Genomic DNA, 72,089 nt, shown 5'->3' with positions numbered 1-72,089 from the left:
ATCAAAAAGGCCTAGCTACCTACGCACACGTAAAATGCGAAGTCTAAATGTCATGTTTTCCTACCATCAATATATTTATATTATACCCAATTCTTGAAAACAAATAGTCATAAATAAACCAAGTAGGGATTGAAATTGCGAATAGAATATTTCCAAGTAGTTTTTACATATCAAAATTCTCCTACATACCATCTTAATCTTTAGGTTTTCAATAAAAAAGTAATTAACTCATTGATTGATTGATTGATTATCCATGAGTTGTTGTCACTCATGTAACGCCTTCATCAAATATAATCTGCTGAAACTCTGTCCTGCAACACTGCATAGTGCATAAAAATAATATGAAATTTTAAAACTTATTACATTCAAATCAAATAATATAAAAAAAAAAAAAATTACTAAATACCTGTTGATTTGATTGCAGTAATTGGAAACTTGATTTGTTATCAAAAAGCTATCCAATCTTGATGGCTCCGGAAGCGGTTTAAAAATAGGGTTTGACGGGTCCTCCTCTGGCAACGCCTCCTCTCCCGCAGCTTTTCGTGCCATATTTTCAGACCTTCAAAAATAACATTTACATTTTTCAAAATATTCCAAAAATAAAAAATATATACCTTAATAAGGAAAATAAATAAAAAAAAATTACCTTCTCTTTTGAAGCCATGTTTGCTGTTGGGCTTGCTGACGTGACAAATTACGGTAGTAAAATTGGAACTGAGAAGTAAAAATACAAATTTTCCACGTGTCACTTTGCTATTATTATTACATAAACAAAGAAATGAAAAAAGAAAAAGAAAAAGAAAAAGAAAGACAACCTTTTGTTGTTCCATTGAAAGATCATCCATGCATTCAATCAAAAACTCCATGTTCCTTTCCATAAATGGATTTGTCGACAATTGTAGTCTATCATAATCACACTACCATATAAATATAAAGGTTAAATTAATTAGTCTTTCTTTATATTATAACTATATTAAAAATATTAATATAAAATACCTGAGTAACAGGTGAATCCGGTTCCAGTTCAGTCATGAATGCACTCACAAGGGCTGAATTTGAAACCTTGATCTGTTTACATATTATAAAAAACAACATTTAATTTAATATTAAAGTAAAGTAGATAATAAATGGTTTGTAAAATGAACATACGGGTATCTCCTCAAAGATATCCACCCATGTGAGATTCTTCTCGCGCAACCTAAAAAAAAAAAAAAAAAAAAACAGTGAGTCTAAATTTACAACATAGGAATAATAAAAAGATAATGGAATGGACTTACTTTTCTCCATTGAAATCATTGTTGCGATAAAGCTCCATGAAAGAATCAGAAAGCTTCAAGGCCTTCAAAGCCAGGACACCTTGGTTGGATTTAGAAGGATCATAAATAATGCACACACATCGTCTGATATTCTCCTAAAATTATAAAATACCTGTGTTTGAATATTTGAATTTTTTATGCAACCAAATAAAAATAACAAAGTGTAACTGTGTGTGTACCTGATAATTCATGAAGGTCTCAATCAGTTCCACAGTCTGGAAAGAGCCTAATAAAGTTGATTGGTACCTACATTAAAGATACATCTTACATTTTTAGCAGGTTTAATGAAGAAAGAAAGAAAGAATTCAAATGTGTTAAAGAAAACAGAAGTTACCAGCCTACAGTGTTATTGTCAACATTGACTTCCCTCAGGCATCTCATCATCTCAAGTTGGTAGTTAGCACCTTCTGCTTCAATCTCCTCATCCTCCTCCCTCATCTATTAATATAATTCTAATATGTGTTAGTTAAATAATGGTATTATGGAAGAATTTCAGTAAAGAAATTAGCAACTGTTTCATGTTACATACCGGAAAGGGGAAGCAGTTGGTTACTTCAAGAACACTGCCAACATCCAAGCCAAGAAGTTGACCAGTCACAAGAGAAGGTGAAAACTCTGTACAGTGTTTGATAATCTTCAATACAACCTGTTTGTTCACAATAATATCATCGTCTGATTTACAATTATACTCCCAGAAACAAGTTGTAATGCAATTAAAGGTATAGAAAGTGAGTACCAGTCCTTCGATCTGGACAACTCGTAGAGGCGGAGCAACTGCCTCCTCGGTGGCTGCCACTTGCAAGAAGGAACGAGATGGAGCTGCTGCTGTAAACAATTGCAAACAAGATTCACACAATTCCAAAATACAACAAATCAAGATCATTATGTAAGTTAATTTATGAAAAATCGCAAAAGCGCTACTTTTCTATTGAATTTGTCCGAAATAAAAATCATAAAAACACAAAGAGCAATATACGAACCTGTTGCCATTGATACGATGTTGTATCAGAAGAAGAATAACCACGACACAGTGTAAAGCCCTCTTTCGTAGTGAGAACCCTCGCTCCTTTGGATTCAGAAAAAAAAAACCCTAATCGAAAACTCGCTCCCTTTATATTCATTCAATAGGCAGACATCATTTTCCTATTCGTCAAAGGAAAGCAAAATAGATAATGAACAAAAAAGGCCCCTGCACTTAGATCAGTTCTCGGTTGAACCCCTTCTATTTATGTAGTGACCAAGGACAAATACCAACGATTTTGTACATACTCCCGTTTTAATGTTTAGAGAAATTAAATGTGTATATAGTTTTGGGAAAATGAGTTGGAAGGTAATTAACTTTTCAGTAAGTTCACATCTGAGTAACTATCTTTTTTTTGTACACATCTAGGTAACAAACTTGTTGGAAGTGTTCACATATGACCGGCTATAGCAGGTTACATCCTAGATGTGAACACTTTCAACAAATTCGTTACCTAGATGTGTACAAAAGAAATAGTTACCCAACAAAACAAAAAATAAGAGTAAATTACACGAATTGTCCCTATGGTTTGGGGGATTTTATGTTTTTGGTTCCTAACTTATTTTTTTAACTTGAATGGTCACTGTGGTTTGCGCGGTTGGTCCCTGTCTTACCTAAAAAGACTATTGTGCCCTTATTAATTTATTTTTTAATTAATTTTCTTATTTATGTATTTATTTTTTATATATTTAAAAAATTAATAGACCTCATATATTTGTATCTCCTCACCCACTAAAGATGAAGAGACAATGTATATTATAGGGATGATCTCATCCGCAAGGACCATGATTGAGAATTATTTGATCGTCTTTCTCTGAGGAAGAGGCAAAATAAAATCAACTTGAATTCGGGACCACTATTCGAAATCTTAGTGAAATACTAGATTTGTTATCTCATGTCTGCTTTTCGTGAAAAAATACCAATTGAAGTGGAGGGTTTTTTCAAACAACAAGGGGTTGGGTCAACTATTAAATCAAATGATATTGAGCACTAAAGATGAGGAGATACAAATATGTGAGGTCTATTAATTTTTTTAAATATATAAAAAATAAATATATAAATAAGAAAATTAATTAAAAAAAAATTAATAAGGGCATAATAGTCTTTTTAGGTAAGACAATGACCAAACGCGCAACAAAAATAAATACTAGGGACCATCCAAGTTAAAAAAAATAAGTTATGGACCAAAAAAACAAATTCCCCCAAACCACAGGGACCATTCGTGTAATTATTATTTTTTTTGTACACATAATGAAACCTAGATGTGTTGAAAGTGTTTATATTTGGGTAATTATTTTTTTTGTACACATCTAGGTAATAAACTTGTTGAAAGTGTTCACATCTAGGATCTAACCTGCTACAACCAGTCATATATGAACACTTCCAACATGTTTGTTACCTAGATGTGTAAAAAAAAAATAGTTCCCAGATGTGAACTTACTAAAAAGTTAATTACCTTCCCAAATCATTTACCCATATAGTTTTTATCATTATTGTATGAATTTTATCATTTGTTTCCTTGAGTTTTTTTTAAATTATGCTAGCTAGGTTTTTGTTCTGGATGCTTTAGGCTTGGTAGCTTAAAGTAGAAACTTTTCGAGGTTTTAACATAAGAAAATAACTGATAACATATTGCTAAGTGTTGCATTTAGGTGTATATTTTTGTGGGTTATTTCAAATGTATGAAATATCAACCAAACAAATGTTCTTTATTATTCTAAAATTGCTTGATGTCCTCATGTTTTTTTTTATAGTTGATCATTATAATATGACATAATTTTTGTTGCATACTGTTAACCTTATTATATATAGTTTTTATCAAACAAAATAGTTATTTATTACTGATAAATGTTATCAACGAATAAGAAAAAAGAAATTCACCAACTTTGATAGAAAGGAAGTCAACAGATGTCTAGAAGATAATGTTGTAATAGATAGGACAATGAACGATCATCGTGGTCTATTTTATACATCATGCGTACTTTTCATATAAAAAAATCTATTCATTGCAATGAGAACATGACATGATTTTTAGCATTTTGAAAACTTTTTAATTCAATTATAAACCAACTCGTGTTGAGTGAGACAACTAATTGTTGGATTAGTGTCTAAGTCCATAACTATTTTGGTATGTACTTGACCCGATGGTGCATGGTCCTTTTGGGTTGCCTTCACCAAAGCAACTTGATAGGATGAATTATGGAGAGAAAGGATTAAATATGATTTATTAATATATTATGAGAATAATATATTAAAGGAGAAATCATATTGTTTAATTAATATTAGTCAAGAATTAATTAGTAATTAGTTTTGTAACTAAAAGAGATTAATTAAACTTAAGGGACTGGAATTGTAATTATAAGATAATTGCAATTTGGGCTATGGATTGCCTTATATTAAGGAGTGGACGAATTCTATGGGGAAACCCATTAGAAATCGTCCAAGGCCCTTAAGGAAAGGAGTTCATGGGTTGCTTAGGGCTTAAGCATCCAAATTAGGGTTTCCTTGTTAGATAACCCTAATAGCCTCACTATATATAGAGCCCTTATGCCTCAAAAACGTGGACAAGCTTCCTTCTAGGGTTTCCATACGTTTTTGAGAGCCTCCTTCTCTTCTCCTCTTCATCCTCTTGCTCTTGGTGTTTGTGAACCATTAGAGGAGTGACATTTGTGACTCTAAGCTTTCTAAAGTCAATACAAGAAGGATTTGAGATTGTTATTGCTACATAACAATTAAGGTATGATCTAAACCCTAATTTATATGTTATATTGATTATCATATACTAGATCTAGGGTTTATAGTCTTGGATGACTTGCATGTACAATAGAGAAACCTAGATCCAAGCATTAGGGTTTGTATGAGCACATAGGATGTTCTTATGATCAAAACCCATCAGTGGTATCAGAGCCTAGATTGGTTTCTATTGTATTGATGCCTTGTTAATTTGTTCATGCTTGAAAAAATCGTTTTTTTGCCTCCTGCCTGATGTACTCGGCGAGTCCCATTGTGGACTCGGCGAGTAGGCCCCTACTCGGCGAGTTTAGCTGTCAGACAGGCGGATTTTCGGGATTTTTTACCTATTTTGACTTAGGATAATTGCCATAATTGTTTAAACTTAATAAAATTCGAATTTTGTTAATCCCTTATGATTATCCTTGTCAAAATAAAAGATTTTGGTCATCTAATTAGATAATTGTTACCTTATTTGATATATGTTAAGTTATGGAAATTATTTGATCATTATCTTGCAAGAATTTGAACTAGATCTAATTAGATAACCACCAATTATAGTTAATTGCCTTATTTGAATTATGTGATCTAGAATATTCTTGACAAAGTTTGGAATAGTTTCAAATTAATCCCTTTAGGTTTTATAGTTTTAAATTTAAACTCAAAAGTTTAGTTTTGAAATTTAAATAGTTGAAACCCTAATGTTTTGAAAAGGTTTCAAAACTTGTCCTCAAGTTTTGGAATTTAAATTTTGATTAAAAGTTTAATTTTGATGTATATTTAAATTCTAAACCCTAAGTTTTTGAAATGTTTCAAAACTTGCCTTCAAGTTTTGGAATTTAAAAGTTGATTAAAAGTTTAATTTAGGAATGTTAAATTCTAAAACCCTAGCATTGTTTTTGAAAAGTTCAAATCACACCCTTATGGTTTTATTAATTAATTAAGGTGTATAATTAAAAGAGGTTTAATAAATCCATAAAAGTTTTGGTTTACAATTTAATTGAATTAAAAGTATAATCGTTAAATTTGACCACCTAGTATTTTAAAAGTGTAAAATACACCCTATACTATATATAACATTAAAAGTCTAACATTATATATATGTATGAGTAAAAGTCAGTCTTACCGTTAGTAGGCCTCATTCACAAAGCTGGTCTATAAGGAGTGTTTAAGGAAATTGCCTATAAAATGGCGATTGAATGGGTATCCACTCTTACCCACCGCACTCTTGACTAGTGGAGGGTCGTTAGCCGAACAGGTAGGATAGGACAAAACCTTCCATTATAAGTATAATGAAGTACAAAAGTAACTAAATGTTTTACAAATTCCCAATCTTAGTTACTTAGGCAAAAGTGAATTGATGCAATTCCATGAAATTACACTTTGTGCCCTTGCGAAGACGTTAGTGGAGCGTGTGTGGTTTACCGGCACACTAAATGGTTCTAAGCAAAGGTAGCAAAGGGTGACTCAATGTTTGTCATAGTTCGGTGGAGCGTGTGTGGTTTACCGGCACATCGAATAGGTGACTGTAACATGTGAGGGCACCATGTAAGTTTGCATGGTTATTCACACCCGCTTTGTGATCCTCGGCATCCCAGTCACAAACTAGAGGGGCATATCGAGATTTAAACATGCCATTGAAATGTTCAATGAATCTCAAAGGATCTAGGAGTTTTCATAGATTTAAAAACTTAAATTTTTTTTTTCTTTCGTTTTTCGTGGTGGAAATTAGTGAATCGTCATTCACTTACCTTCAAATATTCTGCAACTAGATTACGGCATCCCTTTTCTAGGTTGTAGCGTATTGTGTTGGGTCCTAGCCTTAGTATCTCATTTGGGTGATTTACTAAGGACTCAATCAATCAACTAACTTGAATTTGTTTTCTCCCGTTTTGTAGATGTCAAAGTTCGACAACTATGGTCTTCCCAAATCCCGTGGAACAAGCTTTCCACATGAAGATGATATTCCACGATTCGATCGAGGAACAAGAAATCATGCTTCACTTCCTCCACCTCCTCCAATTATTCTCCCTAACCCACAAGTTCGAAGGCTTGAAAAGTTCAAGCTCACTCAAGCCCTTTTGGCAAGCAAACATATAGAAGGAAAGTCAGTGTGTGCACACGTCCTAGGGATGAAGTCACACATTGATAGGTTAAGAATGTTGGGATCCGTTGTTTGTGAAGAGATGGTTGTTGATTGGGTTCTTCAGTCACTTCCTAACTCATATAGTGAGTTCGTAAGAGAGTACTATATGATGAAACGTGACCATTATAGATCTCACCTATATGCTTATTGCTGCTGAATCAGCAATGGTTTGGCGCAATGGAAAAGCAAAGTTGATTGGTGAATCTGCCTTCAAGACCTCTATGGATATAGACAATGGCAACGAAAGACATGCTATGATCGAAAAGTTTGATCATAAGAGAAAGGCAATGTCTGAAGTAGTTCCATGTCCTGTTCCGAAAGAGTCGATTTGCTTTTATTGCCAAGAGAAGGGGCATTGGAGACGAAGTTGCCCTATTTACCTAAGAGATCTAAGAGATGGGAGAGTCAAAACGTATGGCTCTGCTTTAGGTAAAATCCATTAACTAACTTTTTTAAACTCCTATTCTAGATTCTTAATACATAATGTGATAAGATTACAATTGATGTTTTGTAGGATCGAAGAAAAGAGAGGAAGCTTAAGGGAAGAAGTAAGCAGAATCTAACCGTGAAGAAATGGATTTTGATCGCATTACTTGAAGATTAGATTCTTGAGCTACTACTTAGAGTTAGAATTAGATTGCTAAGAAATATGTATTAGCATAGTTTTTCAATGAATTGCATTGTAAGGACAAAATTTTTCCGCAATAAAATAAATTTTGACTTTATATTATTTATTTATCCTTGCAATGGCGTGTATGAAAAATTGATTAGCAATAATGGATTTGATTCTTAATTATGGAAATGTCAAAAATTTACCAAAAAAAGGAGAGTTTCTCATCGCCCAAGTTTTAGTTGGACAGAAATTTGGAATCACGCAACTTGGTTGCATGATGAATGAGAAATTTCATATTTCGAAATTAGACTAATTCATTGACAAAGTGTCAAGTGAAGGACTAGGAGAACGAGTACACAAAGTTGTGTGTTGATCAAAGTCCACCATAAGAGTAGCAAATATGTTCGTCATGATTTACTAAAGATGATTATACTTATAAGATTAAGTGTAATTCTGAATTGATTGAAAATGTTTAAATCAATAGCAGAACGAATAAGAAGAATCAAGTAGGCAGAAAGATAAAAGTTTCTCCATTCTAAGAAGAAGGGAGAGTACCTTTTATGTTTTATAAGTCTTAATGATTAAGAACCATATCTCAATTGATCCTCTAAGTGAGTCTTAGTACAATTGCATGTCTAAGAAGAGGAATCAAGAATTGAAGAAATGGTTAAATCAAAAAGTCAATCATACTTCGTTCCAAACAAGTCTTAGAGTTAAGATTGTGACAATGAGTGACAAGTCTTAAGAAGGTTTATAACATTCATCAAATGTGGAAAGTTGTGATGTCTTGGACAAGACAAAAGACCAACTAGGACCAATTTTATGAAGTGTTTTGTTTTGATAAAAACTACACTAACTCTTGAATATTTGTTTGTCAAGAAATGTTTATTGACAAGAGAATCTTATATGTCAAGGAGTCAGTGGGAGTCTCAATGGTCTTGAAAGGTTTCAAGAACAAATCAAAATAAACCTTATCGATCATCACTAGCACACGAGTTGAGGTTTACAACCTATCGTGTTGACACTATTTTGTTTCTGTGCCATTCCAATTGAGTTAATTATGCATGTGAGTCCTATGAGTTCTCGTTTGAATGCATAAAAGGCAAGGACCTTGATCAATGAAAGTACATTGATAGGAAAGGGTGAGCTGCTTAACTACTTGGAAGACATGGTGGGCAGCTGTGTTACCATAAGGCAAGAAGTCAAGATTAAGAAAGTTAGGTCCATATGAGTTTGAATTTGTCGTAAACTTTGGTTTTGACAAATTCACATGGATAGGAACACATACACCATTAAAATCTAAGTGAAAATGACTGTGAGGAAATGCTTTCACTAAGAAAGATTTTAAGAAGATAGTGAAATTGAATTCTCGAATTCGATTATGGTTACGGTATCCCTTTCCATGATTCGAATTGTGAGATTTGGCAAGACACACATATGAACTATCTAAAGAAAAGGTGTATAAGCTTAGATAAAAGATTATCAAAGCATTAGGTATTAGAAACATGAACTTAAGAAATTCAACAAGTATTGTTTTTCTGCAAGTTAAGTTGGTTTCTGAATACATGTCAAAGCTAGTGGGAGCATAAGTGTTATGTTTATAATAATCATCATGATAATGGGAGCATAAATGTTATGATTGTATGATTATTATGGAAAGTATTGCAAGTTAGCAATATTAATTATAGAAAACAATAGTTATACTTTGCAAAGTTGCAAGAGTTGAAAAGTTGTTTTGCTATAATTAAGGGAGAGAATATTATGCTTCATTTCAAATCTAAAGGCTTAGGTTGTGGAATGTTAATAATTTAGTCAAGGAAACATAGTGTGTTCACAATTTTCGATTATGATTACGGCATTCCTCTTCATAGTTCGAATTTTGAGAACGTAGCACATAAAATATTATGGCAGAAGATTGATAAAGTATCAAATCTTTATGTAAGACGTTATGCATCGTGTCCCATACGCTTTGGGTATAGGATCGATTGCAAATGCTATAATATTTGACCATTCTAAAATTTTCCAAATGTCTAGCGCATTTAGAGGGAAAAAGGACAAGAATCGGTTTTGACTAAGATAATTAAACAACTATCAAAGGACAATCCAAAGTTCGCCGAGGATTGGTCGCTTGTGAGTAGTTGGAAGTATAGTATTGGATGGAACATATCGACATTATTATAAATAGATAAGATTCTATTAAGAATGAGTTGTCATATGGAAAATATGGAAACATGTCCATATTGGGAATTGAATATTGAAAATCTATGTCTAGATTAGAAACTTTTATGCAAAAGGATGTTCAAAGGAATGTACTTTGAGTGAGAGAAATCACATCTAAGGAATTGTCTTGTAACAATCACCGATAGAGGACTTTGTAATTTCATTGGCAATAGTCATTGTGACTTTAGTGCAGTGACATTACAAAAGGATCGTTGCATAAAATGTTAGAATCTAGCATATTCCATAAGTGGCAAGGATTTGATATTCTTTCACTTGTGAAAAAGGATTGGGAGTTGTGAAATGAGTATGATTGGAAATGTGTTCATTTGATCTATTTCACAAAGTAAGAACCATAGGTAAACATTGTGTGCATACTAAGAGCATGGGACAAGTGTTGTAATAATTCAAGTAAGAAGTTGATTACCCGAAACAACAAATAATGAGTAATCGATATGGTGATAAATAAAAGGTGTTTTATTTATGCTCAAAGGTTTGAGGCCATATGGGATTAGTATTATTCTTGTGTTTCACTTTGCATGTTTTGACTTCCTGAATGATTTAATTGGTTAAGAACAGTCAAATTATTCGAACGGGCCACAGTCGTTCATATGTTGGAAGTAGGTATGAATAAAGACTGTCGTGAATTGGTGTGTGGATTGTCTAAAGAGTATTAGACATAAGCAAATGTTTGCTGCAACGTTCATGAGTGCTTATGAATATGATTTGAGCATTGGATTAAACCCACGCTCACTTGGATCACTACATGAATTGTATCACGAGTGATTGGTGAGAAGATAACATCTTATATTCTTGAAACCAAGATGTGTGAGTTGTATCTTGCAAATCGGTTGCACATTGATAATATGTAAACGCACTAGTAACTTGGTGTTATAAAACATATTGTTGTGTGTGATTCGGTGAGTAAGTGCAAGCGAGCATTGAATCAAAGTTTATCCGTTCCTTTTATCCAAAGAAGGATAAAAGCGATATCTTTGGGCCCCTCGATGATTTAGTGATGACAAACGTAAATGCTCGGCCGGGCTAGGGCTAATTTGATTTGTTCAATTAGTCATTCGTCATAAATCGGAAGTCGAGAAATAGTACAGAAAGAATGATTATAAATCATGTCTTACGATATCTAGAATGGAGGAATATATGATCCCTTATCTAAAGGACACGCGTATCTGATAGGATCAGAGTTGACAGCGGCTTTGGAAAGCTACGATTGCAGATCAGGATCTGAAGTCATATGCAGAATAGTTATTAGACTTATCTAAGTGGGAGACTGTTGGATTAGTGTCTAAGTCCATAACTATTTTGGTATGTACTTGACCCGATGGTGCATGGTCCTTTTGGGTTGCCTTCACCAAAGCAACTTGATAGGATGAATTATGGAGAGAAAGGATTAAATATGATTTATTAATATATTATGAGAATAATATATTAAAGGAGAAATCATATTGTTTAATTAATATTAGTCAAGAATTAATTAGTAATTAGTTTTGTAACTAAAAGAGATTAATTAAACTTAAGGGACTGGAATTGTAATTATAAGATAATTGCAATTTGGGCTATGGATTGCCTTATATTAAGGAGTGGACGAATTCTATGGGGAAACCCATTAGAAATCGTCCAAGGCCCTTAAGGAAAGGAGTCCATGGGTTGCTTAGGGCTTAAGCATCCAAATTAGGGTTTCCTTGTTAGATAACCCTAATAGCCTCACTATATATAGAGCCCTTATGCCTCAAAAACGTGGACAAGCTTCCTTCTAGGGTTTCCATACGTTTTTGAGAGCCTCCTTCTCTTCTCCTCTTCATCCTCTTGCTCTTGGTGTTTGTGAACCATTAGAGGAGTGACATTTGTGACTCTAAGCTTTCTAAAGTCAATACAAGAAGGATTTGAGATTGTTATTGCTACATAACAATTAAGGTATGATCTAAACCCTAATTTATATGTTATATTGATTATCATATACTAGATCTAGGGTTTATAGTCTTGGATGACTTGCATGTACAATAGAGAAACCTAGATCCAAGCATTAGGGTTTGTATGAGCACATAGGATGTTCTTATGATCAAAACCCATCACTAATTACCTAACCAAAATATTGAACATGGAAATAACAAGTAATTCAAGCATCATACTCATAATAATCGCTTTTGTCATTCACAAACCAAAAAATCTATTGATCAAACAGAAATATTTGTAAACTATTTAGTTTTATCCAATTTTGAATATATATTTATATTTGATATGTTTATAATCTTAAGGGTTTTTTTTTTGCAAAATATTTGTAAACTTAAGGGTTTTTTTGCAAAAAATAATTCATGGTAACCTGGAAACCTGCTATTACATGTAAAAAGGGCAAAACCGACAAAAAAATAACAAGTTTGCGGCATAAACAAACCAAAAATCTGTTAAAGGGTAAAACCGACATTTTCTGTCAAACTTAAGGCTTTTTATGACATTAACCCAACAGAAATTAATCGTTACATAACTAATTTATATTATCTCTAAAATGAAGTCTAAATCAGCTTAGAGAAAAGGAAAATGCAATATTAATTTTTAGAACATCAATTCTATCCCCCGAGGATAAACACTTATCTTTAGAATTAGAGATCTAAGATGGGGTCATTGCTCATCTGATTTCTAATTAAATAGCATGAAATTAAAAGTCAACACATAAGTTGCATATTACCATCACCGGTTCATTTGTTTTACCTTAATTTCTTAGATTTTATAACATAACCGAATGCTCTTTACCAGCAACCTCACGTAGATCTTTCCCAATCTCTTAATCATCATATCAATCATGTAGGTTCTTGAACATCAGACACTAAAACTCACACATGGAACTCAGAAACAACAAGAAGATGCTCTACTCTACATCTTGACATAGCTTTAGTTTGAAATCTTACTCTGCAACATACAATTGGTTTTTTTTGTTTCTTATCAACCATATAAACATAAAAGCATCTTAAACCATCATAATCCATTAATTTCTCATTTTCTAGCAAGACAAAAGATGCAATAGAATATTAGTAATAGTTTTTTTATATGAGAAAGATAATAATCAACCAAAGAAAGTACAATGTCCAAATAAGAAGCAAAAAGAAGGTACAATGTTGCAATTGGTTTAATTTTACAAAGCACAATGTCCTTATAAGGAAAAATGAAAGTATGGTGCTAGGATAAGGGAAAAATGAAACTACAATGTTATAACAGGTGGATTTGTCAAAATACAATATGTTATTTAACATCTAGCTAAAAGGATGTACAAAGACTGGTTGGCTAGTTGTATATAAAAAGTTAAAAGCATAAAAATTATTAATTAAATGATTAGGATGTAAAGAACTACTAAATAGTAGTATGTTTCTATTTCCTGCATTTTATAGGAAGCTTAACCAACCATACGGTGAATCACAAAAGTTGTTAATGTCTCAAATCTACCATTTATCAGTCCTAAGATTTCATGAATTAAAAATTTAAGTCCAGGTTCAGCAAAAAGAAATGATAACGATTAATCACAAATCTTAAACATACAGATTAATTTCAAACCATGTTTTTATGAATCTGTCAAATGGCTAAAATCAAATTCAACAAATTATAATCAAAATCAAAATCACTTTCAACAAAAACCTACAACAAAATAACAACATTACAAAAATTAACAAACTTGATTACTTGAGATTTCATCATCATCAGTGAAAAATCAAATAAAAAGCTTAAAATCTTATGTCCAAAGGAAGCTTTAGGAGTCATCCTACTCAATAAATTTGGTATCGCCCCATCACCAAGCTCCAAAGTTTTCCAGAGGCATCTTCAGATGTTTGCCTAGAAATCGGAGACTTTCTCTTTCCCTAATTAAAACTTGAAAGAAAATGCTCTAGAGTGGTTCTAATGAGCCATGGAAAAGAGAAAGATGAAGAGAGTTTTTGGGTAATACTGGTAGTATTGATGGTTATGGAAAATTGGAGTAGGCCTTTTTCTTACGGTTGTCATAGCAGGTGGCGTTTTGGGAAAGAATAAGAGGAAGGCTATGGAGGAAGACCAATGGAGAATGATGGGAAGGAGGGTGAACTTTCCTCTTGTGAAGTTGGGGTTTAATACAAGAGGAAATAAAAATGTAACATCTAAAAATACAGATAGAAATTTTGTTTTTAAATTCATTCAAAACATACGATACTCATATCAAATCAGTCAAAAGTGTAGCATAACAACATATTATAAGAGTACAAATTCCTAAAATCTCAAAATGCGGAAATCATAGGGTGATGCGGTGCGATCAGGTTGGGCCCATCCCCTTCGAACTGAAAGTACCTGAAACATAAACTAAAAACTATAAGCATAAAGCTTAATGAGTTCCCCCAAAATACCTCATACCATACAAACATACAGCCAAGCATATATGGGTGCTTGCAATCCCCTTCGGTCTATTTCAACCGGATACAATCAAGCATATATGGGTGCTTTCAATCCCCTTCGGTTTATTTCAACCGGATACCATCAAACATATTTGGGTGCTTGCAATCCCCTTCGGTCTATTTCAACCGGATATCGGGTCTATTTCACCCCCTACTACTACCATATAATACCATAACAAAGAATCATAGAGTCATCAAGCAAACACATGCATAACTGACAGTTGTCACGAAGTCAACCATCATACTACAACATAAACTAGTGGGCCAGCATTTGTGACTTCGACCTACAGATACAGTGAATGAAGCTCACCTAATACTGACTACAGATAAATCTCGCACCCAAACTGTCGGAACTAGGCTCCGCCTAATAACACAATAAATAACCCTAATTAATAATTAAGGTACATTACTCAACTCGCGAGTCCAAGACCCACAACTAAACCCCTTAAGGGCAAAAAGACCATTTTGCCCCTTCCATGGTCCAAAACCCTAAATCTTGACCAAAAGTCAAAAAAAGTCAAGTGCCCAGCGTGTACATTGGGCACACTCTCTTCCTACGCGGGGCGTACTCTGTAAATCAGGCGGGATCGAGGTTTCTCCTGGCTACGCTAGGTGTAGCCAGTAGCATGTGGGGTGTACTCCGTCTGACCCCAAAAACCATACCAAAATGGTCTTAATCATTAAGACATGCATCCAAACACAAATCTGACCTTCTTAGAACGTCTTAATCCATAAAGTCTAAAACTTTAAGCCTTTGCATGGCTGAAAAGGGCTTGAGCCATAAAAATCTAACTTAATCCACACTCATCACCACCAAACTCTTGCATGGCTAGGAAAGGACCATCAAGCAACCATTTTTATGAATCTACAAGACCTAACATACATGAAAGGACAACTAATATGCTCTGGAGTGTCCTAAACTCATAAAGGTTCAAACTTTGGGATAAAAAAAGCTCATAAAACCCATCTATGGAGATCATAAAGGAACCACATCAAAGAATAAACTTTATACCTTCAAAAGATGCACAAGGAGGAGTAGTTTTTGGATCTATAAGCTTGCAAGCAACACCTCCTTCTTCAATAGCCTTCTTCAACAAACAAGCACCAAAAGTCACTAATAAGCTCCAATCTCTCACAAACAAGGCTTAAACTCGAGATTGGGGTTTTTGAGGGAAGGTGGCTGATAAGGAATGTCCAAAGGAGGCATAAGGTGGTTTAAATAGGGGAGCAAATTCTTAAAATTAGGGTTTTAAGGCTGAGCTAGTACGCCCGACGTACCTCACGTAAGCCCAACGTACTAGCAGGGCTTCCGCGATCAGATCACATGAGTACGCTACGCGTACCCATATGTATGCCCAACGTACGAGATGAAATGTGAAGCTCAACTAAATAGGACCAAATGTGCAACTCAAATACGTTAAGGGCTAAAATGGAGATACATGATAATCGGATGCTACAAAAAATGGGAACGATGGTGGTGAATGTGTGTTGGTGGTGCAGTGGTGGTGGTGTGAATCGTGTGAAGGTGTGATTAAGATAATTAATGGGAAGAGAGGGATGGAGTTAATTATTTGAGATAGAAAAAAAAAGCGGCGGGAGGCTTCAAACGTCGTATGAAACAGATCACAAGAGGAAGAGAGAAAACGTTAAGTGGTGATGAGGGTACAATATAATGGAGAGCAGTTATCGAAGGAAAAAGAAGATTGGCTCGTAAAGGCGGTGACCTGCTAAAACGAAGTCGTATTACTTATCTAAGTTGTTGCTTCTTCGTTAGATGACCCGGGAACTGGCGTAAGCGTAAACGTAGGAGCCAAAAAAATCCCACAATTCATAACACATAATAGCCCAGATTCGTGTTTCCAGTGCCCAATATCCCACCCAGCTAAAGTCACCCAACTCGGCTGAAAATGATCATCTTTTTTCATTACATTGAGTTGGATTCATAATTCCATCAAAAATCACCATAATTCTATAAAAATTCCTTGGAGAAAAAGTAAACATGTCCGGCAAGCTTTAAAAGGGTTACTGATTGAAGTACACACATAATTTATCCCAAAAAATCCACAGAAATCTAACATATATATATATATATATATATATATATATATATATATATATATATATATATATATATATATATATATATATATATATATCCACAAAATTCCTCAAGACCCACTTCTTTGAGATTCTAAAGGCTATGGCTTATATATATATATATATATATATATATATATATATATATATATATATATTAGGGAAGTCTGAAGGACGTGCTAAGCACGACCCACGATTGGTCTTATATTATAATTAAAAAAAATAAACTATGACATTATAGTTGAATAGATTTTCAAAATAGAACATCCTAATATGAGAAAAAAAACTAAGTTAGAATGTTATAATTGAGTAAAATCTATAAAATAGAATGTTATCACACATAATGCCAATATACTTGCAATTATTTGCTCATAATATCAACATACATGCATTTTCAAACCATAATAGTAGAAGTCGTAATAGTATTATGAAATAGATAAACTATAATGCCTATATTGCATATTGTGGTTGTGAGAGCAAAGGGTATGCCAAAAGAACTTTCTCTTTATCGAATTGGCTTACTCCCAAGCCACATAATTGGTCATTCTTTTCAATCGTAAACACCCCATTAGTTTGTTTGTATTACACCTGATAAATACTAGCATACCAAAAATACATATCTTGTGACTTCTTAAAAAATCATAACCATAAAAAAATTAAAATGAATAAAATATATTTTGTGGGAAGGAAAGAATACATAGCTATTCAAAATATTATATGGAACTAATATCATATCATAATCGTATGTAATACTTTAAATGAGTTTTAATACCAAAAACTAAAGTGCATATCCATATCCATGGAAAAGTCTATATAGAAAAATATAGTTGTTGTTAGAAGTTAAATTGGTAAAACGTGAATTGTATATCTTCTCAGAATGTCACGATTACATAAGTATTAATAATAGATATATTTACACTATGATCCCTCTAGAATATAAACATGTAATTAATGCCTAATATATATAACATTTGTCTAATATTCCCCCGCAAGCTAAGGTCGGGGAGCGACTCTTAGCTTGGACCGCAAGAACTGAAAACGTTGAGAAGGCAGTGGTTTAGTGAACACATCTGCAATCTGGTCATCTGTTTTGATGAACTGAACCAGGAGTTGTTTTTGAGCAACCTTTTCTCTAACAAAATGAAAGTCAACTTCAACATGTTTGGTACAAGCATGAAAGACAGGATTAGCAGATAGGTATGTAGCACCAAGATTATCACACCATAGAACTGGAACAGTACGAGTAGAAAATCGTAGTTCCTGTAGAAGAGTTTGAAGCCATGTGAGTTCAGCAACTGTATCGGCTAAGGCTTTGTACTCGGATTCTGTTGATGATCGCGAGACAGTCTTTTGTTTCCTAGCAGACCATGAGACAAGATTACAACCGAGATATATAGCATATCCCCCAGTGGATCGACGATCATCCGGACAACCAGCCCAGTCAGAATCAGAGAAAGCATTCAAGACATTAAAAGTGGAATCTGTGTAAGCATGAAGAACACTATCGGAATTGCGCTGAAATAAAAGTCCACTTGTTACTGTGCCAAGTAAGTAACGCAAAATGCGTTTAACCGCAGACCAATGATTCTGAGTCGGAGAATGCATAAATTGACACACTTTGTTTACCGCAAACGAAATATCCAGCCGTGAAAGAGTCACATATTGAAGTGCACCAACTGTTTGACGATATTTAACCGGGTCTTCAAATGGTGGACTGTCGCCAAGGGCAAGATTGGCGGTGGTAGTAATCGGAGATGGCACAGATTTGGCATTAGACAAATTCGCACGTTCAAGTAGCTCGAGTATGTATTTTCTTTGAGACAAAACAATGTCGGACCCCTGCTTAATAATTTCAACCCCCAAAAAATAAGATAACGACCCCAAATCTTGTAGAGCAAAAATGCGACTAAGATGCTGAACAACCCGGTCGATATCAGCGGTACTATTTCCTGTGAGAATAATGTCATCAACATAAACAAGCATATACAAGAGAACACCGTTAGAGGAGTATATAAACAGCGAAGGATCCGTTTTAGATCCACGAAAACCAAGAGCATGAAGTGCAGTTGACAACCGATGAAACCATGCTCGGGGAGCTTGCTTAAGTCCATAGAGAGACTTGTGGAGAAGACAAACATGATCAGGTTTGTCCGGATCAACAAAACCCGGTGGTTGTTGCAAGTAGACTGTCTCTGTGAGATCGCCATGCAAGAAGGCATTTTGAACATCAAGTTGTCGTAAGGGCCAACTGTGTGAGACTGCCAAGGATAGAACCACCCGAATTGTAGTCGCTTTGACAACAGGACTAAAAGTCTCATGATAATCAAGACCATGTTGCTGACGATAACCTTTTGCAACAAGACGCGCTTTGTAACGTGTAATTGCCCCAGTTGGATCACGTTTGAGCTTATAGACCCATTTACAACCAACAACATTAGCATTCGATGGAGGAGGAACTAAGGACCAGGTGTTGTTGCGCTGAAGAGCAGAATACTCGTCGGCCATGGCCTGACGCCATTGAGGCGATTTGTTAGCAACGTTAAAGGTGGCTGGTTCGGTAGGAACAGTAGTAGTATGATAGGAGGCCGGACTATATGGTTGATAGGGTTTAGGATTAGGACGCAAATTAGAGGGACGAGGACGAGGTAGAGAGGAGGAACTGTCGGGTTGGGAGGTAGAATGTGCTAGTTGAGATGTGGTGTTTTCTGGTTGAGAGGTGGTGGTAGTTTTAGGGCGTCGAGCAAAGGTATAAAGGAGAGGCGGAAGAGGAGGTTCATGTGGAGATATAGGGGAAGAAGATGATGCGGGAGATGGTGTAGGTGATGTAGGAGGTGTAGGGGATGTATTGAAAGGAGATGGTGTAGGTGATATAGGAGGTGGAGGGGATGTATTGGAAGGAGATGGTGTAGGTGACGTAGGAGGTGTAGGGGATGTATTGGAAGGAGTTGATATGTCAGGTACAGGTACAGGATTAGGATAAGAGGATGTATAAGGATCAAAGGAAGATGTGGGTGGAGATGATGGGCTGATTTGGTAAGGGAATAATTGTTCATGAAAACGAACATGACGAGCGATATAAAGGCGTTCGGAAAGAGGGTCAAAGCACCGATAACCATGGTGGGAGGTGCTATATCCAAGAAAAATGCACGGAAGAGATCTGAAATCCATTTTATGCTTGTTATACGGACGGAGATGTGGATAACATCGACAACCAAACACACGAAGAAAGGAAAAAATCAGGTTTGTGTTTGAAAACATGTTCGAAAGGTGAGATATTGGAGTTGGTTCTAGAAGGCATACGATTTATGAGATAGACGGCTGTGTCAAAAGCATAATGCCAAAACCGTTGTGGAACACCGGATTGAGCAAGAAGAGTGAGGCCGGTTTCGACCACATGACGGTGACGACGCTCAACAACGCCATTCTGTTCACTGGTGTGAGGACAAGACAAGCGATGAGTAATGCCGAGAGATGAGAAAAACTTAGAGAGGTTTCGAAATTCACCTCCCCAATCAGTTTGAACAGATTTTAGTTTGGTTTGAAATTGTCGTTCTACTGTAAGAAGAAACTGTTGGAAAGTACTAAAGACATCAGATTTGGATTTTAAGGGAAAAATCCACATAAAACTAGAAAAATGATCAACACATAGTAAGAAATATCGATGGTCTTCAAAAGAAGTAACATGGGCTGGTCCCCAAACATCACAAAAGAGTAAATCTAAAATATGAGAACTTTTATAATTAGAAGATGATAGATGAAGTTTTGAAGATTTTCCAATAGAACAAGAATCACAAGGTGAATTGACAAAATTGTTTGATAAAGGTAAACTATATCTAGAAATCATTGACTTCAACAGCTGCGGATGGGGATGTCCAAGTCGTTGATGCCAAGTGACGGAAGAAGCACGAGTAGCGGAGAAAGCAACTTTAGACGAGGTAGACTGCAACTGCGGAAGGTGGAAGGAGTAAAGGCCGCCACTACTTGGACCCATGAGGAGGGTAGTGTGAGTATTCTCGTCCTTCACAGCAAAAAAGGAAGTGTGAAATTCAAAATAAACATTATTATCATCGCAGAATTTTTGAACAGAAAGAAGGTTTTGTTTGATTTCTGGAACATGAAGAATTTGTGAGAGATGAAAAGTTTTATTAGGAGAATAGAGTTTAGAGGAGCCAATATGGAGAATGGGTAAACCTTTACCGTTGCCAACATGTAAGTTGTCATGGCCATGGTATGCCTCGGAGTGATCAAAGCTCGAGAGATCGGATGCAACATGATGACTAGACCCAGTATCAGTGACCCAGGTAGAGGAGGCCCGGGATCGATAATCTGCAAAATTAGCGGATGGTTGTTGTTGTCTCACACGTATGGTGGAGGGATCTCGATTAGGGCATTGAGACGGAACATGCCCAATACCGCACCTGTTACATGTACCATACACAGTATTTTGATTAGATGCCCAACTAAATTGGTTTCTATTACCTCCTCCTTGTGGACGATTGTTGTAGCTGCCACGCCCACGGTTGTTTGTTGATCGGCTGTTGCGATTGTTTCCTGATCGATTTGTGTAAAAAGCTTGGGCTGATGTTGAATTAGTTGGCTGGAGCTGTAACCCCAGCTGTTGTGCAAGCTTTTGAACAGCTTGGATTGCTTCATCTTGTGATAGAGACGAACCAGCAGCCATGGAACCGGGCTGTCTAGTGGTGGTTGTGAACGCTTGGGCTGGTGGCATCACTGTGGAGGTCTTTGTAATCATGTAGTCATGGTCGGACAGTAGACCATGAAGTTCAGCAAAGGCTGTTGGAGACTGTCTTGCTAAAAGGGTAGATTTCAAGCCATTGTATTCTTCTCTTAAGCCAGAGATAACCAGCATGACAAGGTCCTTTTCTTTAACTGGTTCGCCAATATTAGCAAGAGCATTAGAATACTCTTGTGCACGGGTTAAGTAAGCAGATGAGGACTCATCTTCTTTCATTGTGATTTTCAGAAGTTGGGTTTTAAGAGTATATTCACGAGAAGAAGTATGAGGAGCATAAGCACTTTCTAAAGACAGCCAAAGATCACGTGATGTATTACCTTGAACATGCTGAAAAGACGTCTCAGAGATGGTGGACAGAATAAGCATTCGAACATGCGCATCATTAGAGACCCATGTATTGTAACAAGGGTTAGTAGTAGATGTGGATGTGGTCATGGTGTCGCCTTCTTTTCCTGTAGGGGTGGTGGACACGATGGTGGCTGGTGGGCACTGTATGGTGCCATCAACATACCCGAACAGGTTGTTTGTAACCAGAAAGGGCTGTAACATAGTTTTCCAGTAGCCATAGTTGTTTGGGGACAAAGTAAAGGCAAATTTATGAGAGTTGTGGGCTGTTTTCTCTGCAGTAGTGAATGCTGTGAGAGGCGCCATTGTATTGGCTAATGTCAATGTGTACTGATCGACAAGAGAAAAGAGGAAGAAAGAGTAGAAACAGGTGCAGGTTGATGTGGATGATTGTAGCTGTCTAGTGCGGTTGATGATCTTGAGGGCTGCTGTGGCGCCAATTTTAGGGTTAGGGAAAACCTGCTCTGATACCAAGTTAAATTGGTAAAACGTGAATTGTATATCTTCTCAGAATGTCACGATTACATAAGTATTAATAATAGATATATTTACACTATGATCCCTCTAGAATATAAACATGTAATTAATGCCTAATATATATAAGATTTGTCTAATATTAGATAATAAATAAAAAATAAAATAAATTCCATTTTCCTTTTGAAAACATTAATTATTGTGTGTTTGGTCTCTGACTATTTTCTTGCACTCGGACCATCTCTATGATTTGTTTTTATTGCGCATTTGGTCCCTAATCGATGTAGAAAGATTGTTATACCATTTTTATTTTATTTTTATTTTTATTTTTGTTATTTTTTATTGTTTTATTTTTCTTTTGAAAAGAAATAAATATTATGTATCAGAGGCACGTTTGGGCCCTTCTCACTTCCCACTCCTTTTCTCGTTCCAGATCTCACTGTCACACCTCTTACCTCACCGGCCACACACATCATCAACGTATTAAACCATAAAGTAGCCGGAGAAGGCAAGGCAATCGATGGTCAAACAAACCCAGAAAACATCCCCAGAATAAAACCTAAGTTACCGGACATAGAGACGTTGGAATCTTCCATCGTCGGCGACCGTACTTCGCGGTGACCTTACCCTCTCCGGCGGCTCTTATCTCTTTCATCTCTCTCTCTCTTTGAGAACTCCACATACCGCTGAATATTCTGCTTGCCAACCAGAATCTAATTGACGATCGTGCTGGTATATGGGTTTGTTGGAGCAACACAACGACGTGAAGTAAGACCGATTTTGGAACATTTTTTTTTCTGGAACGCAGAAGCGGGTTCAACTGTTTTATGGATTGATTATTTCTTGCCCCCCCCCCCCCCCCCGACACAAATTTGAGGTGTGATGCAGGTTTTCAGAAATCATATTCTCGATTGATGTAGGTTTTCAGAAATCATGTTTTGATTTTTTTTGTTGAAATACTTAATTGAAATCATGTTTCTTTTCATGGATTGAAATGATTTTTATGATTTCTGGTTGAAAATGTGCCATTTTGATGGAAGTTTTGTTAAAAATCATTTTATGATTTTTGACTTCATGATTTTTGGAACCTCCGACAACACCTCCGTTCAACCTTTTTCTGGTTTGATTTTGATTTTGGCTACAGGTTTACAAATTTTTTTTTGGTTTGATTTGGTTTTGATTATACGTTGGTTTTTTTTCTTTATTTTTGATCCAGTTTCAATTTATTTGGTGTGTTACTAGTGGTGGTTTTCGGTGGTGATGTTGGGAGGTTGACAGAGGTGTTGTCGGAAGTTACAGTGGTGGTTGATGAGAGGTGGTTGACGTAAGGGAGGGGTGGAGGGGAAAGGAAGGGAGAAGGAATGTATGTTTTGGTGGGACCATATCTTTATTAATTCATTTTAATTAATAAATAATAAGTAAATAATATAAAAACTGAAAAAGAAAATGCAAAGGGTAATGTAGTCTTTTAAAGTGTGTCTGGGATAAAGAACGTAACAAAATCAAACTATAAAGACGGTCCGAGTGCAAAAGAAATTAAAAACCAAACACGTAATTTTGACTAAACTATATGGATGATTTTAGTAATTTATTCTAACATAATATATCTTTATTTTAAGAGTTTCGGACCATTAAAAAATAGTTTACATATTAAGTCCATGATTCTTGGATTTAATTACGTACACATAACCAATATTTAATTGATGTTTGTAATTAATAAAACACATGTGAATGTCAATGTTGAAAAAAAAACAAACTATCAATAAAAAAATGATGTTGATAACTTAGAACAAAGGCTACTTATATCAAGGTGTTGTATTTTTTGCCAAATAAAATATTAGGAAGAAGCATATGAATAAACATATACGTACTTTGATTCATATGATTATTCATATATCTATATTGGCATGACAGCGCAAGAAGGAACTTTTGTTATATTTGAGTTGAAAATGGTCGACTTTTCATGACATTTTAACTGACGGTTAATATATTATTAGTATTATTATCATTTTAAATCAAAACATATAAATTATGTATATGGTCTTACAAACATAAATTGACATAAACTTATACTATTTATATATGTGGTTATTAATAAAATTAGTTTTTTTATTTCGAAAAAGTTCCATAAATAAACCAAAAAAATAATTTTCTTTGAGGGGCAAATCAAATGCCCACACTTAAGTTCACGAATAGCCTAGAAAAAAAGACTACATAGTCTTATTCTTACATCTAATAAATCAATAAACATACATATATCATAATCAAAACATGACTATCATTGTCAAAACAACAATGATGGCCATGAAAGTCTTGGACCCGAATTTGGTTGCACTGCTTGGTGCGGGTGCCGGAGACATTGGTCCTTGTTGGACATCGATGACCAACTTTTGGTTAAACTCAGCACAATGTTCTTCCACACCACAAATGTACCACTTCTTGCCCGGTGCCACTAAGGTCACAACGTCGTTCCCAGATGTAAGGCCAGTGCTAGGTGGCGGAATAGTGCAAGTAGCAAAGGAACTAGCATTCACTTTGTAAACGTTGTGTACATTAACCGGGTACTTGAACACTGTTTCCAACAAAAAAATGTGTCAGCTTTGCTTTATATACTGTTTTTTATTTTCAATTCCAAAATGAAGGTGAGGATTTTTGACAAGATTGTTACTCAATCTTATATTTGAATCTATAATATGAGAAATAAATTTAAGATAAATTAGGTTGGTTGGATCCACAAACCAAAATTTTCTATTTATGCTATTGCTTTTTCTAGCATCTTTTTAGTATTTTAAAAATAATTGGTGTCAAAGAAAGAGACTCCACAATGGTAGACAACTCACCTAGTTTGTCACCAACATAGAAAACTTTGTTTTTAGCCCACACTTGATAGTCATAATTTATGGTCCAACCACTATCATCTCCCACCACGTATTCGGTGGCCATAGTCGTTGACGGAAGTAGCACCACAACCAATATGGCACAAACAAGAACAAGGTGATTAAAAGTGGACATTGCCTATGTTGAGGTTCGTGGATGGAAATATGTTGTTTTTTGTTCTTGAATGTGATATACAAAGATGTAAAAGTGATTATTTATAACATATTAGATTTCTTGGAAATAACTACAGGTATACCGTATACAATGAGATTGTTATTCTCGATATTCTTTTCCGGCTTTTTTTTGTCATTTTCTTGGTTTTAATTTTGTACTTGGAGAGGCCATATTCAAATACTATGAAATATTATAACAAGACAAAAAATTGATAGAAAATATCATTTATTTCATAACGACAGTTTATTTTTTCGAACCGGATTTCATAACGATAGTTGGTGAGTAAATTCACAAATTTAGGTTAGAATCCTTGTAGAAAAGTAGATGGCGCATTTAATGTGTATATTTTGCCCATCAAGGCATCAAATAGTATATTTTGAGCCGTTCCAAAAGAGGAAAAAAAGTATATTTTGAAATTATGAATGACTTATATAATTAGTGATAGATCATATGCAAATTCGTTAAACTAGCTATTGTAAATGAAATATTTAAAAAAATAACTAGTTTTCTTTTTTATATTTTAAAAAATGACCAATTACTTTGAATATCACATATTATTACTAATCTGGAGTTGGTGGTGTTTGTTAGTTGTTTTGTATAGAATCTGACACTCGTACATTCACATTCCGGATTAGAAAAATGCAATTCAGAGGTTAGTCTGGAATGTACGAACATTCCAGAGTAATGTTTCAGATCGTTAATATTAGGGTATTTGTATTCTCATTGTTTGCTGCATAAACCTATAAAGTTTTTGGATACAAAAAAAATAAGTTTGTATAAGAAATTTTTTAGAGTACATGCTTCTAGTGGAGGGCAATAGACGCAAATCGAGAGAAGTATGTAGTATATTCCTCGAGACTACACATACTTTGGTGTAGATATAAACAGTGATTGATATCAACTTTTGTTGGTTAATTACGTTGGTTGCTTCCAATTCCAAGTTACAAACTAATCAAATACGTCTTCGGGATCAAACATATTTATACAAATTATTGACGATATTGATATAAAATATATTTTTAGTTTTGTTACTACTATGTCTTCCAACACATAACAATTGTTTGTTGTTAATCATGTTATGGAAAATGGCATTAATCAATTTCCAGGGGGAAACTGTTATGGTGGCAATGGGTCTTCCGGTGTTAGAAGCAACCAAATTTGTAAGTTATTATCTATGACATTGAATCATGGTCCTTCTTAAAGTGGGCATGTAGAAGGGGGTGATGTTAGGTATAAAGGTAAGGTTGTTGTTGATGTTGTTCTAGCACTTCATGTTGATGGATCTACAAATGATTAGGCAAAACTAATGTTAGTTGTTGATGATGATAATATAATTCCACATGGAGAGCAGTTGAACAATTCAAAAGCTTCACTGAATTTGTTGGGATGAGACTGAATCTGAAGAGGAGGAAATTGAGCCCCGATAAGCCCGAAAACCCCGACATGAACAATACCATTTTTATTGTTTAGATTCTAAAGAAACACAATCCACTCATTGGGGGATGTCTAAACCCTTATCGTTTCCCAAATAATCACAACAAAAATGTAAAGGTGTTGTAGCCCACATTTATTCTTCGTATGTGAAGTTTTTGTAACTGTTCAAAAGCAAAGAAAACCTTAAGTTTAACTTAGGATTCAAATGTGTTAATGAAGGCTTTCAAATAAGAGTGAGAAAATCAACAAAAGACATCTTTGAAGTTGTTTGCTTTGTGAAAAAAATGTAAATGGAGGTTAAGGGCTACAAAAGATAATGACACAAATTCATTTCATGTCACTAAACTATCGGAAAGCCACACATGCTCAAATACACAGCCCCCATCATCGACAAGCCAACAAGAAAGTGTAGGGTCACTTATTGAAGGGCATATTAGTTGATATTACAAGGAACTTTAAATGACCGTAATAGTGTACATATTTCGTATTGGCAAGCATAGAGTGCAAAAATGTATGCTCTAAATCTGTTGAGAGCCTCCCCCCCCCTCCCCAGAAAGCTTTCAAAGACTTCCTTTATATTGTTACAATTTAGAGAGAAAGAATTCATGGACCGTTACATATATAAATGCAGATAATGACAACAAATTTGAATACTTTTTCATTGCTATTAGGGGCTCGGTAATATTTCTTATATATTTTTCTTTGTACTTGTTATACACGTATTCGATTTGATGACTAATCTATTAACTTACTGTGTAATTTGAGCATATCAAACATTTTTGCATCCTATTATTATCATTAACAGAGCTAACTTAAAAAGGAAATACTTGGGAACGATGCTCCTAGCAGTAGACATCTACGACAATAACCAAATCCTCCCACTAACATTTGACGTTGGAAAACAGAAAGTGGGGAATCATGGATATGGTTTTTATCAAGACTCTAAGAATGTATTTGGGACATGCCTAGTTGGCTTTCATATATGATAGAGTCAATTCCATTGAAATGACCATTCAATTTGTGTTTCGAAATGCATATCATAGAATTTGATGTTGACATTTGTTGATGAATATGCAAGCAAAGATCGAAAAACAAGACATAAGCGAAAAAAAAATTGGGAGGCATGTGAAGCATACTAAGAGTCCTATTTTAAAGATAGTTTGGGTAGGCTACGACATGCTTTATCCGATGATTGTTTTACATGGATAGACATAATCAATAACCATACATAGGAAATACAATATTTCCCCGTGGTTCATTATAATTTAATGACATCAAACAACGCTGAGTTCATCAATGCGTTATCAAAAAGATGCACACAAACTACCAATAACAATGTTGATTGACCTTTTTCAAGAAACAATGCAACAATGGTGGTTTTCAACGGCGTAATGTTGCAAACATTTAAATAATTTATAGTACTTTCAATTTCGTTTATCATTATTTACTATACATGACAATATGTTTGTATTCTTTTATAGAAAAAGTTAAAAACATGTTACTGTTTATGCTGAGAAAGTTATCGACATTCCGGACAAGTTAAAATTATCCACTTACTCCAGATTAGTTCTAGGCATTCCGGACAAGTTCTACATTTTCCAGACTAGTTCTATGGCTTATGCGGTTTTTATATGCATTCCATAGTGCTTCAGATATGCTTTATTTTATGGTTTTAGTAGTCATATTAATCACATATAATCATACAATAAACATAACAACCACTAAAAGAGAAGGAAACCAATTATTTTCAAACTAGGTGAAAACTCGTGCGTTGCCCAGAATTAAAACTATGGTGATTAAAATTATGATAAATATGTTGGGCTGATTACAATAATATAATTATATTATTGATACATATACGGTATTAGAAATATTTATATCCTTGTTATTAATTTAGAGTTAATAACTTTTTATACTAATCATTTCATCAAGTTGTTTCTTACAAATATTTTCTTTATATGTTATTAATGTCATCTATCACTTCCTATAAAACATTTTGATTATTTTGGATATTAGTTTTGTTGATAAATTATAAAACAACAACAAAAGATAAGTTTCAAGTGGAAATTAGAAAATGAAGAAACAATATTAAAATGACAAACAAAATAATAAAATTTAAAAAAAGAAACAACAACAAACGATAAGTTTCAATTAGAAATTAGAAAATTAAGGAACAATATTAAAAATGATAAACAAAAGCATAAAATCTAATAACAGAAAACAATATATAAAAAACAAAAGAAGTTTAGCGTGAAAAAGGAAATATAACGAAAGACATAATAATAATATATTTGACGAAAATCCTATCAAACAACTATATTATATCTCATGTTCTATCTCATGAAGTAGAAATTTGTGTCTTCTTAGCTCTTTTTTCCCAATCTAATTCTTAAAATCCTAACAATCTAATCTACATCCATGGATTATATATATATATATATATATATATATATATATATATATATATATATACACACTCTAAATTAACCAATTAATATACCATAAGTTACAAAAACTCTTAAGTTATAATAGTTAATTAGTTGAAAGCTAAAGAGTTTTAGTATTAAATTAATATTTAATACAATTATAGAAACCTTGAGGGTGGTACCAAAACCCTTACACAGGCAAGCTTCCTTCAAGTGTATAGGAATGGGGATGATCTCTATTTTTTCCATGTATTGTGCCAAAAGCTAAAGAGTTTTAGTATTAAATTAATATTTAATACAATTATAGAAACCTTGAGGGTGGAACCAAAACCCTTACACAGGCAAGCTTCCTTCAAGTGTGTGGGAATGAGGATGATCTCTATTTTTTTCCATGTGTTGTGCCAAATGTTCTTCAGGATCCGTGGTCCCGTCATAAGGCTTCATGCTGGGAGTTTGGAAGCGTTTTGGGACCTCAGTGTCAGCGATTGCAGGAGCGAATCTCGAGATCATGTGACTTGTTTGGGAGACTTCCGGTATAAGTTGGACTACTCCAGGTACACTTGAGATCATCTATCGTAGATGTTGAAGTTCTTTGGCCATGTGCGAGCTCATTCCTACATCAACATCCATAGAGTTAGTAGTAAAGATATTATTATTGACGAAGTTACCATGATTCTTGTTATTGGGAGTAACGAAGGTTCCGCTGGGATCCTGAGTCGTATGGGCTTGCTCTCTTGGACTTGTACCCCAGAGCGGGAACAGAGGTCGGTATTGAGGATCCTATCTCGCGGTGGTTCGCTAAGGATCTCGTGTTGTTAAAGTTTAGGATCTTGGGCTGCAAGATCAAAGGTGCTGCTTCTTGAGGCTTGTGGATCTCTGCCCTCATTCTCTCCACTTCCTTGAGTATTGTCCTGTTATCCTCCTGCTGTTGAGTGACTTGTCGTTCCAGTCTCTTCATCATAGCAAAGATTTCATTATTGGAAATCAGCATATGTGGATCCTGAAATCCTTAGGTAGCGACCGGAGAGGTGTTTTTCTCTGGTGCCTCAGAGGATTTCTTAGTAGCTCCCCCTGGGGTGGAGGAAGGTTTTTATAGGAAATGGGAGGAATGGAGGAAGAGGATAAGATCGATTGGGTAGACATGATTCCCGAACGATTATGAACACCACGACGCCACAGTGGGCGTCAAATTGTTTTGGTCAAAATTTGATCAAGTGTAATTAGACCAAAGTAGATGAGAGGTTGTGGTGTTAGTGTCATGTAAGTATCAAATGGTAATAAAAGTGAGACAAATGAGTTACAAGGAAAGCCCTTGATCCTTTGTAGGATCTCCGACATAAAACCTTAGGAGGTGATAATAATCACATGCTTTTAATCTGAGGTTACAAAGAAGATGAAGATAATACGAGTACATGAGTAATGCTAGAGCTAGTCGTGTATGTTGTGTGCTAGATACATGTGTTATTTTAGTCTAGTGTAAGTAACAAGAAGTCCGATAATTCTGGGATCCTCCGGAATAAGCATATGAATGTTATTTGATTTGGTATTCCGGGTTTTTTGCCTGGTTGAGATGACTCTCCGTTGAGAATGGGTCTTGTGTTGACTAGTTCTGCATATGTGAGAAAAATAAAGAAAATATAGTCGTTACAAATGTTATAAATATTAGTGGTAATAGTCAGAATCTCGGGATATGTTTAAGGATCCTGAGGCTTAAGAAATAATTAAGGATCCTAAATATGAGTTCAGGATCCTGCCCATAACAACTATAAGATATCATAATAAATCAGGCAGATCTTCACATGCAATTCCTGACCACTAGGCCCAACCAAGTATCTAGGATACACATACATACTATATCCACTCTCTCAAGAGTAACTAATCATTCCTCAATCTGGCCTACTACAAATCATACTCACTCATGAAACTTCCACTAACCCTGCAGCCGCTCGTGTATGCTAATCATGCATAACACTGGATTCGATAGACAGTCGAATACTTGATTCTACCCTAAGCCCACAACCAAACAAGGAACAGGAAATAAGTCTAAATCAAACATTCTCAGGCTATAAAATCTTAGTTATGTACAACTATGATGCATACACTAAGCAACCACAATAATAATGTCAGTTCCATATAGCATAACAAGAAATTCTCCTAGGCTATCAGTCATCATAAATTAGGTAATTCAATCATGTAATTCCTAAAGATCCTTATGTTGGATCTATATGCCCAAGAATCATTATTTAGTGACATTGCTAATAACATATAATCTTATAGGGTCACACCTTAATCAAGTTGGTACTTATTGAATATTTATTATATATTTTATATTAATAAATAAATTCAACTATTGTATTTAATTAGAGAAAAATTATTGTTCTATGAAAACAATATTGTAAGAAGTAGAAAAATAGCCTTTATATGATAAGGTATCATAAAATAAGTCATGTACAAAGTTTTGGACACTTTGGTTAACCATGATTAATTCAAGGACTTACTCTACCATGGTTAAAGGACAAAGGAAACATTTTTATATTAAAAAGGCCATATGGCCGAAAGTATGTAAGAAGCATGGAGGTTGTTTGTCAACCTCCATGATAATGTCCCCCATGCTTCTCTTTATAGCCCATACTTTTGAATATAATATTCAAAATGCCATACTTTGATGAGGTTATAAATAGACGGTCTTATGCATGAATATATTACAAGTTTTTTGGTCAAAATCTTCTTCCCTTTTCTTTTCTCTCAAAATCGTGAGCTAGTGAAGAGCTTGGAGCTCTTTCCTATTTTGAAGACATTACAAGCTTTTGGTGTTTACTTTGTGTCTTCCTTCAAGTTTTTAATTGTTTAAGCACTTAAGGCTTCAAGAACAAAGTTGTACAAGAAGAAATCTAGCAATTTTGGTACATTATTCTTGTTGGTGGATTACTTGTAGAGAAGATCAAGCTCCTTGTTCTTTCCATCTACTTCAACACCCCAAATCCAAGAGGGTCCAAATGCTACAAAGGTTATATTTTCTAAACACCCTATGGTTGTTATAATATCATTCTAATCTCTTAAAAATATCCTTGATGGTTTGTTTTGTTGCTAGACTCGAAATTTATAAGAAAATTTTAAAGCTTCCGTTGCCGGTTTTTATGAAAAACTATTTATTTTATGCAACAAAATCCCTTCACCCTAGCCTGTAACTAGCATGTAGTTCTATTATATCATCAATACACAAAAAAGTGTGGGTATCTTGGGGAACACTTTCCTTGGCTCCGGCTGATTGTCCACATCACATCCTTTTTGACGGTCTTTTTAGAGTTAATTTTGAAAAACATTTTGCAAATCCTTAGTTTGAGTCTAGAGTCAAACAAGTGTTCATCCAATTCTTTCAAACCAGGGCTCTCATACCAACTTGAAACATCCCAAAAATCATGATAAAAATTTTCATTTTTAAAACCATTTAATAACTCATAAGTCTTACAAAACTTTGTTTCTAAAAAGTCATAACCACAAATCAGAGTATCCCAAAATCATTTATCAATAAAATATCCAAGGATGATTTGCACAATCACGCCTTCGCCTAACCCCGGTCATCTGATGTACCTGAAACCATGAACTCAAACTGTAAGACAAAACTTAGTGAGTTCCCCCAAAATACCATCACATAACATATAACAACATGCATATCGGGTCCACATCCATTGGACCAGATTACCCCTAAGCCCACAACATGACTCTGGATTGCCCACCTGGCCCACAACTCAAGTCTGGATTGCTCCCGAGCCCACATCATAAGTCTGGATTGCTTTTCCGTCCCTCAGCTTATGTCTGGCTTGCTCTCGATCCCACATCATAAGTCTGGCTTGCCTTTCCGGCCCTCAACTTATGTCTGGCTTGCTTGAAGGTTTGTTGGCTTCCGTACAGAGCAGTATTGCCTCAACCCAACCGCACTATGTCGACATATACAACATATAAACATATAACCAACAAAAAAATAATGCAGATCTAACAAATCACTACAGCATAGCAAGATCCTATATATCAGGATACATAACCTAGTGGGCCGATATTGGTGCTTTCGACCCACAAGTACAATGAGGAAAACTCATCTGAACTATTAAAGAGAAGCCCAACATCTACCTCAACAACATAACATCCAACCCAAGATTCCTAAAGCCAAACCCAAACAATCTTTAGCCAAATATTCAATTCTACTCAAGTTTTCACCAAAAGTCAAATTGGTAAAAGTCAACATTCAAAGTCAAAGTCAAAATTGTCAACCAGTAGCCTTTCACGTCGTGACCTTCCTTGGCCACGCCGTGGGCACAAAATGACAAAACAGTCGTTGATTCCCCAAAGGCCACACCGTGGGGACTAGTCTGAACAGCCCAAACGAGCTTAATCCATTTTCTACCGATTTCAAGAGCTCCAAAGCTCAAATCTGATTCTTTTCAAGGTCTTAATGGATAAAGTTTCTAACTTAATCCATTAGGAAGGTCCAAACCACCAAGATCTAGACTTTAAGTCTCAAAGGGATCCAAAAGTGCATCTTTCTCAACTTAATCCATTTAGTCCAAGTCTCCCACTTTCATATTTGAATCAACAAGATGTCTATAGGGATAACGTTTCCAACTTTATCCATAATAATGCTACCATCATTTAAGATCTAAACTTTAATACACCAAAATGGCCTAAAAGGAGCAAGATAACTTGTATGGGTAAAACGGAAGGTAAAAGATCATAACTTTCCTAGTCCATAAGGTCCAATAAACATTCCAAACTGATGAAATGATGTTGGAGTCCACTCAACTCCAAGATCACCCATAAAATGGACCAAAAGTGCCACCCCCCCCCCCCCAATGACAAGATCTCATGAACTAGATAGCAAGATTGAAACTTTATACTCACAATGATCCATAAATGTAATGCCTTTGATGGATCCAAACTTGAAGCATCATCCCTTTCAACCAATAGAACCTTCTTGATCTTTAAGCTCCATCAAAATGACATAAAAAGTATCCAGGAGAGGATGGAGGATACAGGAGAAGTTCAAATCTTAAAGGTGGAGGCAAGGGTTTCTCCCAAGGGGTTCAAGAGATGATGGAGGCTGATAAAATGCCCAAAAATATGGAACATTAAGATTAAATACGTTGAAACCCCTAAAAAAATCGTGGGCTTGGGCCTGACTGATCGTCATGCTGTGGCCACGACTTTTCACCCAAATCCACCTCAACTTCAAACAACTATAATTTCTTCATTTCAACTTCGTTTTCTGTAATATTTATATCCACGGAAGGGTATTGAAGAGCCCCACACTTTTATTTAGTTAATTTTGGTTAAACACATGTCGAACTAAAAACCATAATTGTAACGACATGATTTTTCAACCAAAATTTTCATTTTTAATATTCATAAAACACATGTCTCGACATTAATTCTCAAAAATCAACACAAGTTTTCAAAACAATTGTTCAAATCCAGGATCCACAAACATAACTCCAAATCTCGAGTGTGTGTACAATCACGCCGATGCCTTCCCGCGATCCTCCGGGGTACCTGAAACACATAACACATAACACGGTAAGCACGAATGCTTACTGAGTTCCCCAAAATACCACATACAACAATTCGCCACTCGAGGTTATACTCTGTACGACCCTCTGGTCAGTGTGTCTCAGCAGGACCCTCCAGTCCCGTAGCTCGTTGGACCCTCTGGTCCGGTCTAGCTCGTTGGACCCTCCGGTCCGGTCTGGTTGAGCCTTCCGGCCTCATAAATCGTTGGACCCTCCGGTCCGGTCAGAATGGCACATAGTATATATAATCACAATACACATAATCTCAAACAAACACGTATGACCTTCTGGTCCACATATAGATACCACCCTAGGTAATGTATAGTGAGAAGACTCACCTCGGGTAAACCCGAATGACCTCGAACTTAAAACACTGATCTAGCCTCCGCCTAATCATATACAGAAATTATCTCTAATTAATAATGGCTCTCAAAGGCTAGACTAATCCCTTCCTATGTTCTCTCAGAAGGGTAAAAGACCATTCTAACCCTCCAATGGTCCAAAAGTCCACTTGTTGACTAAACCCTAAAAGTCAACGAAAGTCAACCCTAAGGAGTACGCGGCGCGTACCAGATCCTTACGCTGGGCGTACTCGACCACTACGCTGATAACGGGCTGATTGAACCCTACGCCCCGCGTATTGGGATTTACGCTCAGCGTACATCTCAGTTTCACTATTAACTCATTTATGGTCTTAATCAGTTAATACCTTGGCTCAAAATACAGATCTGGACCCCCCACAACTTCCTAATCCATAAAGTCGAGGACTTTACGCCTTTTCATGGCTGTAAAGGTCGTCATTAACCAAAACACACCACTCCCTTCACTAAAGAGCTCATATCTCATGCATGGCTCACTCCTAACGTCCAAGATCAGATTTTTATGGATCTATAACACTTTATACACTGCATATGGGCAGATCAAGGTCTATGGAGCTCCTTTACTCATAAAGTCTCCACCTTTGGTACAAAAACCCTAGAAATGGTCCATAAAGCACACATCCAAAAAGACTAGGAAAGCTTTGAGCTTTTTACCTTTAACTGATGCTTCAGCCTCTGGAAAGCTCAGATCCAAGGTTTGTACTCCAACTCTAGCTTCTTCAATGTCACATTCTTTTCTTCAAAAGCACACAAGAACACTATCAAGCTCAACCACAAGCACATAAGCTCTAAAACAAGGGTTTCACACTCTTAGGGCTTTACTCTCTGGAAAATGGTGGCTAAAAGTGAGGCCAATATGTTCCTTATATAGGGCTCACCCCCACAATTAGGGTTTCAATCTGAACCTAGTACACCCAGCGTACGCTATGGTACGCCCAGCGTACTGGGTAGACTCCGCGTCAAGAACACGCTCATGAGTACGCGCAATGTACTCTCCCTTACGCCCAACGTACTCAAAAGCCAAACTTTTCTTTCAAGGACTAATTTTGACAACTTGGGGAAAGAAAAGGATCAAAGGAATATACTTGAATTCCGGGATGTTACAATAATCCATACAAGAAGCCTAACATATAACTTTTCCTATTTTACCCTTTGGCTCCAAAACACAACCCAAAGGCTTAGATCATATAACCAATATTATCAACATCCAATAGGTTCTAAACCCTATCCCATTTAATCCTAAAGCCTTTACCTGATCCATTTATTATCCACAATCTCGAAATAAGAATCTTTTTCGAAACAGGATGTTACACTATATCACTTAGACTTTGTCTTTAATTGTATGTTAGGGTTTGTACGTGTATGATTTTTGTGTTTAAATCATTTTAAATAGTCTAGAAATTTGCCTTGCTAAAATCGAATCTGTTTATGCTTGATAAAATGACTTTCGGGCCATTATGCATCTTCGCCACATTGTGGTTGGTCCTCCACCACGTTGTGGTTCCTGTTGGTGCTGAATTCGGATTGCAACTGTCTCGTCGCCACGTCGTGGTCTCTACATGGACACGTTGTGGTGTGCTGCTGAAAACACAAATTAATATTTAATAATTGTCTCGTTTTCTATGTACCACAACGTGGTTGCCCATTCCCCACATCATGGAACTTGAGTTCCAAAATTATAAATCGTTCCTTGTTTTTGATTGCTTCATTCGTTTTCGATTTTAAAACACATACAAACTAGCCTTTATACTAAAAGATAAAAGTCAACTTGATTTAATTATAAGATTAATTAAAATACAAAAGATTTGGACTTTAATATTTTATTTGTTGGCTTACATTGCTTAGTCAATTGAATTAAAAGACATAAAAATTAAAGTGTTTAAATTCCAAATGTGTGTGTGTGTGTGTATATATATATATATGGTAAAATCGTATTCACACTATAATACAAACATTGCGTCCCCACGTGTTTCCGTAGAGTTCAGGTTGTTGTGAAGATATTCGCTATCGAAGTCTTAGTGTCGCAGTGTCAGTATCGAATAGTTGTTTTGTAATCTATATCGAAGGTTATGTACCTGCGATATATCTATGACCATGTCAACAAAAAAATAATTGTATGTTGCAATGTGGTCTTTGATGAAACAATCTTTCTTATTTCCATTTAATTTCAACAACAAACCGACACCTATACATTTCTTCACATGAATACTTACCCATTCCACCTAAACCATCCAAAACCTACTACCAATCTTCATCCTACAATTGGCCCGCAGTCTAGACATAGCTAATTTCCATGTCGGCATCATTATGTCGAACCTAAATAAGCCAAACAACCACCACCTCGGTTTGTTGGCCCATCACAACAACCTAGAAATGGGTTTGTTTCACAACTTCACATCCCTAACCCATTTCAACAACCCTCCCTTGAGTTACAATCCTCCAATCTGACTCATTTTCCATTCCAAACACAAACCAACCCACACCTCTCTTCCTTATCCCAGTCTAAACCGATTACCACCACACAAACAAACATGAAGTACTCGAATGCATAGCATACCTAGTAAACAAACTCCCATGTACACCGTATTTGACCTGCACTTTCCAAGTCATGGTCGATTCACCAATTGGACATTAAAATTTCTTTTTGCATGGTAACTTAAAAGAAACTGTTTACATGTACGAACATATGGGTTCCGGGATAACACGCGACCAGACCATGTTTGTTTACTTCAAAAGCCTCCTTATGGCCTAAAACAAACAATGATGGCTTATTTACTTCAAAAGTCTCTTTATGGCTTAAATCAAGCAGTAGCTTGGTATAAGCATTTTGCAAGCAATGTCACAAACATTAGTAAACCGATTTAAAATTAAGTAGCTGTGGGGATCGGCTTAGACCGAGTTAGGTAGGCATTATATATCCGTTGGAAGAAAAGATAGTCGTTGAAACCTAAAAACATAGTAAGCCGATTTAATATTAATCTGACACCATGTTAAGACAGGACTGAAGCTTGAAATATTGGACCAATCCAAGACTGTCGTTTCTAGACCGGTCTAGTCTCCATCTTCTACTTTTTTTGAAAACCAATTCAGACTGGTCCATGTATTCACCTCTATTGTGTGTGGGCCGCTTAAAAGGTGTGGTATACTCTTAGCAAGTAAACATTTACAAAGTATATGCCCAACAAGCTGGATCCTTATTCTTTTATATATATCATAAAAAAGCCTCCTAAATACAAAAAGGTGGGCTAGTTGTTATTTAAATATAAATTTTAAAATTTTAAAAAACAAAATTTTATTAAAAACTACCCTAAGACCTAACGGTCAGACTGTATTACAGCACCAATGAACCCATATCAAACTTGATTTAATGTAATAGTTTTTTTTTGCAAACCAACAAAATATCTTCATTAAAATTTCATAGACCTCAACAAGGTACACAAATCTTGAACAACAAAAGCCAAAAAAAGGCCCAAAAACAACATAAAAACAAAATGCCATCTTCAAGACAAGACTAAACACAAAAACCTAAACCACAGTTATTAGAGTCGTGTATCATAAAATCGTATCCTCATCATCATCATCATCCCGTCCTCCAACAAACCAAATATCCACTCACTTTGCCAGCTCAGCACGGAGCTTCTTGGCAGCTGTAACCATGGCTTCAAGAGCAGGCTTGACCTCACCATACTTACGGGTCTTAAGCCCACAGTCAGGGTTGACCCACAAGATGTTAGTCTCCAAAACTGCAAGCATCTTGTTGATTCTGTCATGAATCTCCTCCATTGATGGTATTCTTGGAGAGTGGATGTCATACACACCCGGCCCAATTCCAGCTCCATACTTCACTCCCTCACGGAACACCGACAAAAGCTTCTCATCAGATCGCGAGTTCTCAATCGTGATGACATCAGCATCCATGTCGATGATGGAGTGGATGATGTCATTGAAGTTCGAGTAGCACATGTGTGTGTGGATCTGTCCATCAATAACAAACAAACATTTGTCAGTTAGTTACAACTAACAAACCAACATCATAGGTGCATGTTAATCTGTAACAAACTTCTCTTAGTTTGTTACAACTAACACCCTAACATGCTTAACTGCGGAGTTCTTATGGGATCTGGTAATTTTTACCTGGGTGGTGTCCTGGACGCCAACGTTGGTGATTCTGAAGGAGTGCACCGCCCAGTCTAAGTAGAAAGCGTGTTCCGCTTTCCTTAGCGGCAAACCTTCTCTCAGAGCCGCCTCGTCGATTTGGATAACGGTGATTCCGGCTTTCTCAAGATCCTCGACTTCGTCCTTGATGGCCAAAGCAATCTGGTAGCAAGTTTCGAATCTGAAACAAAAGAACGAATCATGTTTAGTGGTTTTTTAAAAGGGCAATTATGTAATTTTACATTAATTGATTATTATTGTTATTATTATTATACCTAGGTTGGTCGTTACGGACGAAGGACCAGTTGAGAATGGTGACTGGACCGGTGAGCATACCCTTCATGGGGCGTTTGGTCATTTCCTGAGCCATGGTTGACCAGAAGACGGTCATGGCCTTGGGGCGGCTGACATCACCGTAGATGATTGGGGGCTTCACGCACCGAGAACCGTAGGATTGCACCCATCCGTTTGCAGTGAAGGCAAAACCAGACAATTGCTCACCAAAGTACTCAACCATATCGTTCCTCTACAACAAACAAAATTGCTTTTTTTAGTTTTTGACTCTTTTTTCAACATTAAAATAATAATTGATGTTATCATGTATTTTGTATATAATATAATATACCTCTGGCTCTCCATGGACAAGAACATCAATGTCAAGCTCTTCTTGTAGTTGGACAACTTTGAAGATTTCCTCCTTGATGGCCTTAACATACTCTTCCTCAGAGATCCTATACAGACACAGATTTGTTAGAAAATAATTTAAAATAAAAAATGGAGTGATTTTGAATGTTTAATTACTCACTTTTTGGCCTTGTATTCACGTCTAACTCTCCTGAGTTCAATGGTTTGTGGGAAAGAACCAATGGTGGTGGTGGGGAGAATTGGAAGGTTGAGCTTCTTCTGTTGAGCATCCAATCTAGCACTCACATTGGTGGCACGACGGTGGTCATTACCTCTCAAAGCAACCGCCTGAGAAACCAAAAGGGTCAAAATTGGAAATTGGAGAGAAAAATATAATAAGGGTAAAATGGTCCATTTCACTTACAGCCTTCTGGACAGCTTCATTGTTGACTCTTGGGGAACACTTCCTTGAGGCCAAAGCTGCAGCATTGGCGGCAAAGAATGCCTGCAAAAATCAAGAAACACAAAGAATCAGTGAATCAGTCACCCTTTTGAATTTGATGAACAAACATAAGGGTAAAATGGTAAAACTACTCACTTCATCCTTTTGGCCAACGAGGGCCTTGGCCAAAGCGTTGACTTCAACGACCTTTTGAGCAGCAAATGCGAGCCAAGATTTGATTTCGTCATCCAATTTGGTTTCATTCACAAGATCCACAGCAGTGTGGAGGAGTGAAGAAGAGGTAGAGACAACAAGTTTGTCTTTTCCAACAATACCCTCGAGGGATTCAAGAACAGAGAGAGATCCAGCAAGGTCATTAGCCCAGATGTTTCTTCCATCAACAACTCCAGCAAAAAGGTATTTGCCTGAAGGGAAGCTGGACTTGATCAACTCAAGAGTCTTTTCACCACGAACTAAATCAAAGGTGTAGCCTGTAACTCCTGGCAATGTGGTGAGGGTTTTGAATGCATCAGCTGGAATATCAGCAAAGTAGGTGGCTACAATGACATTAAGACCAGAGCAAGTGGATTCAAGATCAGAGTAAGCCTTGGTGAATGCTTCCAATTGGTAGGGTTCAAGATCCTTCACAAGGGTAGCTTCGTCAAACTGGATCCATGAAGCACCAGCTGCCTTTAGTTCAGCAATAACTTCCCTGAAAAAAAAAAAGATTACTTCTTGTTATATTCCTATTCATTGTAGATATTAACAAAGTTGGGATAAAAAGACATACTTGTAGATTGGAAGGATTTTGTCAAGAAGGGATAGGAAATCAAAAGTCTTTTCTACCCCTCTTGCGGGTTTGGATAGCAACAAGTAGCTGACTGGGCCAACAAAGACTGGGACAGTATCAACTCCAAGCTGCATAAAGAAAATACAGATTACAAGAGGTTTCTTGATTTAAAGCATAAAAATCAAGATTGGTAATGAAAAGATCAGAAACACATACAGCTTTAGCTTCCTTGTACTCATTCACAGCCTTGTGGGAAGCATATGAGAATTTCACTTCAGGGCCCAACTCCGGGACAATGAAATGGCTATTTATTAAGAAAAAAACAACAGTTATTGATCATATTATATAAACATTGACATTGTTGATGAAAAAGAATTGAGATTGAGAAACTTACTAGTTGGTGTCGAACCACTTGGTCATTTCCATGGCGGGAACAGAAGCATTTCCTCTGGCCATTGAGAAGTAAGTGTCGAAGCCAATTTCACCACCGTTCCAGTTGTATCTTGGGGGGACAGCACCGAGCATGGCGGTGGTGTCAAGAACTTGATCGTAGTGAGAGAAGGTGTTGCTGGGGATGTACTTGATGCCAGCGTCAGACATTTGTTTCCAGATGGATGATCGGAGATCCGCAGACACTTTCTGCAAATCTTCAGCGGTGGTCTTGCCATCCCAGAAAGATTCAAGAGCGAATTTCAGCTCTCTTTTGGGGCCCATACGGGGGTAACCGACGATGTGAGATGCCATTGATCTGTTCAACCACAGGAAAGTTGTACATATAGATAAAGTAAGAAGATGAAGTACGAATATAATTGTTTATTTGAAAAGAAATGATTGAGGTTTTCGTGATCTAGACTCAAGCGCCATCTACCTACCCATCAACCATAAAGACTAGTTTTTTGATGTACAAGTACTACAGTACAAATGGCTAGATACTCGGATCAGTATAAGCCAACATTTTGAGTAAAAAAGTGTTAACATAGGACTTGAAGGAAACCTAACTTCGATTCAACTCTATCGATCTCAACAACCATTCGTACTAAATCGAGAATACGTGTATCTTACCTAATGGATAGATTGACTTTAGAAATCTGAAGTAGATTGGAGTTTCTTTCTTTTACAGTGAAGCAGAGTCTAAATGACCCAGACAGAATCATTAGAACAGGAACTGATTTGAAGAAAAAGTTTAGATCTAAAAGAAAAAACCTAGATCCATAAGTAGATCTGCAGTTCCAAAAACCCTAGAAACACCAGATCTTATCGTTGTTTTGAAAATATGTCGATTATAAGTCGCACAATTCGAAATCAATTGCAAGATCTTTTGCTCTAATTAAACGATCTGTAATTACCGTTTTTCATTTTTACTGAACCACAATTAAACCCCAAAAATCAACAATCATCGTAAATGTAATGGGCCCCACTTAGCAACTATATTATCCCAAAAATGGCTGAACGCACACATTTTCATAGACTAGTACAGTGCGCTACGTCACTGCGCACAAAGATTCGTAACTGTACACAGAAAATGAGATATTTTGAACAGATCACGGACGTTTAACACTAGATCTAGCTGGTTTCTTACTGGATTCAATTTTTTTTCAACAGAAGATTGAATTAACAGAAAAAAACAAAGTAATTTGCTACAGATCTTCATTTCAGCAGTAGAAGTTAAGTTAGAAAGGGTCAGCTGGACAAGTGAACAGTGTTTCAAATGGAATTCAACCCTGGTAAACCTCAGAATGAGTGGCGTACCTGTAAGTAGGGTAGAAAGACGGAAGATCCGAATCAAAGTGGTCTCAAAGAGACGAATTGGTTGGTTCTTCCGGTGATAGAGAAGAGAGAAGAATGGTGGACACGAATTGGAGAGGAAGGAGAGTAGGGATATTTATACAAGAGTTAGGGGTCGTGGGAGTGGGTGAGATGGTGACTGGGTAGATCTGATCACAATTCATCCCAGTGTGTGCTGAATTAACTACGCGCCGACACTCATGCGCGTGAATTTTCACGAGTTCCTTTTTCATTTTCTCTTCTCATTTTAACAAAAATGGTTTAAGATAGATAAATCTGAAGCTAAACATAAATAGTTTAAGATAAATAAGAAGCTAAGGGTCCGTTTAGTTGCGGAAAAATGAGCCTTTTCCGGAAATATTTTTCAAGAAAAATGAGAATTTTGAAAACGCGTTTAGTTCGTTTATTTTTCTAAATTTTTCACGGAAAATGAAAATTTTCCGTTTTCTAAAATTACAAAGAAGTTTGAAATTTTTGGAAAACTGATAATCATTGTTTTTCACATTTTTCTAATTCCAAAATTTTTCTAAAATATAAACACACACCCACTCCCACCCCATCCACCTCTACCTACCCTCACCTTAACACCCCCCACCCACACACACACACATACATACCCACCCGCACACACCCACCCGCACACACACACACACACCAACCCACACACACACATACATACCCACCCACACACACACACACACACACCCACCCCCACACACACACACCAACCCACAAACACACACACACACATACATACCCACCCACACACACACACCAACCCACAAACACACACACACACATACATACCCACCCACACACACACACCCACCCACAAACACACACACACACACATACATACCCACCCACACACACACCCACCCACAAACACACACACACACCCGCACACACACACACACACCAACCCACAAACACACACACACATACATACCCACCTACACACACACACACCCACCCACAAACACACACACACATACCCACCCACCCACACACCCACCCATAAACACACACACACACACGTACATACCCACCAACGCACCCCCACACACACAAACACACTCACACACATACCCACCCACACCCCCACAAACACACACACCCACACACACACAAACCCACACCTAGCCCCACCCCCACCCTCACAGACACACACACCCACACACACACAAACCCGCACCTACCCCCACAAGCACACACATACACACACACAAACACACACTCGCACCCCCACCCACCCACCCACCCACCCAACACCACCACCACAATCACCGACCTACCATCACCATCACCACCACCACCACCACTAACACGTCACTAGCACCACCACCACCGCTGTCGCCGCCATCACCACCACTGACACAATTGCCGTCGCCACCACCATTGCCTGTCATCACCACCACCGCCGCTGACCCGCTACCGTCACCGCCCCCACCCACACCCTACCACCGCTACCGTTTTTAAAAAATGAAAACCGATAGAAAAATACACATCTAAACACGTTTTCTAATTTTCTAAAACTGAAAATGAAAATGAATAAGTTTAACTAAACGCGTTTTCTAAATTTTTCAATGAAAAATGAAAAGGGAAAACGAAAATCGAAAAGGGAAAACAAAAAACGGAAAATGAAAATTGTTTTTCCGTAACTAAACGCAACCTAAACATTTGTGAAAATGTAACAACTAATTATGGTATTTGATTAAATTCATCTGCTTTGTAACTACATGTTACTAGTCAATTGTTATTACAGTCTTTCTCATATTTATAAATATTTTTATTTCTTATTCAAACAAAAAAGAAGAAAAACACAAAATAATGATACTCATAAAAATGATCAAATGTTTAAAAAAAATAAAAATAAAATAAAGATACTCATAAAAAATGATCAAATGTTATTGTGGAATATATGAAAATGACCAATGTTTTAGACGTTTGCATATACAACTATCATTTCGAAAAAGTTTTGTTTCGAACTAAAGAAAATTTGTATCTGATAGTTGGTTTTATGACAATATGGAACTTAAAGTGTTCCGCACTATAAGAAAAAGACCCTTTTACGACGTGCAAATCACGACACTCATTGATTTATATTACGCAAAAGAGAGTGACATTAAAAAAGTGTCATCTCTTCAAAAAAAAATTAAGGATTTAGGTCACGCATTATTGCGTGCCCTTAAATTAGTGTCTCTTGTAAAAAAGTAAAAAACACGGAGGGCACTTTATCTAAAATGTGCGTCCTCTATGAATGTCGTTTTATATTTTTTTTAAGAAACGCGCGTCTCGTTAGAGGGAAAATGAAATCCCCAAAATTTTTAAACCCCGCCTTCTTCTCCTACATTCATTTCCATATTGTGTCTCATGTCTCCCCTCCCTCGTCTCTACCTCTCACCCACATCCACTGCTTCCAATCACCGTTGCCTCTTCTAGCCTCAGGCTGCGGCGATGCACCTTCCTTCTCGAAGAACGCTTAATTTACTACCATCGTCCAATTATATGAGCCCAAGGAAATGACGGAGACGAAGAAGATTATGGATCAATCGCTTCACATCATGTTTAAGGTTAAGGGTTTTAGATTTCGTCTGATGTTTGTAATCTCTCTCAATCGCCTTCTTCTCCTACATTCTCTTCCCCCAAACCCTAACTTCTTCTCCCTTGATGGATTATAACTTTAATATGCGCTAATATCATAGTTACAGGGATCGCTATATCAGCCACGATCCACGTTTTGAACGTTTCGTTCCTAATTGTTGTATGTTATCGTTCCGATTGTTAGCAGAAACGTACTTCAGTACGGAAACTCCACAATCCCACTGAGTGGCAAAATCGATTGCTAGAACGTGTTTTTAGCGATCGGAATTGGTCCAATACGTGATTAGGATCGCCAATTTGGAGTTTGGGTCGACAATTTTACGTTTTTGGAACGCCGATTTGCTACCCTGTTGCCACCGTTTTGTCTAATTGGTCCAATACGATAGTCCATTTATTTGGTATTCCTTCTGGATACTCGATTATTCACGCTCATAGCATGCGCATAAGCGATTTAATTAGTTAAAAACATATTATTGTTATGTGTGTGAAATTGTTCAGTGATTTAGGGTTTTCGGACCTCAAGAACTTTCCTAACCTTACTTATGCCAACCCTAAATTTTTGGGAGGAAGGGATATCTATAAATCCCTGATCTTAGGTAACTAGAATTGAAGGATGGAGTACATGTACAAGTCAACAGAATGTATCTGATATTGGATGTCAATTTCTTCTATCATATTAATGCTCCTTTTCAGTTGTTATTGTTTACCAGGTTGTGTAAAAGGAAGAGAGCATCAGTTATTATCCATCTCATATCATAATTTATGCTTCCATTTGAGGTAATAATTTTTTAACAGCTTAGTTCAGATATTTGAGCTCTCTTTTCTGGCTAATTTCTCCTCTACTGCAACTCCTTTCTCCCATTTGGTGTTTACGACCATGGAAACAAACAATTCGGCCTGATATATATTTAAATGTGAAAATCCCTTCAATTTTATTGGTTTTATAATGAATATTAATATGTTTTTGTTTTAATCAATATTAATCCTATCTTTTGCCAACTTTCACCTGAATTATTAATTGGCTTACATCATACTGTTAAATGGTTTATCACATGTATCTCTTAACTAATGGTTTTGAAATGGAAACCCATAAGAGTCAATTTGGGCACTCTTCTTGAACTCAGGGAGCATTCAGCTTTTAGGATGTTGTTTGTTAGTTGGTTTGATTTCTTCACTTTCTTTTGGCTTTGTTTTCATCTTTATAACAAGTTTTGGTTATTTATCTTACAGTTCAGAGGAGGCCTAATATCAGTTGTTGAGTACATGGAAGAAGTCCTGATAAATCCCAAGGCTGGTTTTTATATCAATCGGGATGTTTTTGGTGCAGAAGGTGACTTCATAACATCCCCTGAAGTAAGCCAAATGTTTGGAGAGGTAATTTGATGCCATACCCATTCTTCAAACTTCGAACTAGTCATTTACTCATTTATCATTCAAACTTCTGTTGGAAATGTACAAATATGTTATTCCTGAATCAAAGTTTACCACAAAAATATTTGATTATTAACCTGTCATGCTGTTTTTGATTCAGATGGTTGGTGTTTGGGCAACGTGTTTGTGGGAGCAAATGGGGCAACCAAATAGAGTCAATCTAGTTGAGTTTGGGCCAGGAAGAGGAACTCTCATGGCTGATCTTCTAAGAGTATACTACTAATTTTATGCTAGCTTTAGGTTTTATTTTCTTTTTTCCCATATATGTTGATAATTGTACATTAATAATATGGGGAATCTGATATTTAACCATAGGGTGCTTCAAAGTTTGAGAAGTTCACAAAATCCCTAAACATACACATGATTGAAGTTAGCCCAACATTAAAGAAGATCCAAAAGCTTACTTTAATATGATTGAAGTAGTTATATATTGGCTGGGTTGATTCATGGGCCATGTGAGGATCTTCCTCCAAGTAGTTATATATTGGGTGGGTTGATTTAATTGCTTTCTTTTATAAATTACATCATATTCATATGATTATGATTGATTGTGTGTGCAGATGGTTTTATGATGAAATAAAACGGCTATTTTCGAGATGTCACATGTTGATCTGATGTAGTATTTTACTATTATGGGGGTAAGACTTGAGATTATTAAATGAATTGGTATTGTCATTAGTTTATTACTTATTACTTATTTGAGGAGGAGTCTTGCTTAAAGTGTGTTTCTGGTAATGCAGGTGATGCTGTCTGGTTGTATTCATTAGAGGGTATGCAATTACTGACCAAATATGTACAACAAAGTAAGAGTGGCTGGCAGCTGGCTGTAATTCTTATTGACAGTAACACATTTTAAAACCAAAAAAGTTGTTAACAGGCAGCCTCCGTCTCCCACTCCTTGTATGGACCCAAAAGTCCGGTCACTCTGTAGTTCTTTACCGAGGGAGGGAGGGGTGGTGTGGTTAGTCCAATACATGTCATGTGATTGTTTTCAATCAACATATAATTCTTGTTTACTGACTCATAACATCTTCAGTCCCTCAAAGAGGTTATAAAAATGTGATTGATGAAGGCATTCGTTTGGTGAGAACTTAATACATAATGATGTTTATCTATGTAAATTTTTTACATTAATTATTAGAGACAATAATGATCTTTATTCACAGAATTCTGTTGGCGAGGAGTTCTCAGCTCTGAAAACTACGAGTTCTCAGTTGTAATCAAGTTAACTTGGGGTGCATTAGGCATAACTCAGAAGATGCATGATGCTTTATATATGGATGGGTGCTTTTCCAAGAGGTAAAAGATTCTACCTTTTAGTGAGAATTTCATTTTTAGTTTAGTTCTAATGAACGTTTTCTGATTCCTTTTTTTCATAATCCATGTTTTTTATGTCATAATTAGGTATGAGATGTGTTATGCTTAAAGGAAGCAAAGACCATGATTAAACAGCTCTATATAAACGCACATTACCTAACTAGTAGACTTAGCTAATTACAAATTTGGAAGTATTTGCACTGAAATATAGTACAACCCTGAAACTTGCGCTATGAATATATTACAAACTAAAAACACAATATTAAATATTTTTCATGTTGGAGGTTTCTTTTGGTTTCTAGAGATGTATTAATCTAAAAGATGTCAATATTTTTGTTTTTAATAATGCAGGCATCTACAAGGTTGTTCTCTTGAGGGGACAATTCCTTCTAGCATCTCTATGTTAACAAAATTAAATGATCTGTATGCAATTCTTTTTTACCTTTTTTCCTCTATGAATATACAAACTTAGTGATTCCTTTATCTAATATATCTAACATGAAAAATATTTAATATTACTCTTGTGTTACAGAAGGACCAGTGACTTGAAAACTATAGGGTCTAGTTTCCCACAACTGCAGAAAATGGAAGATCTGAGTAAATTGTGAATTTTTGATTATTTTTATAATAAAACAATCGTATTAGTATTGAAGTGAAAATATAAAATATTAATTAGATTATAGAATCACTTTTTTAATGTTTTGCAGCCTGACACTGTTACCGGTGATATTAATTTGTAATTTTTTTTATTTAAAATGATACTTATCATAATTATCTCATATTTTTTTGGTTCTTTGAAGGGTGATTGTACAGGAACTAGTATGTTAAAATTTGGTTGCCAGGTACTTTCAACCTCATATTTTACCTCATTACCCCATTCTTAAAGTTATTTTTGTTTTTTTTTTGGCTTATTTTTACATATTGGGATTTGTTGGTTTATGTGAATCTAATGGTTGCATTATTCAAATTTGTAGGTCTTGTTAATGTGCATAGTGTCAAGCAAAGTAGCTCGGATGTTGTGAAGGCGGGCAACAAGTTCTTATAGTTCAACTATTATTTGTTGATGACTTTCATCTCTTTCACATTTGATGTATTACATTTGTCTACTATTGGAATGATTATTTGTATGACATTAACTTTTGTGCAATGGATTGTATATTTTGTATATGGTATTTTATTTTCTATTATGAGACATGAAATGCAAATTTAATTTGAAAATTAGTAAATCTACAAATAATTTTTTTTTAAAAAAATTTAAAATTACGATACGCAAAAATGTGTGTCATCTTCATTTATGACATGGCCTTTCTTGACAGCGGCTTTAATGATACGCATTGCGTGTCATAAATGTGCGTCGTAAATGCGCGTCGTCTATAGACGACGCGCAAAAGCGTGTCGTCTCTCGTTATGACAAGGCCTTTCTTGACACGCATTTGCGCATCGTCTGAGCGTTTTACGACACGCATTGCGCTTCGTAAAAGGCTGTTTTTCTAGTAGTGTCGTACTCTTAATTTTGGACAACGTTTTTAGAAAGTATATTTCAGATGTAATTTCGGACTTTATATGTATTTGTTAAGGTTTTGACAAAGTAATATCAAGCACTAATGATACAGTATATGTTGAGCAAAATTTTGTTGTTGTTATACATGAGTTCATCAAACCAAATCTATGAAGAAAGTTTTTACAGCCTCCATGTCAACACATACAATCCATAAAAAGATGAATCTCAAAACAGTTACCCAAATCAAGAAACATGAGTCTCAATTGGTTTGAGTTTTTAATTTTCATCATTGGTAGCATGGTAAGATTCATTTATAATACAATACTAGTTACAATTCAAGTTTGATTAATTGTTGTGATTAATGGTCCAATATTTGGTACATTTAGGCGTTTCTAAATTGTTTGTGATTGTTGATGTTAATAAACAGTGCCCTTTAAGGAAACTACTTAGAAACCATATTCTTAGTGGTTTCCATGGAAGGGAACCATCAAATCTTGTCCCTAACCTATGGAGTAGGGAACTGTGGTCATATTTTTTAATAAGGTTAAAGGAATACCTGTTGGAGATTAGTAAATTAGCCAGCATATCTAATATGGTCATTCTACATATCTTTCAAAATGCATATCACTTGTTTGTCATTAGAACTTTTGATCATGAATTTACAGGTTAGGACTACAAATTTGACCATTGGAAAGTTGTTATGGGAAACATGAAAGGTGTATAAAACATCTAATTTAATTTCGAAAAGAGTTTAGCTAGGCAACAATGTGTAATTATGAGTCAACATGAATTATTTGACAATATCGTTCATGATTAATGCATTATAATACACAAACCTCTAATATTTTTTATGACATCTAGATATTATCGACATATAAATGAACTGCAACGATGAGAACATTCATTAAGGTTTTTGTGGCATGATGCAACATCGGTATTCTCAACATCATACTAGTATAGATAAATATATAAACATCAATATGCAACTACTTTTTAGCATTGTGTGAAGAGAATCATAATATATTTTATTGTGACGCTTTATGATGAAATCATTCATAATGCACGTCTAGGGTTGTAAATGAACCGAACGAACACGAACGAGGGTTGATAATGTCCGTTCGTTAAAGTGATTCAAACAAACGAACGAACGCGAACAGATAAACGAACAAGTTTTATTGTTCATGTTCGTTCGTTTAACAAATTACGCTGTTAATTTTCATTCGTTTATGTTCATGAATGTAACACCCGAAAAATTCGAACCAATTTAAACTTTTAAAAACATTTCAAATCCATTAACTATTACAAACTTGTTTTCAAAATGTATCATATCAGAGTATCCCAGAAACAAAGTCATAAAAAGTGAGGAGCTGTACGATCACGCCTTTGCCTTGCCACGATCCCGTGATGTACCTGAAACAATTAACTGAAACTGTAAGTCCGAAAGTTTAGTGAGTTACCCCCAAAATACCGATACACATACAGTCCACATAACAATATCAACAATATCATAACATAACAAACTGAACAACATTTAATGGGTCCACAGCTTTACAGACTGGATTACCCCTGGGCCCACAGTATGAGTCTGGATTGCCTACCGGGCCCACATCTCACATCTGGATTGCCATCGAGCCCACAGTACGGGTCTCACTCAGCTCGTATCTGGAATGCTCCACCTACTGGATTACCACTGGGCCCACAGTGTGAGTCTGGATTGCCTTCCGGGCCCACAACTCACATCTGGATTGCCACCGAGCCCACAGTACGAGTCTGGATTGCCTACCGGGCCCACAGCTCGTATCTGGAATGCTCCCGGGTTTGTTGGTTACCGCACGGAGAAGCATCACCTCAACCCATCTCCCATTACATATCAACATATAGCATAACTACTGGGCATGCATATAATCATATAACAACACAGGTGGTCCTACAGATCTACCTAACTGGCATAACCACTAGCATGCAACACTAACTCATACCCAACATCTAACACTGATAGGATAACATATCCAGTGGGCCGACCTTGGTGCCTTAGACCCTTTAGTATAGTGAGGATAACTCACCTGGCACCGCTGAAGTCCCGCAGATAAAACTCCAGCTGCTGGTTGACAGATCCCCGAACTGTCAATATCAAACAATACCCAATTAATAATTAGGTTCCAAGCCCAAGGTCCAACTCACACTACAAAAGCCCAAAAGTCATATAATGGGTCAAAGCCAAACATATGGCCCAACTTTCCAAATTGGGCCCAGACCTCTACATGGTCTTTCCTTAAGGCCCATCCAATTATTCCAATCCAATTCTCATGGCCCAATATCACATAATTGTTGGATTAGTGTCTAAGTCCATAACTATAATTGGTATGTACTTGACCCGACTCGGCATGGTCCATTTGGGTTGCATGGCATCGGAACATTTGGATAGACCGTTTGTGAGGAGAAGACATTTGTGACATATTAATATATTATAAGTTCTAATATATTAATATGAAATCATGTTATTTAATTAGTATTGATCAAGAATTAATTTGGACTTAATTTAGTGATCAAAAAGAGACTAATTAAATATATGGGGATTGATTGTGTAAATCATTCATTCTTATATATGTGGGATTATGATCCATGATTCCTTATGTTGGGTTTAACCCATGTGGTGATCCATGGATACTTCATGGAGGTTAAAACCCATGGATCATAAGGAATGGGTAAAGTCATGGGTTACATGGTGTAACCCTAATGTGCACACTATATAAGGACCCCTTTAGCTCAAGAAATTGGCACTAGTGATACATATATGAGGGCTAGCCGATTTGAGCATGAGTGTCTTCTTCTCATGGTTATTCCATGTATTGGTGATGTTGTGTGAACCATTTGAGGTGTCACACTTGGGGCACTAGGCTCTCGAGCTTCATGGAGTCAAGCTACATCAACAAGGTATGTATTTCTATCTAGTTTATTACCCAAGTATCAATGTTTTGTATGCTAGTTAGGGTAATACCTTGGAATATTCATATTTGCATGTATAATAGAGAAAACATAGATCCACGGTATTTAGGGTTGCATGTACACTTAGGAGTGTTAGAATGCTCATAACCCAACAATAATTATAAAGGCTCAATTCTGGCCCATCTATGGCCTAATTTTCCAAATTGGGCCCAAGTCCTCACATGGGCCTTATCCTAAAGCCCATCTAATTACTTTGGTCCATTATCTTGTTCTTGGATGGCCCACCAATAGTCCAATCGCCAAAGCCTAATAAGAAGGCCCAACTCAAGGCCCAAGTGAAATTAGGGTTTTCACATGAAATGGCGATTAGGGTTAAGTGCTCCTACTTAACCCATTAAGGACTTAATCTATTAAGGACTTAATCCATTAAGTCCATCATTGCCTTAGGTTAGTTTCGCAATGATTATTAATTATTATTTTAGGTTTAATAATTAATTCTCGTGTGTGTCCTAAACAATTCCCACAATTAGGGTTTTATGCTCTTAGGGTTTTCCAAACCCTATTTAGGGTTTACCAACCCAATACTAGCCCATTAGTCCATTGGTTGGGCTTTTAGGTCACTTTGGGCCTTATTGGGCCCATTAGGGTCTCTTTGGGCCCACTAGGGTTTCATTGGGGCCATTCTTGTCCAATCATCTCAAACGAGGTCCAAACGCAATCAAAGCACATCGCCACCCGACACGGCGGCCGGTGGCGACAGGAGGCGGCAACCACCACCCTACGGTGGTGGTTTAGACTTTTCTTTCATTATTCCTATACGAAATACAATAAAATTTACAACAATATCTAAACGACACACACACACACACACACTCATAAAATAATACACACACACAAAGCCACCCTTTTGGTGGCCGGTGGTGGTTCATGGTGGCAGCCACCACCTCACGGTGGTGGTGGTGGCTTTTTCCGGCCAACTAACACCCAACACCACTTTACTATCCTGAAAACGCGCACACACGAGTCTTCTGTTGCAAAATAAACCCAGTCACCCACCTGATGGCAATGGTAACACAAGAAGTCTGACGACAGCAGCTCCGTTATCGGCGACAAAGGCGTTGGCAGCAGCTTCACGGCGGCATAGTCGCATGGCGGCGTCTACAAAGACGAAACCCATCATCAGCAGCTCGACCGGTCCTCCCACGACCGCAACGTCGGTCCCTGTGGTTTTTCCTTGGTTACATACGATGTCCGACGACGGGCTAGAAGAAGCTAAGGCGGCTGAGAAGAAAGAGGAGGGGAAGGGCGGCGGTTTCTGGTTGTCGCTGTCGTCGGCGGTTGACGATGGCGTTCCAGCTTCGGTATGGTGGCAACGCCGGTGGTTGGTGCTCGAACTCGTAAAGGTGGTAGCAGCCGGCGATGGGGATACGAGGTCGGCAGCGGAGATGATCCATCGTGAGGGTGACAGCTGGGAAAGGGGAGGTACAAGGGTGGCTGACAATATTATGTCTAGGGTTAGGGTTGCTGACGGGCAATCTAACAGTTAAATACCCGGGTCCATGCAACCATATAGAGAAAATGACAGAACTGGTCCCTCCCATTCCAATCTCTTCAAACAAAGTCATATAATTACCATTTAAACCCTGGCTCCTGAAAATCCTTTCAACTTTGATCCAATATTTTACCAAATGGCCCCTCCATGACAATTTCTTTTTCAGCTTAGGTCCAGAACTTACTATTTAGTCCCTGCTTCCATAAATCCTTACATATTAAATCCAATTAATACCAAACACCCCTTGCCTTATGAAAATCTTTACAAATTGAGTCCTAAAGTTACACTTTAACCCCTAGAGATTCAAATCTTGTCATTTGGTTTCCCGAAACCAACTCCTAGCTAATTGTTATTTGGTTTTGGGCTATAATAATATAAAATAATAATTATTATTATTTCTCGGGGTCTCAGGTTTATTATGTTAATTACTCTATTTTAAATGGGATGTTACAACTCTCCCCCACTTAATTTTGATTTCGTCCTCGAAATCGTTTCTTGTCATCCCTTACACACTAGTCAACTTGAACAACACGGCTACAACTTACGAGCATAACCCCAGCCTTTCCAAGGCAACCGTAACCAACCCTCGCATGGTTCTAAAACCTGAAAATAAACGAATCCCTTGCAATATAATCACATTTACTCAATCCGAATATGTAGTCTTGAGACGGTCTGTCTCCTTGACAGACCGCCTTGACAGACCGCCCACTCTGAATCATTGTCAATTTCTTTGCATTTAACTCCTAAATGGCTACTCAACTTCTGATAACCTGGGGTTCCCACCCGAAAACAGAATCACAAATCACACATTGCTACCTATAATTCTTTTCTTGACAAGAGATTAATTACTCCTTCAAGAGAACTCGTTTTGATAATCAATTCCCAAGGATATATTGAACAACGGGATGTAAACTGGGAGATGAACCCTTTTTGTGCTGACAGGATGATGCGTCCTTTAGCTCCTAAAATAACTCACATAAACAACCAGCTAACAAAGCATGAAATACCAGGCATGCCTACGACGGGTCTGTTGGGTTATGAGCATTCTAACACTCCTAAGTGTACATACAACCCTAAATACCTTGGATCTATGTTTTCTCTATTATACATACAATTATGAACATCCAAGGTATTATCCTAATCTAGCATACAAAATAATAAATATAACAAGATAGAATACATACCTCTTTGATGTAGAATGTCTTCATGAAGCTTGAGTGCCTAGTGCCCCAAGTGTGACACCTCAAATGGTTCACACAACACCAAATACACTTGGAATAACTTGAGAGAAACTTGAACACTCCTTGAAATCGTCTAGCCCTCACACTCACACCTTAGTGCACGATTTCTTGAGCCATGGGATTCTTTTATATGGTGGCTATTAGGGTTACACCATGTAACTCATAACTTTACCCATTCCTTATGCTCCATGGATTTTAACCTCCATGGAGTATCCATGGGTCACCCCATGGACTTAGTCCAACATAAGGAATCTTGGATCACAAGCCCACATATATAAGAATGAATTATTTACACAATCAACCCATATATTTAATTAGTCTCCTTTTGATCACTTAATTAATTCCAAATTAATTCTTGATCAATACTAATTAAATAACCTTATTAATATATTAGAACTTATAATATATTAACCAACCTTAAGTGTTATTTCTCTCATTATAGTCTATCCAAATGCATGATGCCATGCAACCCAAATGGACCATGCCGGGTCGGGTCAAGTCTTACCAATTATAGTTATGGACTTAGACATTAATCCAACAGTCTCCCACTTGGATAAGTCTAAAACTATTACTGCGTATGACTTCAGGAACCGATCAGCAATCGTAGCTCTCAAAAGCTTCTGTCGAACTCTGACCTTGTCGATGAACTGTGACCTTTGTCAATGACTTGTCCATTAGATAAGGGATCATATATTCCTCCATTCTAGATATCATATGGACTGAGACATGGATTATCAATCATTCTCTCTGTCCATTTGTTGTTTCCCGATTTCCGATTCATGATGACTGACTGATTGAACAAATCAAATCAGTCCTGGCTTGGCCAAGCACTCACATGTATCATCTTTAAATCATCGAGGGGCCCACAGATATCGCTTTTATCCCGAAGGTAAAAGGAATGGATAAACTTCGACTCATATGGCTTGTTCTATTACTTGTTGAATCATACACAAAGGCACATTTTATAACATCGAGTTACCAATGCGTTTTCATGCAATCAATGTATAACCAACTCATAGTAACAACTCATATCTCTAGGTTTGAAGAATATAAGATATTATCGTCTCATGATCACTCGTGATAAAATCCATGAAGTGATTCAAATGAGCGCGGGTTGAATCCAATACTTAGAACTTATGAGCACTCATGAGTGTTGTAGCACCACTTTGTCCACCAACTTGGACCTCTACAAACCAACCCATGACAGTCTTGATTCATATCTACTTCCAACATATGACCGACTGTGGATGGTTTGAATAACTTAATCATTCAGGAAGAGCGACTTAGTTATTCTGGAAGTCAAAACATGCAAAGTGAAACACAAGAATAAATGAATCAAATATGGTATCAAACTCTATGAATATAAATAAACACTTTTATTTATCACCATATTGATTACTCATTATTCATTGTTTCGGTTTTATCAACTTTATACTTGAATTTAAAACAATAGTTGTCCCATGCTCCAAGCATGTACACTATGTTTTCTAAACACTAGTCATGCCATACACCAAGTATGCATACTATGTTTGTCTATGATCTTTACTTTGTAAAATAGATCAATTGAACATCACTCCAATGATCCTCTTTTCACAGTCCCAAATCCTTACTGCAAATGCAAGAATTCCAAATTCATGCCATTTACTGAAATCTGTTAGATTCTAAACTTATATGCATTGATCCTCTTAATGATTATGCACAAAGTCAGAAAGACTTGACAACAATCATTACAGAGCATTCCAAAGGAGATCAGCTCCTTGGAAACATCCTTCTTTCATTAAGTTTCCTAATCTTACACAGATTGAATAATTTCTAACTTTGAAACATTTCCATATTCCATTTTGACTATCACTTCTGAACAAGAGTTGCCTCCTTACAGATTATGTCAATATGGTCCTTCCAGAATTAAAATTATACTTCCAACTGTCCTTGAGCAACCAATCTTTGGTAAACCTTAGATTGTCCTCGACAATTGCTTAATCATTTTAGTCATATCCAATTCTAGACCTTTTCCCTTCATAATGCCCCAGGCATTTTGGAAAATTTTAGAAAGGATGAATATAGCACATGTAATCGATCCTATATCCGAAGCATATGGGACACGATTCATGATGTCTCACATAAAGACTAAACCAGTCTTTTGCTATAATATTTCCATTTCAATTTGCCAAGTTCTCAAAATTCAGATTATGAAAAGGGATGCCGTAATCATAATCGAATTTTAGAACGCAAATAATGGACCCATATATAGAATTTCCTTATGTTGAGCCATTCCAACATGAAATTCATATATATATCCTTGATTAAATACGATTAAAATCTCAATCTAAGCTTTTAGAATTGAAATGAAGTATAATTTCCTCTCCCTTAATTATAGCAAAACAACTTTTTCAACCCCTGCAACCTCACGAATTGAAACTTTTGTTTTCTATAATTAACATTGCTAACTTGCAACCTTTGTCATAATTATCATGCTCCCACTAACATGATGATTATTAGCATAACACTTATGCTCCCACTAGCTTTGACATGTACTCAAAAATCAGCTGACTTTCTTACCAAAGTTCAGATTTCTGATACTAGATTGTTTTGATAAAACTTTATCAAAATCATACACCTCTCTTAGATAGCTCACATGTGTGTCTAAACAATTTTAGAACTATGAAAAGGGATGTCGTAATCATAGTCTCAATTGTTTAGACCTTTGCCACTTCTCACAAGTCCATGTTAGTGTGCCGGTAAACCACACACGCTCCACTAACGACTTTGAGAATGCAAATATCACAATTGCTATCTAGCTAAAATCTACTTAGTGAAAGTGTTTCCTCACCATCATTTTCATGAATCGGAGAGAAACCTTATGACACTTAGATTTAATAGTGTATGTGTTCTTATCCATGTGAATTTGTCAAAACCATAATCACAAGACAAGGTTAGTGACAAATCCAAACTCATATTGATTAAACTTGTGCAATCTTAAATTCTTGCCATTTGGCAGCTCAGGTGCCTGCCATTGCTTCCAAGTAGTTGTGCAACCAATTGAGAACTCTTAGAACTCCTATGCAAAGCCAACTTGAATAGGCACAAAAATTTCAACACGATAGGTTATAAACCTCAAGTCGTGTGCTAGTGAAGGACTTTAGGTTTTATTCTTGATTGAGTCTTGAAACTTTCAAGAGCTTTAAGACTCCCACTGTCCTCTTGACATATAAGACTCCCTTGTCAAATATTCAAGAGATAGTGCAGATTCTTTATCAAGACTAACACTTTACACAATTGGCCTAAGTTGGTCTCTGTTTTATCCAAAACATCACAACTTACCAATTTCAAATGTACAAGAGTAGATAACCTTTTACTCTTACATTTGACTAGTGTTAACAAACCCTCTTTAAGATATGTCACTCAAGTTACAATCTTGGAGTATGACTCTAAGAATTGTTTTGGAACGAAGTATGACTCATCTTTTTGATTTAACCATTTCAACAATTCATGACTCCTCTTCTTGACTTTAGAGGACCAATTGTGATATGGTATCTTAATCATTAAGATGATCATAAACATGATACTAAAGTACTCTCCCATCTTTTCAGATTTGAGAAACTTTTATCTTTCTGCCATACTTTGATTCTTCTTATTCGTTCTGTCTCACATTGAAACTTCTCCAATGCTACAGACTTATACTTAAACTTATAAGTGTAACCATATTTACTGAACTTAAGTAAATCATGACGAATAGTCTTCTTGATCTTTTGTGGTGGACTTGACCAGTGCACAAGAATGTGTACTCGATCCCTTAGTCCTTTCCTTATTCACATAAGGAATTAGTCTTAATTTTCCAAGCTGAAAGTTCTCATTCATCATACTATACAACTTGCATGATTCCAAGTTTCAGTCCAATTGAACCTTGGGTGATGAGAATCTTTCCTTATTTGGTAATATTAGACACTACCACAACCGAAAGAATCAAATCCATTTTTCCAATATTGCTATCAATGGAATCTTATAAGCAACAACTTTTCACAAATGCCATTGTAAGGATACTTAAAATAAATAAAATCAAAACCTTTTTCTTTTATTTTAAAACTTTGCGGAAAAACTTATCCTTACAATCCATATGAAAACCTTGTTGTTATCTATTCCTAAGCAATATAAATATCATAACTCTTAAGTAATAGCCCAAAATTCTGATCACCGAACCATGCGATTGAAATCCATCTTCGTGATCAGAATCAGCATGTACTTAATAGAGTTAGACAATGGACTTTACCTGAAGTAGAGCCAAACTTATTGACTTTAACATCCTTAGGTAAATTTGGCAGCTTCGTAACCAATGTCCCTTCCTTTGGCAATAGTTACCTATGGACCCTTGATAATGGGACTATCTCAGACTTCGCCTCTCTCTTTACCATTGGGTCAACCGAGTTGACTATGGCCGATCCCTTTCCATTGGGAAGAGAGAGCTTTACTGGATATCCAATGTCATCATTGTCAATGTCCATAGCGTTTTAGGAAGTTGATCTTAGCAAATAGATAAGATCATTAAGGGTCTTGTCTTAGTCTGTTTCATAGGATTCCCAAAAGAACTCACTATGTGACTTAGAAAGTAGTTGAGCCACCAACTTTCTCAAGACTTTGACACCCAACTCTCCCGGCTTGTCAATATGTGACTACATCTCCAAGATGTGATCACACCTAGACCTTGCCTTGCCAATAGGGCTTGAGTGACCTTAAACTTTTTAGGAACTTGTGGGTTAGGGAGAATAATTGGAGGAGGTGAAAGTAGTATGATATCCATGGGACATCATCTTCATTTAAGAAAGCTTGTTTCAAGAGATTTGGGAAGATCATAAATGTCTAGACCAGACATATTTTTGGGAGATATTCAAGATAGTTGATTTAAAGTCCTTAATATGACACCCAATATGAAATATTAAGGCTAGGACCCAACAAACTATTTTATAACTTAGAAGAGGGATGTCGTAATCCAAGCTATAAAATATTTGAAGGTAGGTGAATGACGATTCACCAATTTCCACCATGAAAAACGAAATAATTTATTAGGTTTTAATTGGATTTGAAAGTCCTAGATCTTTGAGATTCATTGAACTGTTCAAAGGCATGTTTCAATCTCGAGTGTGCCCTTCAGGTTTTGTGACTGGGATGCCGAGGATCACAAAACAAGGTGTGAATAACCATGCAAATATACTTGGTACCCTTAATATTTACCCCTTAATCAGTGTGCCGCTTAACCACACACGCTCCACCGATACTATGATAAATATTAAGTTACCCTTTGCCTACCTTGTTAAGTCCAGGTTAGTGTGCCGGTTAACCACACACGCTCCACTAACGACTTAAGCAAAGTGCAAAGTGTAATTTCATGGGTTAGCACCAAATTCACATTTTCCTAAGTAACTAAGATTGGGTATTAATAAGAGTTTAATTACTTAGTATTTATCATTAATACTTTTAATGAAAGGAGAATTATAGTCCTTGTCCTACCCGTTCGGCTAACGACCCTCCACCAGTCAAGGAAGCGGTGGGTGAGAGTGGACAGCCATTAAACTGCCATTTTATAGGCAGTAACCTTATACCCCCCTTATAGACCGACTTCGTGAATGAGGCCTACTAACGGTAAGACTGACTTTACTCTTATACATATATATAAATATTATTAACTTATAATATTATAAAGTATAAGGGTTGAATTTTAACTTTTAAAATTCTAAGGGCTAACTTGGAATTAAAGTATTCATAAGTGAAAACTTTTCAAATTCCCAAACTTGAGGGCAAGTTTTGAAACTATTCAAAACTAATTAATTCCATAACTTATGAGTTTAAAGTAGTTTTAATTAAAAAAAAAAAACTCTTCAAGTTCCATAACTTGAGGACAAGTTATGGAAGACTTTAAACTAATTAATAAAAAAAAATAACTTTTTTTTTATTGTAACTTATGGAACTAATTAAGGTTACACTTTTTTTTTTAATTTAATGAAGAGACTCTTGAACCTCCATAACTTGAGGACAAGTTATGGAGTCATAAAACCATTTAATTAGAACTAGACTCTTCATTTTGTAACCTTTGCCAACTTTTATGAGTTTTATGATTCTTAAATGTGACTTATCATATAACTTGAGGACAAGTTACAAAAACACACTTTGGAATCAACTCTTAGATTAAAATGGATTGAAAACAACTATTTCACACAACTTTTCTATTAATCTAAGAACCTCATAAGAACAAGATAATTCAAATCATCAATCTTCAAGAAATTAGCATGAACATACAAACTAATACAAATCTTGAAATTATGACAATTATCTTAGAAATTGGATTAGCATGAACATTACCACATCAAAAACAAGTTTATAAGTCCAAAAACATCTTAGGGTAATGTTCCTAGTCCAATTCCAGCCAAAACAATCGAATATATGCATCCAACTCGATTTTTCAGCTACTTTTGCAAGTATAACAAGAAAACAAGCCTAGGCTCTGATACCACTGTTGGGTTATGAGCATTCTAACACTCCTAAGTGTACATGCAACCCTAAATACCTTGGATCTATGTTTTCTCTATTATACATACAATTATGAACATCCAAGGTATTATCCTAATCTAGCATACAAAATAATAAATATAACAAGATAGAATACATACCTCTTTGATGTAGAATGTCTTCATGAAGCTTGAGTGCCTAGTGCCCCAAGTGTGACACCTCAAATGGTTCACACAACACCAAATACACCTGGAATAACTTGAGAGAAACTTGAACACTCCTTGAAATCGTCTAGCCCTCACACTCACACCTTAGTGCACGATTTCTTGAGCCATGGGATTCTTTTATATGGTGGCTATTAGGGTTACACCATGTAACTCATAACTTTACCCATTCCTTATGCTCCATGGATTTTAACCTCCATGGAGTATCCATGGGTCACCCCATGGACTTAGTCCAACATAAGGAATCTTGGATCACAAGCCCACATATATAAGAATGAATGATTTACACAATCAACCCATATATTTAATTAGTCTCCTTTTGATCACTTAATTAATTCCAAATTAATTCTTGATCAATACTAATTAAATAACCTTATTAATATATTAGAACTTATAATATATTAACCAACCTTAAGTGTTATTTCTCTCATTATAGTCTATCCAAATGCATGATGCCATGCAACCCAAATGGACCATGCCGGGTCGGGTCAAGTCTTACCAATTATAGTTATGGACTTAGACATTAATCCAACAGGGTCCAGTCATCCTCAGGATGGAATACCCTCGTATCCTGCACATGTTTGGCCCAATCAACCCTCGGGTTGGAATACCAAACACGTTAGGTCCAATCAATCATAGGGTCCGGTCATCCGCAGGATGGAATACCCTAGATCAGAATACCACCATATACGAAACCCGGGTCTAAACTCATAACTTGAGGATCAAGGACCTGCCCTTGTATTTCTCACAAAATCTTCTGATTCCTCGCGGCCGATTACGGCTCGCCCAAAAATCAACAATGTGTCCATTCCAAAAGCGCTCAAACAGAAGAAACGAACTACTAAGATCACTAGGCCCACATCCTATGACTGGAATACCCCTACAAGGCCCTCAGCATAGGTCTGGATTGCCTCTGAGCCCACAGCATGAGTCTGGTATGCCCTACCTGGCCCTCAGCTCATGACTGGAATGCTCCTGATAAACTATCAACCTTGTCCAAAAGAGAAGGCCTAACCAATGTCCTTCACAACACCAACCAACGCCACAATGCTGAAATCCCATTATGCACGATCCACCTATAGAACAGGTTGCTCATCCAAGCAAAATCCTACAAACCTTGGTCGCATACGACCCCAGATTAGAATGATAGCCGAACTCTATATCCAACTTGTAGACTATAACCCAGACCTGATCAAGCACGTAAGCCGAACCAACCCTATTGCCACCTTGATTACCTACAGATACACACGAAGAATCACTATCATGAACATATTTGGGAATCCATAACTCCCCATTCACTCGCCACAAAGCCCATACTTGATCGAGACTGATCCGATTCTACTAATACCAAACTAGTCCGAGAAGACTTCCATAATTATTCCCAAGGTTACCGAAGTCCGAGTCTGATACGATTCAAAAGTCTATTCCATCATCGAGGGGTAACATACCCCAAAGACTTAGGAAACATAAACACACTACATAAAGGAGTTGGTGACACGCCCCTAGCTTCTCAACTGTCGCCTCTTGAATTCCTTCGGAGAATTCTTGCTCCCTGAGAGGTTCACCGATTAACGCCTGTCCGACCATTCTGGAAACCATAATCTGAACAGCAACAAACAAAACCTTCAATGGCTGACGCTCAACCTGAGAATTCCCAATACTCCCCCACTTAAAACAATAACCACCACCCACTGGTGTGAAGCCCAACATAACTTAGCCGACAGTCCCTGATGCTTGAATGATCCCACACCCAAATCTTCAAGTCCAAAGATAGATGCTCCACTAATACTTCAGCAACAAACTATTTCCCTTGGTGCTTTCATCCGCCAATCAATAACGATTACTAAAACAGCTGAATCCTGACAATGCTGAATAACCATCCTGTGGGACCCTGTCCGCAGACCTCCCATATAATACCCTTCTTCCCAAAGTGCTCCAACAAATCTCCCGCTCTAGGCTCTAGAAATCATATCATTCAGGGTCTCGCATCTTGACTCACTCACCAGCTCGATCATCCATAGCTGCACTGCAGTAGCTGAAACCACCTCTGCCCTAAAACGGCCACAAACTACTCCCAAGTCATAGTCTCCAATCCCCAGAAGTGCAATAGATCGCACAATCAATCCTTACCGTCAGATGCAAGAGATCCAATGTGAATCGGATCGTAGCTCCTATGGGTCGGAACGGTAATTCTGTACGCCTCACAAGATACCCAGGCCACATCGACCAACCTGCGCTCACCAGCGCTGACATACTATTGCCAGTCCCTGCAACTAACTGACCCCGAGCTGGAATACAACCTGATCCTGGGGTCCCAAGTCTGCTCACTCCTTCGAGCTTGAAAACCGAAAGGGCACAGTCCTTGCCCTATAAAACGACATTCCAACACTATCTATTAACCATTCTACTTTCAGCTGCATAACTCCAACTGAACATAATTATTACTCCTTTCGGAGTCCCCGCAACTCACCTTCCGGCCTCGAGCAAAACCCCCGAAACCTCAAACCTAGAAACTCATGTGCTAGACTCTCCCGCTCAACCCGCAAAATGTAACGAGTACAGAAAATCTCCCTGATCCCAAGTGTAACAACCCGATATTTCGAATCAATGTAACGAATCCAAAGTCGAGTTTGGTAACCTATCTTAATATAATAGGAATAACGTCAAAAATGAAATGTTCAAAAATCTCAATGTGAATGTACTAAGTGGTAGATATCGTATCAAGCTTTTCAAAAATATAAAGAACACAAAAATCCGAGTTATAACAAAGAAGTTATAACCAATCGAAAATCCGCAACAAAACCGGCAAAACACTGTTAAGCGTAAAACACGAAATTTCAATAAAATACTTTTTAGCCTTAAGTATCTAAATGAAATTCGTAGATATCACTAAACCGTAAGCTTACATAAAAAGAATGTCCAAATCTGACTTCGTATGAGGAAGTTATGATTTTTCGAAGTTTCAAACATAGCAGTAGACAACTAAAAACTCGAAATAGTGATCGAGCGACTTTTAGCCAACGCAACCTAAACGAGAATCAAAGACCCCAATAATATTAATGCAACGGTAAAAAGACAGACGAAAACGGACATCGAATGAAGAAGTTATGAATTTTTAACGGACTTTTCCAGTCCCGGCCTGTTAAAAATAAAGTATTAAAAATAAAGTCAAAATTAGCCGACGCAGTCTAAAAGAGAGTTGTAGAGCATAATCTCACCTACGCGTGAATATAAAGAACGTCGAAATCGGAGCTCGTACGCGAAAGTTACGGATTTTACAAGTTCGGGACACGAAACTCGAGACTGTCAGGCAGTCCACGACGTGAGCCAGAAGCTCACGACGTGAGATTTTGATTGATGGGTTCCAAACCTGGCCAGTAGATGTCGCGTCCATGGAAGAGATAATATCAAGCTTCACGACGTGGGAGAGACTTTCACGACGTGGACTTCTTCAGGTTCACGACGTGAAGCCTGAAACTTGCCCTATAAATAGAACCCAAGGGGTTCCGGGTTTAATGCTCAATTCCTCTCTTTCTCGTGCTTATGCTCTGTGTTTAACCCCTCGAAGTCATCCCGACATCCCGGTTTTCATATCCAAGTCCCGATGTAAGTTTTACGCACCCGAGATTCCCGAGATTTCCAAAAAATCAGCTTTCTCCAGTCGAAGTTCTGCTCGATCTTTGTCTCACCTTCTTCAATCTACCAAGTGAGTTCATACCCCTATTACTACACTTTCAAATACTTTTAAATGCTTTTAAAACACTTTTAGGGGGGGGGGGGGATACAAGTAAACACACGGTTAAACTTGGGTGAAAAATATCAATCTTTTGCTATACTTATCTTACTATTGTTATAACTATCATATGAAGTCATTAACATGCAAAACATCATACATCGCAACTTTACCCTCATGGGATACAATATGTTTTTATAAATACAAATATGTTTTATTTATATATTTGCATACTACACCATACCAAGGGTAACCATTTCAACTACAACATCATGTTTATACGAGAAAATACAACTCATTATTATGCCTTTGTTAACACTGTAGAAAGGGCAATCATTTCAGAAATCATTCATATATTTTTCCAAATACGTGACTTAATTGAGAATATGTGAGTCATTCGTCTTCACCATACCTGTCAAGGTACCACTAGAAAGCCCTGTTTTATATCCAGAGTCTCTGTTGTGAGAACGTGATAAGTGTGTATAGATCTATACGGGACTGATGATCCCGCACCCTGACTGTTAGCTACAGTCCGCGGGGTGACAAATATCATATCGCTTCGACGCTTGAAGGACGTCGCCGCAGGAAAATCCATCATAGTACGGTTATGAAAACTCACAGGATAGACAATTATTATGGTATTATGTTTTTGCGGGAAAAGTAACATTACAATTATTTTTACGTGAAATTACAAACTTCTTATAGTTTTGTTTACTAATAAAACTATGCATCATTATTCTAAGTATGACATATTTACTTACAAAATCACAGTCTTGGACATTTGAGACTACTCCTCACTGTTAGGAAAATATAGGTTTTTCCTGGTTCAATACATTCATATTATACAAACAAAGATTCATAACTCCTTTTATGATAAAATATCGGATTTTCTGGAAAACAAACACGAAACTTTCGAATGGCATACATTTATACAAATATATACTTATGAACTCACCAACTTAAATGTTGACACTTTTTCTTTGAAATAACTTGTATTCTCAGGAAATCGCTAAACCAGGTTAGCAACTGCTTTTGGGGACTAATGATCAGGCGTTAGTAATAAATTTTGGTAACATCACATTGTATTTGACTTTTGAAACATGTAATACAATAATCATGTAAACTTTTCAAATATATGTTATGGTGGTGTGTACCTTCTTTACTATTCAATTGTTATGATACTGTACATGACGTCCTCCGCCCCCGAATGTTTCCGTCGTTCAGGTTTGGGGGTGTGAGAGATTGGTATCAGGGCATTGTTTATAGTGAACTAAGTATATCAAAACCATTTATTTTTGATATACAACTATAAACACAATTGGGAAAAAACACTCTGATTTAGAGACATACTTTTAAAAATATAGTTTTATTAAAAAGTATACATGCATACATTTCGTAACAATGACAGTGTCATAAGGAAAACAATATAGAAGTATTATAGATGAGTTGTGCACTACAAGTATGCCTTGGAATATGTAATCGGGACTGGGATAAATATAGCGTGATCAACTATATTTATCCGAGAGCCGACTAACATACGTCAGGGAATAGTTGCAGTGGACGACAAGTCTAAAACTTACCAAACATAAATCTTTAGAACCAAACATAACATTTAGAATACTATAGGAGTATTTTGTAAATACAATAGCTTAACCTACATGTTCAAATTTACACGCTTTAGTTTTTAGACAATTCTCATATCCCTATTCCCACACAGACACAATGGCCGGATTCCATCTATCAGGGGACCCCTACTACCTGAACCAAGGCAATGGAGGATGGATAGAGAATGATCCGGGAAAGGATCCAGAAGAAATTGTGGACGAAGAAGAAGAAGAAGAGGAACCAATCGAGGAAGAAGAAGAATTCAAGGAAGAAATACAAGAGGACTCCATCTCAGATCCCGAAGACAATAACCTACCCTTAGTGGCTCCGATCCAAAATCCTAATCCTCGACCGGGATTTCAAGGCTCAACACCTCTGTTGGCAGTAAACCTGAATAGGTGGAGTCGCGAACATGGTCAACCCCCTCCGTACAATGGAGACCGGAGCTTCTACAATCTGAGCGAGGGAGGCTCAGTAGACAGAGTCCTTCCTATAATGGTTCACCGAATTGCTCGCAATGAAGAGCAAGGAAGGGCAACTATCCAACGAACCGAGGAGAATGATGCGAACACCGGGGTCAATACAGTTCGCATCTGACAGTTAGGATTAGCTCATGGAAGAATCGTAAATAAAAATGAGGCTTGGTAGAGAGAGCTAACTGCAACTCAAACTGCAGTCAGAAAACTTCGAGCACACCAGGCAATGTATGAAAGTCGTATGCGCGGGATGGAGCGTCAGTTGGCAGAACCAAAGGCTCATCCAAGCAGTTCCCATTACGAGTAGAAGGCACTCTACTCACTCTTTCTTTTGGGTTATGGAATAACCTTAGTATGTACTCCAAGTAGTACTCTTTTCATGTAAACATTTCTATCTAGCAAGTACTGATTCACTAGATCTCTATGCTGTCAAGTTTTCCGTGTGTGGTGTATTGTAGACCTACTCCAAGGTCAAGTTTTCCGAATTCTATGTAACTTCTATACCAACTATTATGACAAAATTCTTGTTTCCTTTAAAGATCATCACTATCAATCCATGCTTTGGCTATGTAAACAGTTCATGTCATAAACTATTTTAGCAACTCACTACACTATCCTTGTTGACCTAATATATGGAAGTTCAATGTTATTGAACTTGGAAACTTTGTCGAAGTCTTGCCACCGTTTCATCTTTAACCCTATAGCTGGAAGATGCTGTCTCGCTAATCAAACATACTCTTCGCTTTAACCGTCGACTAACGAAATTCTATTGATCTATAACGACAAACCCGACACAACTTTCAAATCATCACTCGTTTCAAAACCCCGAAGTACTCATATGAGGAGTGCTATATCTTTTGAAACCTTCCCGAAGTATTCCCGACAGAACATTTAGGAATAGCACGCGTGCAACGAGACAAGATCAAGCACAGAGGCTAGGAACGAATGCGGTTAACCTATCACTACAAGTGTATATACGACTTGTATACACAAGGCGGTGATAGATGAACCAGGTATAAATTCAACCATGAACTTCAAGGCAAAGCTGCCCTATATTACGAGTGATCATGCTAACATTTAGATGAACATAGGCAAATAAACCCAAATCCACACGACCTATACCGATCAAAACAATAGACAGGATAATCAAGGTCCGCTGAAACACCCACGCTAGGAGTTGGATTCACCAGAGAACAAGAAGATCCAATGGAACGAAAGTACACTCACATTTCCTCAACCATCGGTGTCCCATTCAAAGTGCGAATTTTGGATTAGGAAAGTGGACTTCCTAGGTCACGTGGTCAGCAAAGAGGGCATTCACGTGGTGCGACAACCGTCAATTTTTGGTCAAGTCAAAGTCAACCAAAGTCAACAAGTCAAACCGGTCAACTCATCTAACCCTTGTATATTAGGGTTTCCATTATGATTCTTATTGCACTACTCGCAATCTTAATACAAAGTATCACTTAGAGTTTTCACGTGTTCGGAAAATCTAAACCCTAATCAGGGCAAGTGATGAAACTACTCGATAAAACATTATTCCATACCCCTCGAGGGCGTATAACATTCATAACGAGACTTAACGGGATTTACGAAGCTTACTTTACGAAGCCAAACACTCAAAAAGGTCGCATACGAAATCTCTCTCAACCTCTTTCACTCTATCTCTCTCTATGTGAAATCTCTCCCAAATCTCTCCAAGTATGAGAAATCTCTCCGAAATCTCTCTCAAAATCTCTTTTAACTTTTTATAATCTTTTGGGTCATCCCGACACTTAACCGGGTCAAAAACCGCTTGAAACGGGGTAATATTTGGTAAAACAGCCTTAATAGACCGAAGCCTCCCTTTAGGAAGCGAACCCTCTTGGACCGAAAGTGCTTAGAACCGAAGGTCTCTATAGGGACCGAACTGCTGAAGAACCGAAACCATGCGAACCGAACCCGAAGCCTGCGAACCGAACTGAACCTCCCTTCGGACCGAACCTTCCTTTCTCCTTCGGCCCATTTCGCCTTCGGGCCCAGCAGCATCAGGGACCGAACCTCGGCCCAGTACCGAGAAGCCTTGCAGGTTCGCCATTCTCACCCGGTTTTCGACCACGACTTCGTCTTAGGCCCGTTTTTCATGAATTTTGCGCGGGATTTTCACCCAAAATTATATTTTAACATATAAGACCCCCTTAATTCATTATTAATCACGTTTTTGAGTGTAAATCTTATCCAAGATTAGTGGGTAGGATATTTTGGGTGGAGTGTTGACTTTGCTTTAGTGTATGACACAAGAAACCACCCATACCCACTCAAATGACCAGCCCTTGTCCTCCCACCATACCTAGTCATTCAATAGTACTTTCCCCACCATTTGACCAGCCACACTCTTGGTCAAAGGCTGAAAACTCTTATCTCTCCTCACATTTCTCTCATTTCTCTCATTTTTCCTCCAAAAGCCAAACACCATTCTCTCTCAATTCTCTCTCTAAATTTCGAGATTCAAGGCCATTCTCCAAGCTTTTCTTCTACTTTTGGTAAGTATTATCATCCTCCACAAGATTATTTCACTTCCTTCTACTCAAATCATAGATATCTTACACAAACATCATCACATTCATGTTAGATCTTCGAACCTTCAAGGCATCTTCTTAGTGTTCTTGAGTAGAACACTTCTTTTCTTCAACATCCATCCACTAAGAACACACAAGGTGATTTCATACCCCTACATTTTCATGTTTTCTTCAAGTTTTAGGGGGGGGGGGGATACAAGTTAAAACACCAAGAACACAACTAAACTCAAACAACAGCCTTCATCAGAAAAGTTGAGTCTTATTCACGGACTGTTTTGACTATCTTAAACTTAATATATTTGAAAACTGTTTAATATGCAAATATTTCAGGTTCATACCTTTAAAACGACTACTTGCACATCTCCATACGATTTTTCTACAATTTATGGTGATTTTTACAAAACTGCCTATCATTTCTGAAACGAATTCGGACCAGTCTGTGAATATGAACATTTTAACACAAGTTAAAGACTTCTAAAAATCATAATAAAAATTATGAATAAACTATATACATTTTGTGAACTCTAAGAATTTACGGATTCAGTTTTCGACTTCGTATGATTTTTCTATGATTTTTCTAAAACAATGTAGAAAGGTCAAAATCTAGATAACAGCTTATAACTTTCAACACACTTTGTAACATGTTGAGCAAAGTGTTAATCTTTGAGAATTTCATATTTTGCATGTGTTTCTTGTTGTGGGATAATTGTATAACATAAAATACTCACTGAATTGTAAGAATCCTCCATCATTACCAATAGTACAAAACAAGGCACGATAAACATAGTTATATTTTGCTATACATTCGACTTACATAGAAAATGGTTCTTATACACCACAAACAAACATACTAAACTATAATAGGTATAGTTAGGTTGCATATACATTACAAACATTTTGATAAACTATAATAGGTATAGTTTATGTTCATTATATTACGAACTCATTACAAAAGGTTTTTAAACAAAAAGGGGTACAAATACAAAGTACCGGATTCATACAAAATGTGTACAAGTACAAATTACCGGTTTCATACAAAAAGGGGTACAAATACAAAGTACCGGTTTCATACAAAAAGGGGTACAAATACAAAGTACTGGATTCATACAAAAAGGGGTACAAATACAAAGTACCAGGTTTAATACAAAAGAGGGTACAAATACAAAGTACCGGTTTCATACAAAAAGGGGTACAAATACAAAGTACCAGGTTCACACAAAATGGTTTTTATGATATTAAAACTACATCTCATCTAGAATTGTTAGACTTCAACTATAATTGCTAAGTGTATATGCTAGAGTTATATAAGAATCTAGTCACAATCGACTTAGAATTGGTGGGCCCGCCATATCTCATGTTCCTTGTTTGGTTGTGGACCTAGGGCAGACCCATTATATTCAACGGTTTATTTAACTTAAATTTTATATAACTTATATACGCTGGACGATTATAGAAGGAATCTACGGGTCTTTCTAGGGTTCATTATCGCGTAACATAGGAGCATACATTTTACACTTAACAAAGAAAATATTGGATTTTTCTGGAATCATACTCTATCGCTTTTACAAGGAAAACGGTTTTCTTTCTCAAACAAAACTCTTATGAACTCACCA

The 72,089-nt window shown here is 36.7% G+C and overlaps 4 protein-coding genes across 5 annotated transcripts; 1 reads left to right on the top strand and 3 right to left on the bottom strand.

Moving 5' to 3' along the window:
• Positions 1-110: 110 nt before the first annotated feature.
• Positions 111-2,437, bottom strand: LOC145119212 (eukaryotic translation initiation factor 3 subunit H-like). 2 transcript variants are annotated; one of them, XM_079054827.1, is made up of 12 exons: positions 2,297-2,437; positions 2,053-2,138; positions 1,846-1,962; positions 1,651-1,754; positions 1,496-1,562; positions 1,278-1,411; positions 1,150-1,198; positions 997-1,068; positions 816-917; positions 647-714; positions 407-559; positions 111-319 (listed from the first exon to the last, which is right to left on the bottom strand). In XM_079054827.1, exons 1-12 carry the CDS (start codon positions 2,304-2,306, stop codon positions 265-267), a joined length of 1,017 nt encoding a protein of 338 aa, XP_078910953.1. In that variant the 5' UTR covers positions 2,307-2,437; the 3' UTR covers positions 111-264. The 2 variants fall into 2 exon arrangements, with proteins under 2 accessions (XP_078910953.1, XP_078910952.1); XM_079054826.1 differs by having other exon boundaries at positions 2,053-2,141; positions 2,297-2,436.
• A 21,969-nt stretch (positions 2,438-24,406) lies between these two features.
• Positions 24,407-25,154, bottom strand: LOC145119214 (blue copper protein-like). The gene is made up of 2 exons (XM_079054833.1): positions 24,983-25,154; positions 24,407-24,714 (listed from the first exon to the last, which is right to left on the bottom strand). Exons 1-2 carry the CDS (start codon positions 25,152-25,154, stop codon positions 24,407-24,409), a joined length of 480 nt encoding a protein of 159 aa, XP_078910959.1.
• A 13,283-nt stretch (positions 25,155-38,437) lies between these two features.
• On the bottom strand, positions 38,438-42,893 carry LOC145119672 (5-methyltetrahydropteroyltriglutamate--homocysteine methyltransferase-like). Its single transcript, XM_079055376.1, has 11 exons — positions 42,755-42,893; positions 41,400-41,753; positions 41,222-41,309; positions 41,006-41,133; positions 40,372-40,927; positions 40,198-40,278; positions 39,955-40,121; positions 39,775-39,880; positions 39,425-39,675; positions 39,129-39,330; positions 38,438-38,969 (listed from the first exon to the last, which is right to left on the bottom strand). Exons 2-11 carry the CDS (start codon positions 41,747-41,749, stop codon positions 38,607-38,609), a joined length of 2,292 nt encoding a protein of 763 aa, XP_078911502.1. The 5' UTR covers positions 41,750-41,753; positions 42,755-42,893; the 3' UTR covers positions 38,438-38,606.
• A 3,741-nt stretch (positions 42,894-46,634) lies between these two features.
• Positions 46,635-47,464, top strand: LOC145118710 (uncharacterized). The gene is made up of 4 exons (XM_079054392.1): positions 46,635-46,768; positions 46,926-47,036; positions 47,141-47,313; positions 47,386-47,464. The coding sequence occupies exons 1-3, from the start codon at positions 46,658-46,660 to the stop codon at positions 47,237-47,239; spliced, it is 321 nt and encodes a 106-aa protein (XP_078910518.1). The 5' UTR covers positions 46,635-46,657; the 3' UTR covers positions 47,240-47,313; positions 47,386-47,464.
• Positions 47,465-72,089: the final 24,625 nt, after the last annotated feature.

The sequence above is a fragment of the Lactuca virosa genome, chromosome 6 (genome assembly GCF_052849685.1).
Source record: "Lactuca virosa cultivar CGN04683 chromosome 6, Lactuca_virosa_CGN04683_v6, whole genome shotgun sequence".
Lineage (NCBI taxonomy): Eukaryota > Viridiplantae > Streptophyta > Magnoliopsida > Asterales > Asteraceae > Lactuca > Lactuca virosa.
This window is presented reverse-complemented; position numbering and strand designations above follow the sequence as displayed.

What these genes read in the sequence shown, in the direction of transcription:
- LOC145119212 (XM_079054826.1), bottom strand. An exon ending in TTGTCCAGATCGAAGGACTG is followed by an intron (nt 1,963 to 2,052) that starts GTACTCACTTTC and finishes GTGAACAAACAG; the next exon opens with GTTGTATTGAAGATTATCAA. An exon ending in CCAACTGCTTCCCCTTTCCG is followed by an intron (nt 1,755 to 1,845) that starts GTATGTAACATG and finishes TTATATTAATAG; the next exon opens with ATGAGGGAGGAGGATGAGGA.
- LOC145119672 (XM_079055376.1), bottom strand. Translation starts at nt 41,749, where the DNA reads ATGGCATCTCACATCGTCGGTTACCCCCGTATGGGCCCCAAAAGAGAG. An exon ending in GTCCGTAACGACCAACCTAG is followed by an intron (nt 39,331 to 39,424) that starts GTATAATAATAA and finishes CTTTTGTTTCAG; the next exon opens with ATTCGAAACTTGCTACCAGA. An exon ending in GCGTCCAGGACACCACCCAG is followed by an intron (nt 38,970 to 39,128) that starts GTAAAAATTACC and finishes ATTGATGGACAG; the next exon opens with ATCCACACACACATGTGCTA.
- LOC145119214 (XM_079054833.1), bottom strand. Translation starts at nt 25,154, where the DNA reads ATGTCCACTTTTAATCACCTTGTTCTTGTTTGTGCCATATTGGTTGTG. An exon ending in CTATGTTGGTGACAAACTAG is followed by an intron (nt 24,715 to 24,982) that starts GTGAGTTGTCTA and finishes TGTTGGAAACAG; the next exon opens with TGTTCAAGTACCCGGTTAAT.
- LOC145118710 (XM_079054392.1), top strand. Translation starts at nt 46,658, where the DNA reads ATGGAAGAAGTCCTGATAAATCCCAAGGCTGGTTTTTATATCAATCGG. An exon ending in TAAGCCAAATGTTTGGAGAG is followed by an intron (nt 46,769 to 46,925) that starts GTAATTTGATGC and finishes TTTTTGATTCAG; the next exon opens with ATGGTTGGTGTTTGGGCAAC. An exon ending in TCATGGCTGATCTTCTAAGA is followed by an intron (nt 47,037 to 47,140) that starts GTATACTACTAA and finishes ATTTAACCATAG; the next exon opens with GGTGCTTCAAAGTTTGAGAA.